Source organism: Panicum virgatum, chromosome 1K (assembly GCF_016808335.1).
Source record: "Panicum virgatum strain AP13 chromosome 1K, P.virgatum_v5, whole genome shotgun sequence".
Classification (NCBI taxonomy): Eukaryota; Viridiplantae; Streptophyta; class Magnoliopsida; order Poales; family Poaceae; genus Panicum; species Panicum virgatum.
The window spans coordinates 26,736,561-26,808,387 of NC_053136.1; the positions used below are offsets into that span (position 1 = coordinate 26,736,561).

The following is a 71,827-nucleotide window of genomic DNA, read 5'->3' on the forward strand; positions in this document are numbered from 1 at the left end:
GGCGGGGCAAAGCCGTGCAGGACGCGCTGCTACGCCGGGGTCATCGATCGGGCACTGGCTCGGTGAGGTGGTCCAGGCGGCGTCGACGTCGTCGTGGTCCTCGTCCTTGACTCCAGCTGCGGCGGCGCCGGATTCTCCTCCTGCCTCTTCTTTCCCCTCTCTCCTCCTCTTCCTCCTCTCTTCCTCTGTGGCTCTAGGGTTTCGCTGCACGGGCTAGCGGTTCTTATAGGGCTTGGCTAGGGCTGCGCAGGACAAACGTCGGGGATTTGGCCACCGGTCCGGGGGTGCGCGCGGAGCTACGTCGCGGCATCCTGGCAGCTCGGCGCTTAGGTTGGAGGCGCAAAGCAGTAAGGGAGGAGGGGAAAAAGGGAGGCACGCAGGCGGGGCAGAGCGCGACCGTTGGGGCTGGTTGTCGCGACGCGAAGATGGGAGCGCGAGGCAAAAGGCGGAGCAGTGCCGAGCGAGACAGCATCAGCGTGATGGGGAAGAGGAACAGGGGAGGTGCGCTGACGCGTGGTCCACGCGGTCAGTGGCAGCGGCGGCAGATGAAGGCCGATGGCGCTGGGTTGGGCTGGTGACGGTGGTGTGCGCTACGTGTGGAGTTTTGTTTCGACGCTAGCAAGCGGCCCCAAAGGTTTAGGCAGGCTCGGTTTATGGGGTTAGCTGGGTTTCGGCCTGGTGAGGTTTAGGTGCTGGGCCGGATTGGCTTAAGGGTTTCAGCCCAAGGTTGTTATATTAGCCTTTAGTTTTAACTATAAGGTGCCCATGCTAACGCCACGGATAAATTTCAGACGTAAACCAAATAGCACATGATCCATAGCCCAAACTGATAAATATATGTTTCACACAAAAGACAGAGTTATTATGTTGATTACACAAACACATCCATAGAGTAAAATCACAACTTGATGGGATCATAAGATGATTGCATTTTCGGGGAATAAAATCACAACTTTATTACCTACAACTAAAAATTTACCTGCTAAAGCTAACCAGTCCTATTCTCTGAACAATAGAGTGGGCTGAAATCAATTGCTACTATTTCATTGCATCCATTCCACAAAATAGCATGTCCTATTCTCTAAAATCCAATACAACCCTAAACTCAGGAATGCAACAATATAAATTTGATCACAATTGAAAGCAGTACTGTAGGTTTTCGTCAATTCGATGTGAACCTACTGGAACAACACATGAACTCGCTAGGCAAACAAAATCAAATCCGATAGCAGAGTTGTTGCCTTGTTGGTGGTCGTCGCCTCCTCATCCTCGCTGGTGGGACCTGCAGCATATTGACAAATTTGGTGAGATGCCATGCAGCAGGCTTAAAGCTTACCCCTTCTCCTCCCAACATGTGTGATTAGATGACTCCATATATGTCAACCTAACTTTTCAACTGATTATGCTACCATGAGACATAGTTGCCAAGAATAACAACAACAATTATGCACCTGTGCATACAAAATGGTAGTTCTTGAAATGTTTTGAAAGTTAAGTTCCAGCCACATCACTCAGTGATTTTAGCAAAACCATCAAAAGCGCATGTGCACGTTGAATGCAAAAAAAAAAAGTGTACAGCACCAGATCAATGATCATATAGGAAGCAATAAATTCCTAACTCAAAATCAACAGAAGAGTTAAGAAGTATGTAAACACCCAGAAATTTAGAAAACACAATAACACATATAGCCTGCCAGACAATTGAGGCAACACTTTGCTTCTTCATGATGAGAAAACTGAGGGATCGCAACCAGACAAATTTAGGCAAGGACAACCCTATTGTTTCGAATAGCATAAGTACATAAAGAAAGCGTAAGAGTGCCTTAGCCCCATTAATCTAAAGAGCATATCTAGTTAACCAAGAATATACTATGGGTTTGCATGGTGTCATGATCTAACAAGCTACAAAATCACTCTGAAAAAGGAAAACATCGACAGATGTGTATCACATCAAACATCTAGGTATACAGTTGCAGAATCTGAACTGCAATAATCAGAGATAGAAATGGAATTGAATTATTATTAGGGCAGCCATTGCTAATCACAAGCTCTAAACTTCAATCCAATGTCAAGCAATTCTTGATTATAACGTTGTTAACTGAATTTAAATTAACTCATTACCATCAACCACAAGGCACAAATAATCTAAGCAAAGCAGAAAACCTACGGCCTGCATGAAGGATTAAGAATCTAATACCTGTAGTTTTGTACTGAGTCCTTGTCCCAGATGCTTCAAAATCAAAGCATTTTTTTATTTCCGTGGGGTGGAGTGGAACAACCTGAATGGAAAATAACACAAATTAATTGAGATTAAGATTTGGATTTGAAAGCACCGTTGTGGGGATTGACCTGGAAAAGGCATTAGCAGCAGGCGCCCTCCAGAGCCGCACAACGGGAGGACGGCATTGATTGGTTGACTCCGCGGTGATGCCTCAGCGCGAGGGGCCAGCGGACGCTCCGCACGGCACCGGCCGGCCGGGTTGCCGATGCTCTGAGCATTGGGAGGATGGCGTCTCCGCATGGCGTGAAGGAGCAGGCTCCCCACAAGGGGAGAGCGGCTTTGCAGGGTCGGCGGCGCGGCGGCTCACGCTTGATGCGAAGCGGGCTGGCCGAGCCTCCACGCGGCGTCGATGCGAAGCGGGCTGTGCGTCAATCCGCTTGCGCCATCAATCCAACACCAATGCGAGGTGGGCCGGGCGACGCTCCGCGCGCGGCGGGGCTTCCGTCAATTCGCGCGGCGCCTGGCGAAAGGCCGCGCGGAGGGCGTCCTCGCCGCCGCCGCGGGTAGCGCGTCTCCACTTGACGGCCACCGCCTCGCCCGCGGAGCGGTGGCGCGCCCACACCACGACGCCGGGTGGAGCGGGGACGCCGCGCCAGGTCAACGCGGCCGGGCTGCCGCCACGGGTCGATGCGCCCAAGCGCCGCCGCTTGCTGTTGCCGTCCCCGGGTCCTCGCGACGCTCCGCCACCGCTCCCAGGTCCTCTTCCCTCGCGGCGCCGCGCGGCCACCACTTCCCCCCTGCACAGCAGCACAGAGGAGGGTGCAAGCAGCGAGGGCGAGGAGGGCGCAAGCGGCGTTGGGCGGAGCAGTGGCCGGGGCCATGCATCATGGGTGGAGCAACGACCGGCGCCCTGGCATCAGGTGGCGGCGGGATGCGGAGGGCGAGAGGTGAGGTGAAGGGGGGAGGTAGGAGATAGGAAGCGACACCCCGACAGGAAGCGTCTTTGCCCGCGCCGGCGGTCCCATTGGATCCCCTCCCATGCCGGTCGTTCTCGCCTCCGAATCCTGCGCCATCCGGATCTGAGAGAGAAAGCAACGAGAGAGAGGGGTGCCGCCATCCCCGACGCGGCATCCCGCACCCACGCGCCCTCCCCCACGGGCGTAGCCGTGGCCGGTGCCACACGGGGAGCAGAGAAGGCTTCGAAGGCCATCCCGTGGAGCAGTGGCCAGCGGCGGGAGGGAGGCGGCGACGGCGCGGTGGGCTGCAGAGGGCGTGAAGCGTTACGGGGAGCAGGGTTTTTTTTCCCCAACCGGTTGACCCAAACCGCCGGCCACCGGTTCCGGTTTACCGGACCGGTTGGACCGGTTACCTGTCGGAACCGGCTAAACTCAAATTTGAATTCAAATTTCTCCGTTCAAACAGTTCTAACCGGTTTACCGGCCGGTTAGACCGGTATACCAGTGACTTGGACAGTCCGGTTAATAGAGGCATACCGGCCGGTTAGACCGGTTTACCGGCCGGTTTTGCCGGTATACCGGTGGTTTCGAGCAGTTTTCCGACGCTTAAAAAATGGATCCCCGGTGTGAAATATAATGAAATTTCGGCATTAACTATGCACATTTTAATGTAAATGACCTTACCAAAGTAATAATTTATAATCATGCATACAAATACAATAGTAATAAGCGTGCATACAAATACGGAGTCATACACCTATACACATGAAATGAAAGTTCACAGTAGGAATGTGAAGACCCACATTTGGGACGCGGTTTGGTATTCCGCGGTGGACATCAAAGCGATACCTTGCACTCTAAGCAGCTCAGCCTTGTAGTGTTGCCAAGTTTGGCCTGTCCACGCCGATGTTGTCTGCCATTCCTGAACTAACATAGTATAAAAATGAGGGTCTTCCCATTCGTACACCCATCTCGTCGGTGGCTGCATGCTGATGTCAGGAATGGGGTAGTGAAAAGAGTTCCTGGAATCGCTGTAGGAGGAAGAAGAGTGCTGTGGACTGTCATAGTCCGTCGGTCCACCTGTTCTCCTCTGCGAGTGCGGTATTCCATGGTCGGTGTCCTGAGTAGCATGTGTGAACTGAGTCTCCCCTGCAATCAACCAAATTTCATAATTAGTAGTCAATACTCATAGTCAGAAATGTGTGTCTATTTATATGTGCAATGTATACCTGTGAAACGAACACCACGAGCACCACCACTAGGGCCCCGTTTGGGAGGGCTTCACCGCCGGCTTCACGAGCGGCTTCAGGTGAAGCCCTCCCAAACGTTTGTTTTGGGACCGGCTTCACGTGTGAAGCCGGTCCTGAAGCCATCAGCGGCTTACACAGGCAAGGTGAAGCCATGAAATCGTGGCTTCACGCGGCTTACACATCAATCTAACAAGTGAAGCTGTTTTGCCAAACATTTTCTAAAACGGCTCCAACTCCACCAGAAAAGCCGCACCATCTGAAGAGCCAGAGCCGGAGCTGTTTTTGGAAGAGCCGGAGCCCTGCCAAACACACCCTAGCAGCAGCAGCATGAGCACCACTACCACCACCTCCAGCATCAGGATCAGCACTGTCACCATCATCACCATCATCGCCCGAGCTGCTATCCTCGGACTCCTGATACGGAGGACTACGCTCACCTTTGCCATCATCAGTCTCGGTGTCGCTGCTCACTGATTTTGCTGTTTCTTTGCCTTTTCGACGCTTCGGGTCACCCTTCTTAGACCCCTTCTGCAACTTTCTCTTCCCTAGGTGAGTGTCACCTATATTTTGACATGCCTAATCGCTGATGGAATCATTCCCCGTATCCTCACGTAGATCTGACACGTTTATTTGATCTCTGACAATATGGGACGGGCGAGGGATGTTGCCGTCATCATCATCCTCGTCCAGAACTGGAGCCCGGTTAGATCTACCATATTCCATCCATTCCCGCACCGGATTTTTCTTATCATAGAAAGAAAGATGGGCTAGCTAGTCAATGAAATCACCTTCTTCACGCATCAGTGGGCTGGAGACCTCCTCAAGTCGGAGACGAAGGTTGTAGTTGACATAGACAAGCTTATTAAGTTTCTTATGCGACAACCGATTGCGAACCTTTGCATGCAGCAAGGCAAAATACTCCAGTTCTGCTCGCATCCACTGGACGAACAACATTGTGAAACAAGCCTCATGGCAAGGTACTGCAGTTTTGGAGTACTTGATCCGAACATCATCCACCAGGACGCTGTATGTGCAACCGAGTATGTAAGCAATATATTCGAATAGAGAAAACAACAATTTCATACGGAATAACTGTTACATGGGGATGTCTTTGGGTCCATCGCCATCCGCATTGCCATTTCACTGCTATACTCGCCAATTTTCTGCCGAAACATGTCAAACTCCTGCAATGCCTGGACGGCGCTCTGGAGATCCGTCATGCGCTGAAATGTATCCTTGAGTCCATGAAACATTTGTTGAGTTGGATCCATCGTATATGCATACCTCGGATTTAGGACAACAGCTACAAAATATAAATCACTTCAAATAAACATTATGTCAATTGTCTTTAAAAATAGACGAGTCGTGTTTGCTTACCTGGACCCACATACGTGCCTATGAACACATCACCCAACCTCTCGTCCACCACCTTATTATACTCTTTCAGTGTGGAAACATTTGTTCCAAAGAAAGACTGCAGCTCATGTTTCATAGTCTGGTAGCCCATCACGACTTCGCACATGTTTGGCTTCTTGTCCTGATCAGGGAAGCGAAGTAACTTGTATATTGGTTGAACCGTGTCGATGATATATTTCATTGCATCCCACCACTCCATACTTGAAAAACTTGCATGAGTATATCTACCTTCTTCGGTATTCGCCCATTTATTGTGTTGGAACTCAGTAGATGCTATCCACTGCATGAAACGATCACGTTTCTGATAGATGCTCTCTAGGAACATGTAGTTGGTGCCAAATCGAGTGGCATTCCACTTGACCAACTCACCACCGATTGCGTTCCTCATCATTGTATTCAACTGACCATGATTGTGTAACCAATTTGAAATTCGCTTACACTGCTTGATGATAACACCATGTTCAAGCCTTCGAGCTATATCCTTCAACATCAAATTGACGGTGTGTGCTAGACAAGGTGTCCAAGCTATGTGGTCATACACGTCACTTAGTAGTTCCTTGCATGCTTTTTTGTAGTTCGAGCCGTTGCCGGTGACTACGTGCACGACATTCTCCGGTCCAATCTCTTCCACCACCTTATGGAACATGTGACAATGTGAATCGAATATGTTTAGGGACTACCTTGAACAAATATGCAGCATCTTGAGTTCTTCCAGTCGCATCAATAGACTTATGGAACCACATGACCCCATTGCAATATATCAAAAAGTTGATGACACTCATCCTCGTCGGACCAGTCCATGAATCACACATCAACGTGATGCCAAATAAGGGCCAGTCTTTCTGAAACTTTACATACCTCGTCTTCAAGTCTTGCTCATTCTGATCAAGGTACTTGCCATCAATATCCCGTCCAGTGGGTGATGCGATACCTTCACCTACAACCATATGAAAATCATGAGATACAAGAATATAAGCTCATAGGTATCATTGCAATGAAAAGAAAACTTACCCCACTTCTGTGTCTCCCTGACCGCGCTGATAAAGTATGGACTGTCAGCCTGTCTTCCAGGTACTCTTGCAATATGGAAAAACTTTGACCAAGCTTTACCAATAGCTTCCTTTGCGTTCTTACCCTTCTGCGTCCAGGAGCCTGTATCAATCCTTGGTTGTGTCATTCCTATTCTCCCACCAGCTGCCAAGTTATAGTCCTCCACCACAGGACTCTCCCTCTGCGAAGTGGACCTTTGAAACATCCTCTGCATAACATTCCCCCTCGTCGAACCACTACCCCCTCCACGCTCATATGCACCTCCTCTCTGTTCAACCCCCCGTCGGAACTCTGCTTCCGCTCTCGATAGATCCATGGCACGCTGCACCTGAGCCTCCTCATCTTCTTCATCACCGGGATAGTTTCCCTCCGCTGCAGCCTTCTCCCGTCTCAACCTCTCTCGGGCCCGGTCAGCAGTTGGCTTCTTTGCCCTATCCAACTCACACTGAAAGAAGTCCCGCACATCAGGTGGCACATTCCTACAATGGACCACCTCCGCCCCGCGGTGAGCTAAATGTTGCTTCAATCTTGTTGCACCACCTCCTCCTTTCTGCGTACGACAATAGTTGCATCGCCATCCGGGATAAAGATTTTCACCATGTTACCATACAACATCTCTATCTCTCCCAGACATTTTCTACCTGCATAAATGGACAACAAAAACATCTCAATCAGATAAATAGAATACTAAATCCTACACCTAAATCTTACCTAAATTCTAAATTAATACACCTAAATCTTACCTAAAACCTATAACTTTTCAGCCATACATCTAAATGTAACCTAAATCCTAAAACAAATCATCTAATATTCTAAATCATACACCTAAATATGCCCTAACCAAGCATTCTACTCAAAAATTTTGAGCTCTTACCTTCTCTCCCGGTCGGGTCGGTAACCGGCGACACCGACCGGTAAACCGCTCCGACCGGCCGGTAAGTCGGCCCCGCGCACCGGTATGCGCCGGATCCGGGGGGCGCCGGTAAGCTGGCCAAACTGGGCGGCCAACCGGGCGCTGAGAACGGCTAACCGGCCACGGGCGCCGGTCGCCTCCTGGGGGACGGCGGGGTGGCGGACAGAGAGCGGCTGCGGGCGGATAGGGAGCGATTCTGGGGCGCGGCCCCCCGGGTCACAACGAACCCTATCTAAGTATGCAGACCACCATGGGCTTTAATGGGCCTTCGTGTTTTTTCTTTTTCGAATTTACTTCAAAAATTCCTCAAACTAGGCTAAATGAACGAATTTTTGAGAAAGTTTTACATCATTAGATTTTTCGCACCGTGTAGTATTTTTAGGAATTTTTTGGGATTTTTTTCATTTTTTTGAATTCAAATTTGAATTTTGAATTATGGCCGGTTTGATACCGGCCGGTTCATAAACCGGACCGGTTCCCACCGGTAAGTTGAACTGTATGGGAGGCGGCTGGAGGCTAGGAGAGGAGGCGTCGCGTGGGGCTGGGGAGGTAGAGCGGAGCGGAAGGGGGCGGACGTGAGATGCCAGAAATGACATTGAATAAAAATTTCGAGTCCGGAGGATGCATTGAAGCCAGATAGATCCAAGGAATACTGGTCGTTGGATCCTGTTGAGCACATCATTCAAGAATTCTGAGCCATCGATTTTGATAGAGGAGGATTTCTGAGTACATTTTTCTGGGTGCACAATGCACAATAGTCTTGCTCATCAGCGGAGGACGTTTTGTTGGGTGGCTATAGCAAAGATTTATCCATCCTTTATGGGTGGATTTGAATGGTTAAATTCAAATTAAAACCAACATCATTTCAAACAAAAACATTCAAACCAAATTCAAACAAGGTAGAGCCAAAAAGATGCAAAACTCCAAATGCTTCACACTAGCATAATAATAATCATTAATCTAACTCTAAATTTTAATTACTATGAATTTAGAGAGGTAGAATTCTCACTTAAATGAGTTTATTAAAGCACTGCAACAATTTTTTTTGAAATTCATATTTTTTTATTTTTTAATATTCCAGAAAAATTCGAGATCTTACACAGATGGCTAGGACCTCCTTCGTCTCGGTGGTGCGAGCAGGCGGGCTAGAGTGCGGGAAGGCGCCGGTGCGGCGCCGGAGTGGGGGAGCATGGGAAGACCGGCGGCGGCGGTCCCCTGCGAGTCGCGACGGGAACGGTCAGACAAAGAATGAACGAATGAGGTCTTATCCACGTGCTCTGGGGTAATAGGGGAAGAGTGAAAAATACATAGTCTGCTAGATGGGCCATATACAACGAAGAGGTGCATGATAGTGTAACTGTGGTATACAATAAATTGTAATGGCGTCTTTCAAATTACATAAATTGTTGGCGTATCTCCAAACTTAACGATCCATTTTCAAATAACCCATGATGAAATGGACCAAACCCTTATTCCACCCTGTGGACTCCGCCGCCAACCATGGCCGCCGCGTATCGCCATCTGCTCCTTCGCCGCGTCCCACACCCTCACCTCCAGCCCGCTGCAGCCACTCACTGCCTCTCCCCATCCGCCGGTGCCGCGGCTTGTCTGGTCTCGCCGTCGCGCCCTTCCGCCGCCGAGCGCGTGGAGACACCGCTCCGCAACCTCCGATACGGTGAGTGTCGATTCCATCCTGGCGATCTCATGGAGCCCGATTGCCAGTGGCTATTTGCTTGAGCTCGGTTAATGCGTTCAGTAGCGTTCCATCCCGTGTGTATTGATCTCAATTTGAAATGGAGGGGTGCATCATCAGCTTGTGCCCGTGGTTGGGGGCTACCTGTTGCTCACTGTTTTGCCCCCAAGGCCCCAAATCAGGTTGTTTGCTTGCTTTAAGATGCAGACCATAACGAATAACGTAATTCATTCCTGCAATGTGTTGTCACATTTTCAATTTCAGGAGCCATGTTCTCAAATCAAACATAGTTGTTTCTTGTCCTTTGCAAATTCGTTACTGGCTACTGGGCTGCCGAGAATAGTAATGGATCAAGCTTTTCCCCTTCCACTTGTGAAGTTCTGTTCCAGTGCACTTGAGAGGGATACTGCTTCAGTTTCCATTGCGAATCACTCATACAAAGAGTTCTTTTTGGTGCAGGTTTTACAACTGACAGTAACTTCAAACATAGTTGGCTTCGAAAGTTGGGTTCATCAGTTGGTGCTATACTGATTGGACAAACAGGTCTACTTTCTGCACCACTTCTGGTTCGATATCTTATATTTCATATATTCGTTCTCCAAGTCTGTGCAGTCTGTTTGTCCCTCACATGCATATTGTACTAAATTAAATCTTATTACAGCCCTTTTTCTTGGTCTGAGCAACGGCTATGCATTCGCCCAGGAAGACTCAGTTAGCCAAGCTGCATCTAGTGAGGAAGCTGAGGGAAATGCTACTGGTCTACAACTGATTGAAGATGGATCAGTGGTCTCAAATGAACACACAGTCAAATGGAGAATTTTCACGGATAATGGGCGGGAATTTTTCCAGAAAGCAAGTAACTCATTATCCTTAGCTTCACTTAAGATAAATTTTAGGTCTGTCAAGTTTATAAGAGAATCTAGTTTTCATAGGTTCCACATTTATTCTTAAAATGTTTTACATATGAGAAACTCTATAGAACGGTACCCTCGTTTTCCTGTACTCATCTAGTTTTCTAAACCTAATCAGTGCATGCTCGTATTGTAAACTTTGGGTAAGGCTTGGTCATGTGCTTTTTTTATGTGATATTGAATACCAGGTTATCTAGCATATTACTATGGACCATTATTTATATAAACCTTAGGTTTAGTAATATAGTAGTTTTAATAAGTATTTATTTCAAACATGATGCATCAAGGAACCTGTGACGTGTTCACACTAATACTGTTGGCCCAAATGAAAATCTGTTTCTCTCAAGGCCAACCATGAGTAGGTGGCTTAGAAGCTAAGCAAAGCATCTAAGATGCACATAGGCACTAGCAAAGCATAATTGGTGGTAAGGTGCACGTAGTCAGAACCACCCATGGACAAAGTGCACACAGGCACTATTAACAGATTATTCTAATTTGCCATCAGGACTTATTTCTATCACATGCTTATCTTTCTAGCTCTCTAAATGAACTCCATAGTTTGGCCTGCTGTCGTTGTTACAAATTTCATTTGGTCCGCAAGACAAATTTATTCCAGCCTTTTCCATTGAAAGAACTATCATACACCCCTTTTCCTGGTTTGCTACACATATAATTATTATCTTTTACTCTTGATTTCACATTGTCTGCCCATTTTGTAGAGACAATTGGATGAGGCTGAGAAGTTATTCCAGGCAGCCCTGCTAGAAGCTAAAGAAGGATTTGGACTTAGAGATCCACATGTTGCATCAGCACTTAACAATCTGGTAATTGTTATGTTGATAACGTATTGGAAACTGAATTGGACTCTGCCATTATTTATCTTTTGAATTGATCAGCAATACTTATGTTGAATCCTCAACGGAAATGATGGCTTTGAGCTTCCATATTCTTGTTTACCTGACAAGCTGACTTCATTGGCTTCTTGTTATCAGAAACAAGTGATTCAGCTTTTTGGTAATTTCTTAGTTTATCTGCTGTATCATGGTTCTGTTTTTCAGTGTGTGTGTCTCAAGTTCCATTATTTTGTTCTTGTCTGTTATTTCATGTTCAATCAAGCCCTTAAATTATTGTTTCATTCTTCTAGCCTTGTTTTACACACTGCATCGTATGTGTCACACAATTGGGCAAGCTTGCAAACTTACAGGTTTAGACTATGAGTTTGACTTCGTCTTGTTTGCTGTTCATAAACTGGTCTTAACACTACTTTTGGATTGAATGACATTCACTTAGCATTTCCTGTTCCTAAATTTCGCAGGCAGAGTTTTATAGATTAAAGAAAGAGTATGAAAAAGCTGAACTACTATATCTGGAAGCAATTGAAATCCTGGAGGAGTCATTTCAATCTGATGATATACGGTACACTTACATTACAGCTTCATTTTTTCTGCAGTACTGTGCAGATTTTTAATTCATTTTAGATAAACAGTATTTTTTTCTAGCCATAAGTGTCACATTTCCTGTGATAAACAGTATTTCAATGTTATTCGCTTTAAAAGGGTTTAACAGACTGCTCTAGTACCACTGGTCCACTTGAGTGCGATCAGCCAGAGTATGTGATTTGGTAACCATAGATGTTTGAGGTGTCAACTGTCATGGATTTATCTGACGTGAATTGTTTTGACCCCATGTAGTTGGTACCTGCTTTGTGGTAGGTTCTATAGGGGAATTAAGTTTTGATTAACAATTAATCGAGGAGGAAATATGAGACCTGAATGTTTCTGTTTGATGATTTGCTCTGCTGCTGCTTGCTTTTGTATCTCTCCTTTCCCAAGTGACCTGGTCCACATGGTAGTCTGACCCCGGGGCATCTATACCACATGGACAACACAAAAAAAAGGGTTGTCTGATAGCTCTAGGTGTTGTAGGCATGTTACATACTTTGCAGAAGTTTACTGGAACTGGAGCATAGGGCTATTATAGTTGTAGTTCTATCACACACTTGCACTAGTGGACTCAAGCACTTCTGTCACAGCAATTGTAGGTTTGACAATTAACAACATTGATGGACTATGGATAAAAGCCCCCACCCCTCCCACTATAATACCTGGGTTTTATGGTCGGGTTGGCTAGGTGGGGCGCGCTAACATGGTACCAGAGCCGAGGTCCCGGGTTCGAACCCACCCGGCCACGCATTTCCGCTGCGCGATTTCCCCTGCGCCTCTCGTGTGCTGAGACCTGCTGCGGGCTACGCCGGGCACTAGAACCTGCTGCGGGCTACGCCGGGCTCGCACGCCGTAGGGGGAATGATGGACTATGGATAAAAGCCCCCACCCCTCCCACTATAACACCTGGGTTTTATGGTCGGGTTGGCTAGGTGGGGCGCGCTAACAAGCATTTTAGCATGATAGTGATGATATTCCAAATGCAATGGTTCAACATAGTTCTCTGATGTGGAATTGCTTGAGATAGATGGAAAAGCAGGAAGAACCGGCTAGTCCATCTCCTCCTGGAGTTTGCCATATGCATTTCTTTGAGGTTCTTGCTTGACACTACAGCTTAGCATATGCAGGCTTTATTTATAGGCCATCTCCTAACAAACTAGCTAACAGCTACAATTAAATGATCTTATCTAACAAGCCATATCCAATCTTCACATGTTTCCTTGTCCGCTAGACAGCTAGTTTATTGTGTTGATATGAAGCTCTTGCTTGGCCTTGAGCTGCCGAACACATGGCCCAGGCCAATGCTCATTCCATAACATCCTTAGTGACAAAGAAGCAAATGTACAGGCTGCAGGCAGATTGCTTATTTTCAAGCTGTTCTAAATCAAGTTCCTATCTATCTATATGGGTTTCTATGCTTGATCACAAATGGTGAAACACCAAATGTGTGATGTCTCTTTTAATTGTTTATGATGAATCATGATATTAATTTTGGTCATTCATCAAATATATTTCACTGTAGTGTGGGAACAGCTCTGCATAGTCTTGGAATATGCTATCATCTTCAGCGCAAGTTTGCTGAAGCCCAGACATGTTATGAGGTGACTTTTTGTGCCCTCATCAGTTTTTATTTTTTGTCTTCAGTTTTTATAGTTCTGTAATTTTGCCGTGCAGCACAATCTGAAAAGTTTGTTTGTCTTTTCTTTTTGGTGAATATCATGAAACAGTTTGCAGGCAATAGTTTGTAGTAATGGTCATATCTCTATGAGGCATCAGGTTTCAGGCATGTACAAAAAAAAAATCTTTTTGCTAAAAGTTGTGCCCCTAGTTAATAGTGTTGCTTTTATGGTTGTCTTTGTAGAAGTCATGGGTGTAGAGACATAGGTTTTTGGGAAACACCACACACACACATAGGTTGACCGTTGACCTTTATATATATAACCAAGTTGACTTACAAGGAGTACAACATGTATACAAGGCAAGTAACTAACTATAGCTACACATATCTAATAATGAGCACGGATGTAATCTCTAAAACCTGTGGTGTTTTGTTGTGTACTCGGGGTTCTCTCCCCCTTTTCTTCTTTAATATAATGATACACAGCTGTACCATGTGTTCAATAAAAAAGGTTCTGTGCTCAATCTGTTTAAGCTGCAAGGGGAGCATGCAACATATTCGATTGAACCATTCTTTGTAACTTTTAGTTTCAGCTGTGCTAGTTCTGAGTGTGTGCAGCATTTGTATGAAGTGCGCATAATGAAATTTACTAACAAAGTCACAGTAGAGGTGTTTCCCTCAAAAGAAAAATCATTAAATCAGTAAACAAAGTCATGAAAGGGTAAATGAACTGCATTTTGTAACACAGTAAATCTTTTGTGTGAGCTCCTATGCTTTGTGCACTTGTTTTTTTCATTTGAACTTCCTTCTTATACACTTTTCTGTTTCTGTTGTTTTTTTTTTCTTTTTGCAGCGTGCTTTGAAGGTATGGTACCTCAACTTTTTCTGCTCTTGTTTTTCCATGTTCAACATTTATTCTTAAAAGTTCGTGCTCTCTATGTCTCATAAATGATACCTGTATACCTACCTGTCCACATTACCATACTTGAGTTAATCTTACACTATCATACTTGACCGCACATAATTATTCATTATCAAATTCATCATAGTAGATTAAATATAATCTGTCAGAACTATATGAATATATGCTTGTCATCTATCACTGCATTGACCCTGCTTGTCACCATGCTGTCTACCACTTGTACTTGTACCTGTTTGATGAAAGAATGATTGCAAAATAGCGGAAATACCAATATGGTCTTCAATTCTTCATTGACCTTTTGAAGTATATAATTTATTCTTTCTAATTGCCAATCTGTAGATAGAAGGACGTGTTATGGGGGTCGGTCACCCAGAGTATGCAAGTACATTGTACCTTCTTGCCAAGGTACTACTGTTTTGCGCCTAAGTTGTGTGTTTTCGTTATTTTCTTGAGATTAATCCTCCTTTTGTGATAAATATCCCTCCCCAACACAGTAGTGTCCAACAAGGGTACTACTGCTGCCGTTTTGCTATTTAAGTTATTGTTCTGCATTTTAGATTCTGTTCTCTTGTCTGTATCTTTCTCCTGAAATCATTTTGTCTCATCCAGAAGCAACAGTTCTTTGAGCATGCAGCAGTGGCACTGTGGCAGCAATTTAAATAATTTCTGTTCACTATTACTTGTAGTTGGTTGATATCTTTTCTTTTGAGTTACTTCTATCTTTTAGGTTATAAAATGTCTATTGTAGGATGAAATTATCCTCTATACCAAGAATAATATTTATACTAACAATTATGATTTTTTTGCTGATCAATAATATTTTCATGAATTTACCATGATCACGGTTATATTCTTTTTCTTGATCCACTTGCTTTTAAGTTGTCACCATCCGGTCTCTTTCTTTCCTAGATACATTTTGACTTCTCACGTGAATAGTAGCCGAGAGAGAGGGAATGAGTCAGGAGATAAGAGGGATTTCCCTTCTGACTTGAATTGCAAATGGTACAAGGGGTATCTATTTATAGAGGAGAGCTGCGAAGCAACCTATAATTGGATCTGTTGGAGTATATTGAGCCCGTGTGTATAGAGGCCCATCTAGAGGCCCATGTATAGGCATTATATATACCCACCCTTATAGGGTTGGATGAATACAACAATTATTATCCTCCTACATGGTATCAGGCTAGATTTTTTCCTCCCTACCCTGCAGCCGCCGCCGCCGGCCTCCATGGCTGGCCGCCGGCCGCCGGCGCCGCCCCTCCCTTCCCTCTCCACCTGGGCCGCCGCCTCTGCTCCGCACGCTGCCTGGACCGCAGCCGCCCCGTCCTCTGTTCTTGAGCGTCGGGGGACCCTGCCGCCGCCGCCGCCGCTGGCGTGCGCACGGGGGGCGCGGGGGGCGTGGCGGGCTTGGGGGCCCCGGATCCACCCGCTGCCGCCGCCGAAGCCGCCGCCGCCGCCGCTGGCGTGCGCGCGGGCGCGGCTGGCGCGGATCCAACCGCTGCCGCCGCCGCCACCGCCGCTGGCGTGCGCGCGGGCGCGGCTGGCGCGGGGGATGCGGCCCAGACCCCCTCCTCTGCTCCTGCGCCGCCGTGGGACGTCGGGGGCCCCTGCCTGCCCCTGCTGCCGCCTCTGTTGCGCGCTGCTGCGGACAACACTCCTCCGCTCGGGATGGAACTCGCGGAGGAACAGAGCAGCAGCACTCCTCTGCTCCATGCCGCGGGGACGCCCTCTCGTGCCCTTCTTGGGCAGCGCGGCGGCCTGCTGGCCGAGCAGCAGCAGCTGCACCTAGGGCTGGTGCAACCCAAGTGGGCCGCAGTCCCAGCCTCCGGCCTGCAGCAGCAGCTTGCTGGGCTGCCAGCTTGCGAGCCCGCTGGCCCACGGACGCAGGCCGCCGCCTGCCTCGCGGCCGCCCTACGGGACCTCGAGGCCAAACTCGTCGAGGCCAAGCTCGCGCGGGCACACGCAGCGCAGGCCACCGTCGCACCCGCCGCGCAGGCCGCGCGGACGCACGTGGCTACGCCCGCGGTGCCTCTGCCCGCGATGCCCACGCCCGCGCTCCTGCACGCGGCCATGGCGCCCGTGCCCGCGCCCGCGGCGCCCGTGCCTGCGTTCGATATGCCCCCCGCGGACGCGCCGTTCGCCGCCGCCGCCTTCCACGGGCAGCCGATCTCCGCCGGAGCTGCTACGGCCTACGACGCTCTCGCCGCGGCCCTACTCGCCGCCAAGTCCGAGACTTCGGCGGCTCAGGAGCGGGTCCGCGCGGCTGCCCTCGCTTGGGAGCGCGAGCGCTCCGCGGCCGACGCTCTCACTCGTCGGGTTGCCGTCCCCTTCACCGAGCACGGCGCTTCGTCCTCCCACCAGGCTCCGCCCTCTGGACACCTTGGTGCTCCTCTCACCGGCCAGACCGGGGGTGGAGGAGGCCGAGGGCGTCGTCGGCGGAAGGGACGTGGTGGTGGTCGGGGCACTCCGGACCCGACTCCGGCTCCCACTCCTGCTCCTGGCCCTGGAGATACGCCCTGGCCATCCTTCAACGCCCCATGGCCAGGGCGCATCCCGATGTGGCCGGTTCAGGATCAGGGGGGCCCTCGTCCTCAGCCCCAGCCGGCGGACATGCTCGCCGCTGCTGCTCCCCTGTTGGCGCCGTCCTGGACCCCGCCCGTTCCACCCAGCCGGCAGCCGACCTGGCCTGGGGGGTGGGACCAGGCCGCTCTGGCACAGTCCTTCAGCGCCATAGGGCGGACGACGCCGGTCAGCACCGAGTGGATCGCCGACTCGAGTGCCTCCTTCCACACCACCCCAGATGTCGGTATCCTCTCTTCTGTCCGACCCCCACAATCCTACAACCCTCTTGTCCTTCTTCCATCATGGTTGGTGACGGGTCTTGCCTTTCTGTCACCGCCGTGGGGTCTGCTCCTAGTTCTTTTCTCCTTCCCAATGTCCTTGTTGCTCCTCAGATGGTTCATAACCTTCTTTCCATTCGTCAGTTCACAGCTGACAATTCCTGTTCCATCGAGTTTGATTCTTCTGGCCTCACTGTAAAGGATTCGGCCTCCCGGCGTCCGCTACTCCGGTGTGACAGCACGGGGCCTCTTTACACCCTTCGCCTTCCTTCTTCCGCTGCACCACTTTCACCTTCTTCTTCGTCTGCCGCTTTTGCCGCGACACCGTCTTCCACCACCTGGCACCGCCGTCTTGGTCACTCCGGCCGCGACGTTCTGGCTCAGCTTAGTCGTAGTATAGATGTTCCTTGTACCACGGCTCCTGCTGAGCACCTCTGCCATGCGTGCTAGCTTGGTCGTCATGTTCGACTTCTCTTTTCTTCTTCTTCTTCGCATGCTGCACATGCCTTTGATCTTGTTCACTGTGACCTGTGGACCTCCCCTGTACTCAGCCTCTCTGGCTACAAGTACTATCTGGTGGTGGTCGATGACTTCACGCACTACTCTTGGACGTTTCCTTTGCGAGCCAAGTCTGAGACCTTCCCCACCCTCCTCCACTTCTTTGCCTGGGTGTCTACTCAGTTCGGCCTCACCGTTAAGGCCGTCCAGTGCGACAACGGGTGGGAGTTCGATAACTCCACCTCCCGGTTTTTCTTTCTATCTCGGGGTATTCAGCAGCGTATGTCTTGTCCGTATACCTCTCCTCAGAACGGCAAGGCTGAGCGGATGATTCGCACGACGAACGACGTCGTGCGCACCCTTCTGATCCAGGCTTCTCTCCCCCCGCGCTTCTGGGCTGAGAGCCTCCACACCGCCACCTACTTGATCAACCGTCTTCTGTCCACTGCTTCTCCTGCTCCCACTCCACACCACGCTCTTTTCGGTACCCCTTCTCGCTACGACCACCTTCGGGTCTTCGGGTGTGCGTGTTACCCTAACACCTCCGCCACCGCTCCTCACAAGCTGGCGCCCCGCTCGACTCGTTGTGTGTTCCTCGGTTAATCCCCTGACCACAAGGGGTACCGATGCTTTGACCTCACCACTCGCCGCGTCCTGATCTCCCGACGCGTCGTCTTCGACGAGTCGGATTTCCCCTACTCCACCTCCTCTACACCTTCTCCTGACCCCGAGCTGGAGTCTTTGTTTCCGACTGACCCGGTGGTTCGGCCACCGTTACCTGTCTGTCCTTTTCCTGCAGGTTTTACCGGCACGCCGGCACCGTTTCCGGTGATCCCTGCTGCGCCGAGCGCGGCCCCGGTGCCCGCGGTCGCGCCACACGCGGTCCCCGGACCTCCGGTCGTGCCGCGCGCGGACCCGGTGTCACCCGCTGCGCCACGCGCGGCCCTGGTGCCTTCCCCTGCACCTGCGCGGTACGCTCAGCCGGTGCAGGTGTACCGGCACCGCTCGGCGCCGACCTCGACACCGCAGCGGTACGCTGAGCCGGTGCAGGTGTACCGGCGTCGTTCGGCGTCGACACCGGCGCCGCCTCCTGCTCCGGAGGCTCCTGCGACGCCGACACCGGAGCCATCGCCGCCGCCGCCACCTCCGGCTCCCTCTCGAGCCGAGCCGGAGGTGTACCACCCGCCGGTCATCCATCGGGATCCTCGGCATATCCATCCCATGGTGACTCGGCGGATGGCGTCCCAGGCCGCGACTCTCTCCGCCACCGAGGGAGAGCCGCGGGTCTCTCCGGTACCCTCCTCTGTCCGCGACGCCTTGGCGGATCCTCACTGGCGTTGCGCGATGGAAGAGGAGTACGAGGCTCTTCTTGCCAACCAGACGTGGGACCTCGTGCCGCGTCCGTCTGGTTGCAATGTGGTGACTGGCAAGTGGATCTGGACGCACAAGCGTCGGGCTGACGGCACACTGGAGCGCTACAAGGCTCGCTGGGTCCTCCGGGGGTTCACTCAGCGGCCTGGTGTGGACTATGATGAGACCTTCAGCCCGGTCGTGAAGCCCGCTACGGTGCGCACGGTCCTCTCGCTTGCGCTCTTGCGCACTTGGCCTGTGCACCAGCTGGCCGTGAAGAATGCGTTTCTTCACGGCACCTTGTCAGAGACTGTCTACTGCTCTCAGCCAGCGGGATTTGTGGACTCGAGTCGTCCGGATATAGTCTGCCGGCTCAACAAGTCTCTCTATAGACTGAAGCAGGCTCCTCGGGCTTGGTACTCTCGGTTCGCCACGTTCTTGATGACACTGGGATTCACCGAGGCCAAGTCTGACACGTCTCTCTTCATCTACCGCCGTGGGGATGAGACTGCCTATCTGCTGCTATATGTCGACGACATTGTGCTCACAGCTTCCAGTCAGCAGTTGCTTCAGAGTGTCATCTCCTCTCCGCAGCGGGAGTTCGCTATGAAGGATCTCGGTCAGCTCCACCACTTCTTGGGCGTCACTGTTGAGCCTCGCCCGTCTGGTCTTCTCCTTCACCAGCGGCAGTACGCCCTCGATATTCTGGAGCGGGCTGGGATGACTGATTGCAAGCCCTGCTCCACTCCAGCCGACACTCAGGCGAAGCTGTCTGCTGATCTGGGTGCTCCGGTGGATGATCCTACTGCCTACCGGAGTCTGGCCGGCGCTTTGCAGTACCACAACTTCACCAGGCCGGATCTCACCTACGCTGTTCAGCAGGTCTATCTCCATATGCATGATCCCCGGGAGTCACACCTTGCTGCGCTGAAGCGTCTCCTCCGGTACGTCCTTGGCACTGTGGACCTCGGCCTGGTACTTCACCGCTCCTCCTCTGCTGAGCTGGTGGTCTACACCGACGCTGACTGGGCTGGCTGCCCGGACACTCGTCGCTCCACTTCCGGTTACGCCGTCTTCCTGGGCGGCAACCTGGTCTCCTGGTCGTCCAAGCGGCAGCCGGTTGTCTCCCGCTCCAGTGCCGAGGCGGAGTACCGTGCTGTCGCTAACGGCGTGGCGGAGGCGTCCTGGCTACGACAGCTCTTGGCGGAGCTCCACAGCCCGCTCGCCAAGAGCACGCTCGTCTACTGCGACAACGTCAGCGCCGTGTATCTCTCCACCAACCCCGTCCAACATCAGCGGACGAAGCACGTGGAGATCGACCTACACTTCATGTGCGACAGAGTCGCAATCGGCGATGTTCGGGTACTCCATGTTCCGACTACCTCCCAGTTTGCTGACATCTTCACCAAGGGGCTGTCCTCGTCGACCTTCTCGGAGTTTCGATCCAGCCTCAACGTAGCCGGTGGCTAGTTGTGGCTGCGGGGGGGGGGGGGGGGGGGTATTAGCCCTTTGTACTCTACTTGTACTCTCTTCTTGTCCAGTCTTGAACACTGCTGCGCCGGTTGTTCAGACTGCGGGGGGTGTTGGTTTTCTTGTTGTCCAGTCTTGAACACCGCTGCGCCGGTAGTTCAGACTGCGGGGGGGTGTTGGAGTATATTGAGCCCGTGTGTATAGAGGCCCATCTAGAGGCCCATGTATAGGCATTATATATACCCACCCTTCTAGGGTTGGATGAATACAATAATTATTATCCTCCTACAGGATCTTGTAATCGTGATCCCCTACTGCCTAATTTGATATGCTTTCCAAACAAATTGGTCCCTTCTATCTCTGAGTTTGAGTTTGGTCCGATATTTAACTTCTTTGTTGCTCTCAGGTGCTAAGTCTCCAAGGTAAAAGAAGGGATGCAGAATCCCTTACCGAAGAGTCTATAAGGATACTGGAGGTATGTTTAACATTACAGTTTGTAGGTTTGAACCTGTGGAATGTGCATGCTAGTATTTCATTAAGTTATGGCATTGTCTTAGGAAGCTGGGCTTGGCGAGTCGCCAACATGCATACAAAGAATGACATATCTCTCTATGGTAAGCTCCTATTATGAAATTGCCACCGGAAGTTATTATTTATTTTTTCTTGGAAATTTATGCGTTCATGAATGTCAATGGACATGACGTGTTTGTTAAACCTTCCCTAGGAGTAAAATTCCACTTATATACAATAATTCATAGTTTTGTAAGATGGTAAATGTTAGACATATTTGTGTGTATGTATGGAAGGGTCTGAGCCCCTAGCATTATTCCACTCAGTGGTAAATCTCAGACATAACCTATGTCTCAGTCAATCCAATCTACTATTCCACACATTATTCATTGCTTTCATGGTATCACTAGTTTAGGTTTTTTTCTTCTGCACCCTAGTGCGCCCTGTCCGCGGCGCTGCTCCCTGCACACGCTCCCGACGTGCTGTAGAAAAAAAAAACCAGTTGTACCACACAAACATCAATTTTATCCAGACGTTATCTGCTTAAATTCTGCGTAAAAAAAGTAACATTAACATATTGGATATAATATGATGAGTGGAGCAGATACTTATAGTTATGGACAATAAAAATTGAACCAAACACACCTCATGACTCCAAAACATCCCTATAGACAACGTTCTTGGTGCTCTTTCCAGATGGATCAATAGCCTTTTTCGTCCTTGCAAACACCCAAGTAGTCTCACGAGAAACACCCATGGACAGAGCAATGTATTATTTGTGTCACTCAATGGAAGTTGTTTGAGCATGGTTCCTGTACATGCGAACAACCCGTTAGCAAATCAATAAACAGTGTGCATGGACCAAATTAACACAGATTCCATTTCTTACCGCAGGGGCATTAAGTCATTATGCTTGATTTGGATGCAGCTTTTCTGCGATGATAGTTCTCCCTAGCATTTGCACTCCTAACCTCCTTTTGCTCTTCCATCAAACTTGTGTATCTTTCTCTCCTCCTTTTTCTCCTTTCATCACCTGGCTCTATATTTTCTATTCAGGGACCACCTAAAGATTTATATGGCATAATAAAATTATAGATCATATCATATTATCGGATAAATTTTACAACATACCAAATTGAAAATACAGGGAGGATGTACCACCTTCAAAGCTAGTAACTTCTTCGCCCTCAACCAAAGAATCGAGAACACTATGATGTCTGGTTCTTTTACAGCCTCTACCATGAGCAGTACTGGTATGTTTGTGAAATCACAATGCAGACGACGAGTTCCCATTAGAAATGTGTTCTGCTAATTGTAGGAGAGGTAGGATGCGTATAATGCGGTCGATTGTATTGCAATGAGCCCCTTGGGCGGTATATATAGGAGTACAAGACTTGGAGGGCAAGGCACCTCCCCTCGAGATAAGGAAGGCTATCACGGGATTACATCAATCCTAAACTACCATATCTGGAGTTGCCTAATATACTCTAACATCCCCCGCAGTCGTAGCGGTAGCAACACGAACGGTCAGACTGGAGAACAATGGAGACGTATCCCCCCTGCAGTCGGAACGCCGGTGCGAAAGCTTTGATTGGAGACTCATGCAGATGATAGCCCTTTAGTGCCGTAGTAGCCGAGGTTGAGGTGGACGTGGTCGAAGCCGTGGAGGGGGCGCGGGTCGAAGCGTCGTCGAGGTGCTCGAGTACACAAACTCAACAGCTTCTTGCCGAAGATAGCAGTAGGACGGTGCGGCGGATGACGATGGTAGACGGCGCGGTTTGCGACTTAGGTCACGCTCAGGACAGGGGTGGCGACGGCGCAGGTTGCAGCAAGTGTCGCGCTCAGATCAGGGGTGGCGACGACGTCTTCCTTCAGGAACATCGGCGGCGATGTCCGCGCGAGAAAGGCTGGAGGCAGATCGAGCGCCTGCTTGACGAAGACTGGCGGCGAGTGGCGCCACCGCCTGAAAAGGCGACGACACCGGTAGGGTGGCTTGATCACGAACATCGTTGCTGCAGCCTGGAGGGCACAACAACAACCTCGTCCTTCGGGAGTGTCGACGATGAACGGCGACGAACGGCAGGGCGACGCAAACCCGATAACGAATCGGGAAAAAACCCAAGAAAAACACAGCACCAGGGTGACCTCCGGGTACAATCTCGAGTGCCGTAGCGAATTCCTCTCTCCTCCTTGTCTCTTCCCCGTGTGGTCAACACGGGACAGAGAAAACAGAGGAGATTGGAAAACCCGAGCGGCTCTCCTCCGATCGTCAGGCCAAGATCCGCCCCCGCAGCCGCGTCTTCTCGAGAAGCAGAGGCGGCGCTGGGAGAGGAAGGGCGGCGGCCGATGGTGCAGGGGAGGTAGCCGGCGAGGGAAGGGCGGTGGGGCGGAGCCCACGACGCGGCGGCCCGACAGCGACGTCGACCGGCGATGCTGCGGCCCGCCCACCCGACGGCGCGGTCTTGGCTCCTCCCCTCCAGCCGCGCACGCGCGCGGTGCGCAGGCTATGCGGTGGCACTGGGAGGGGCTCCTCCCCCTCGGCAGCCGCGCACGCGCGCTGTCGTGCGGTGGCGGCGGCGCTGGGAGGGGGGTTGGCCTGAGGCGCGGAAGGGGCGGGGAAGCCGTGAGCGGGGCCGGGGACGACGACGCAGAGGCAGCGGCGGCCCAAGGCGGGGCCATGGCGATGCCGACGAGCGACGCGACCACGGCGACGGTAGAGGACAGCCCTCCTGCTGCTTGTGGACGACGGCGGCGGCGCGGATCATAGGGATCCGCGGCACATCCTAGGAGGGCGCTGCCCCCGGCGGAGATCGATCTCCCCGGGGGCGGCGCGACGGCAGCGGAAGCGGCGGCAGCTAGGTTAGGATCTAAAACCTAGGCGTCTGATGCCATGTAGGAGAGGTAGGATGCGTATAATGCGGTCGATTGTATTGCAATGAGCACCTTGGGCGGTATATACAGGAGTACAAGACTTGGAGGGCAAGGCACCTCCCCTAGAGATAAGAAAGGCTATCACGGGATTACATCAATCCTAAACTACCATATCTTGAGTTGCCTAATATACTCTAACACTAATGACGACATAGAAACAAATAGAGATCATGAGTGCAGTGAGATCATTTAGAGTGATAGCACCAGCTTAATTAGTAGTATTAGTCCTATACTTAGCTTGCAGCTGATTGCTGGACAAAAAAAACATACAAGCAACCATGCTCCAGGGATGTATGAATTATTGGACAGTAATGCAGTGTCGCAAATGATGAGATTGTTCTTTCATCTACCAAAACCAATATTTCATTATAACATCATATATGAATAATGTTTTAAAACGCTACAATCTGTCACACTACTTTGGTGAAATCTAAAACATATTTTATCCAAATTTAGGGCATCAAAGTAAAAAAATGCCGATCAAAGATACTATTCTTGCACAAAAGGTATCCAAAGGCAAAGTAGGAAATCTATTTTAGCGAAAGCTAAGACCTATATTCATCCAAAATTAGAGCATCAAAATAAAAGATCGATCAAAGATACTATTCTTGCACAAGACGTATCGAATTCAAACCTATATTCATCCAACTTCAGAGTACCCAAACGATCTACTTCATAAGGAGATCAAATAATAGCACAAGAAGGGATTCAGTTGCTAGGCTGCTTTCAGAGACTGTATCTCTGATTTTACATGTAACATAAAATCAGAAGCAGAGAGATAAAAAACGAACCTTGATACGCTCTAACCCACACCAGTCCACTGTCAATGAGCACTGGCAACACCGCGTGCAGGCAGCGGTGATGACAAAGCATAGACAGCCGGAGGATCAATGATGGTTATGGCAATGGAAATGGAGATGTTGATGGTGATGGTGATGGTGATGGGTAGGCTGGTAGAGGGGCACCCCACAGAGAACATGGAGGAGATCTAAGCAGCAATGGCGATTCCAAAATGATATACATGGAAAGTGTACCCTAGTACCTTTAAAAATGTACATGGTAAGTGTACCATAGGACCTTTAAAAAATGATCATGGAAAGTGCACCATAGTAAAAATGTACATAGAAAGTGCATCATAGGCAATTACCATCAATTCCCTCCCCTCCTTTAATTTCTTTCCAAAATTATAGGCAATTCTCTCACCTCCTTTAATTTGTTTTCGAAATGACAGGCAAGTCCCTCACCTCCTTTAATTTGTTTCCAAAAAGATATGATATAATACGATCTGTTTCACATGAAGATTGTTGCTATTTATGTTTTGGGGTCGTAGCATGTTAGTGGATACCAGCTGGACTAATGTTGTTCTAAATCAAACTGTTTGTGGTTTGACAGGAGCTAATAAAATCAAAACGACTTGGTGAAGCTGAAACCTGGCAAAGGAAGATATTACATACTCTGGAGCTTTCAAAGGCATGACAATATATTTGCGTTGTTCAACATTCCTTCTTGTGGCATCAATATGTAGTATGATGTTATTCTGCAACATGGTGAATGCCTTAAATTGGTGCTTGAGTTCATCTATGTTATTACTAGGCTAATTTTTCTGACTTTTCCACTATCTTTGCTTATAAACACAATGACTTTCCCCTTTTTTACCTTAATGCAATGACACGCAGCTCTCATGCGTGTTCAAGAAAAAAAAGTTCATCTGTTGAATGCATGACAGGGATGGGATTCATTGCATACTGCACATGCAGCTGAACTCCTAAGTTTAACTCTTCAAGCCTTGGAGAAGTTGAAGGAATCAGAAGAGCTATTTGAAAGGTGATCCTCGACAGACAGCTGTCTGTATGTCCATTTTCATCATTTTAATTTTGTTGCTTAATCTTTTCAATGGTTAATTTTCTAGATGCCTGGCAGCCAGGAAAAAGGTTCTGCCTGAAGGTCATTTTCTGGTTTGTTTTTCACCTCTACTTTAATTCTTGAGCTTATCTTAGTTGAGATATTTTTGTAAGCTATATTCTTGGATTACCAAATGAAAGTACTGTAGCAAGCTCCCTTGCATGGTTATTGCTCCGTCTTGATCACTTTGTATTTTGGGTTTTCTTATGTTAGGACATGTATAATGGTGTCATCTGCTAGTCCACACAATCTTGAGACAATCACTTATCACACTTTTTGCAATGGTCTGTTTCCATAGTTGTCTTTAGGAACTGAGCCTAGCTCAGTTGGTGTAGGGCATGCATGTACGCCCAGAACACCCAAGTTCAAGTCCTCATTGAACTAAATTTGGGTGGCTATTTCTTCCTAAATAAAAAGCCGCCTAGTTGTTCCTAGGTCGGATGAGTTTTCCTTCCTGTAGTGGTCTTTAAGTAAATCTACAGGCCCTTAATTTATTGATTGGCGGAAGAAGGAATCTCAATTGAAATGACATGTGCTACATAGTGTGTCCCTAGTTTCATAGCCCTCAATTGCGCTTATAAAAGAAACTCTCACCCTCCATCACATCACCTAAAATCCTATATGGCAATGCTTGAGGTGACTTATGGTTGGGATGGTTGGCTGGCATGGATCATTGTAAGTTCCCTGAGGCATCTTCATTCGTGGCAGTCTATGTAGATGACTGTGTGGGCCCAGCTTCAGTGGTTTCTGTACTATTCACCTGCAGCAATAGCCTCATCTCTAATAATTTTGTTCCTGCATAATTTTATATGGGAGTAACTCTAGATAAGTGACGACTCTTGTCCATCTATTCTTGTTAGTGTTTCCTTGTCAAATGCTCACTGGCATCAGAGGCATGCATCGATTAGTCGTCACCAAACACTAGAGGCTTAACGATTCTCCTTGGCAACATGTTCAGATTCTCTTTATGATGCAGTAAAAAAAGATCAAGCACAACCGCAAGGGCTTTTAGCACAGAACAAGCTAGGGGTAGGCTAGAGATGGAACCCAACAGGAGCCACTGATAAAGGGAATTTTATTAAAAAAGGAAACAAGGTATTTGCAATAGTAAATTATAATAGTAATTACGAAAAAACTCTGAATAAATTGATGGTCTTACAAAAGCTTCGCTGCAAGATCTGGAAAGTAATGCTTTACCCCTATGACATCTTGTGCCTACACTCTTCCTTCGTCAATGGTGATTCCATCTTCAGGTTGCCACAATACTGTAATAAATAAATAACCGTGTTTCTTGGAGGTTCATTTAATATAGTTTAGCCTGGACCAGAATCTTGTATGTGCCAGTTAGCAGGGGACAAGTCCTGAACTAGATTTTAGAAACCCTGCTTAACATTTGAAGTATTTTTACATCGATCAGCGGTTGCTTTCTTGTTTTCATTGCAGGTAGCCGTTAGTTTGGTATACCTGGCAAGGTTAACATTGCACAAATTTGCTAGTGATCTGAAGAACATAGACAGTGACGTAGCTAAACATTACTTTGCTAGGGCAAAACAGCACAGCAATGATTCGATCAGGTTTTTCATTCCTCTTCAAATTTCCTTCTTTCATTTTTTTGAGTTATTGGTTTTTGATTCTTGAATCTTGATAATTTCGTTTGCAAAGTTCTTGTATTTTGATATGTTAGTTTTATTGAACCCAATGACTGTTCTTAGTTCAGCGCTATATCCTAGAAACTGCACTACCTTTGTTTCAATGAGATTCTACTGTAAACATACCTGATAAGCTATAGACATTCAATTGGTCTTCCTGGTTACTTTGTCTCCAGTATGAATGTCATAGTGAGCCAGTTGTGCTATGAAACAAAATGGGTGCATGTAATGACAAGTGATATCTCTTATTCTATTCAAAAGACACCTTTGATTGTATATAGTTACAATATGATCGTAATTTATCTTACTGTCAATGATAATAACCAAGGATGGAGAGGAGAGGCAAGACGAAGTGTATACGTACAGAGTCCAATATGGGCCATGGGCCTAATATAGATATATGGCTTAACAATTTATACTATTTTGTACACACATGATGAAGGCTGATAATCTAAACTCTTTCCAGTGAAATTTTAATTCAATTTTCTTAATATTTTTCTGTTTTGATATTCCATTTTACATCTTTAACCATGATCTATTTCACTGATGGTTAGCTACTTAGCTTTTATATTGTTATACACTGCGACCTTTTCTTATCATATATCTATAAAACCGAATTGGCATGCATTAAATGCTCAAGTTGGATTGCTGATAACTGACAGGCCTTGAATACTTTGTATTGTAGGATTACAGAAGGAATTCTAAATTCTTCAAGCAAAGACCAGAACAAACTTGACAGTACTTCTGCTACAGATAGAGATAAGATTGCAGCAACAGCTATTCTTGTATGTTTCTACTCCTGCTAATGAGTTTGAGGTGTATTTTTCTTATTCTATTTTATTATTATGCATCTTCAACACTTTTTTTTTTACCATTCCCATATTCCTGCTCCTGCTTTAATTGTACTTAATCAGCATGTGCAGCTGTTTTGGGTATAACCAAATAGATAGCCTCTTGCCATGCCCAATGCAGGATTTTAGACATTTGGTACAGAGAAGTTGAATTACCTGGTTAAAATTGTCAAGAGTTTGTTAGTAGTGGGACTCCACCCTATGTTCCATGAAAATTATCCAAGGCTTGAATCCCATTGTTTCCAGTGGCAAATGATACACTAGATTGAAAAAAGTTGAGGAGATTACATGTTAACAAAGTGGGTAAGAACTTACTCATTAGGATTATATTGTGGATAATTTGATTATACCTTGGATCTGTACATATAAAGCTGATATAAATAAATAATGCAGAACATAGTGGACTCCTAGGACAAGGGTTTCCTTAACTGGATCCAATATCAGAGCTGCAGAGTTATTGGTTTGCACATGGCATGTCAAATTAGGCAGGGCAGGGTGAGGAGAAATTGGGAGAAGTTAGACTTGTGGATGCCTTCTGTTGCAAACTAATTGTGTGGGGACGTGAAACCAGAGGAGCCTGAATATTTATGTACCATGCACTAATATGTTTACCCCTAAAAAAAAAGAAAAAAGAAAAATGGGAGTTGCAATAAGTATCATTGTGCTTTGTTTGTGCTAAATGTTTTCACCTTTCTCTGTTTGTACATATTATTTTTAATTGTTATTAATACTGTGTTATGCATGCAGTTGCAAGCACTCGAAGTTGTTGGACTTATTGATATTGCAGCAAAACATGTGCTAGGGAAAGGGGTAATTTTCTATTTCTAGTATTCATTTGTGCATTGGCAACTACTGAGTTATATCTGTTATATGCAAGATAATTGCAAGTTACTATCTCGGTTCCAAATTGTAGTTCATTTGATTTTTTTGACCCTAACTTTGACCACTCGTCTTATTCAAAAAATTTGTGCAACATTGCCAAATTTAAGTCATTCTTGAAGATCTTGTATTGATAAAGCAACCCACGACAAAAGAAGTGATATTTTGCACAAATTTTTGAATAAGACGAGTGGTCAAACTTGGGGTCAAAAAAATCAAACGACCTACAATTTGGAACGGAGGGAGTAATTTCTTGCTAATATACTGTGGTCTTTTTAGTAGTGGTTGGCACTCTTGCTAAGGTTTCCACTGGAAACAAAATTGATGCTATACAAACATATCAGACACTCTTGCTAGTGTTTGATATACCACACTATGAATCTATTTTAAAAATAAGTTTGGATATGTTCGTTTGATTTAACTACGGTTGAAATAATAGATGTCATTAATCAGATAAAATAGCTGTGTCCGAAGGGTATTGTCATGTTCCATGGAATGTAACAATTTGTTCAGGACTTGTCTTTTGGGTTTTATCTCTAGCCTACCCCAACTCGCTTGGGGACAAAAGGCTATGTTGTTGTTGTTGTTGTTGTTGTTGTGTTGTTGTTGTTGTTACTTGACCAAAGTTTATTCTATTTCAGGATCCAAATTATAGATCTATTGATGACGCTGTGAATAAGTGTATTTCACTTTACAGAAAGGTATTAATTAGACCATTCATGCTTATTTGAGCGGTCTACCAGCACGAGTTTCATAATGAAATGATTTGATTTTAATACGACATTTGTTCTTGCAGCCTGGTACGCGGAGGTTAGTGACAAAGGTTGTCAAGCAGGACTACATGAGGTGCCTCAGGCTACTCATAAATATAATTGAGGACCATTTGCTCATGCAACAGACGATGGAGTTGCAGGAGTTGCTTGGTGAGGCGCAATTAATAATAGAAGAGTTGGGAGAAGAGAGTTAGAAGTAGTAAGTAATGTTATCTAGGAAAACCATGTTACATGCGGGCATTAGGAAAATCAGATTTGACAGCTAGTATCCACGTCATTTTGCTGATATATTCTAGTATCTATCATAGCACATATTAGCATGAATGCCGTGTGTCCTGCCAGTAGTCATCTGATCGTCATGACAGGGCTTCCTCAGACTTCAACTTGTTAGAGCCCAATGGCGTGTACATTTTCTACGAGTTTGAAGGCTGCAACAGATAATCCCTTGCCCTGTTGCCCAGTGATACGCAAAACATCGAGCAATTTATTCATGCTAGAGCCATCGAGATTCGGGAAGGATATATGTTTGCTCAGGTGATAATTTTCTATCGATCACCTGAAGGATTTCAGGTGGGCTAGCATGCCATCTCAGCCCACGAAGGGAGGACGCGGCCTCACAGCAATAGATGTTCTGGATTTTTTTTAGTGAAAAGGTTCCTGGGCTTTATTTCATCAAAACAAAGCAACGTGTTCACAAGATTTAGAGTTAAGCGCGTCCGCTAGCTAAAACAGGTTCGTTCTGGACAAACAAGCTAAAGCTAATTGCGTTCTGGACAAACAAGCTAAAGCTAATTGCGTCCAACGGCTGCTCCCTGACATATTCAGAAATGACTCTTAGGCCGATCAGGGCACATTCAACTCTGATGATCGAAGAGCCAATGTTGACAATGTAGAATTCACCACCTCCAACGTACTGGTCCTGTTTAGTTCTTCTTTAGAATAGGCTAGAACATATTTTGACTGCTAATTAGAGGTATTAAATCTTTTTTCCCGGAGGTTGTCGGAATTATTTGCAATAAAATATTGGCTACAATGAATAAAAACAGTTTATAAAAACTCTAGAACCCTTGCGCTAGGAACAGGCCCGACCCTGGGGGGCGGCGAGAGGGGTGGCTGCCCAGGCCCCCGACTCCTAGGGGGCCCCTCGCAGGTATGCATACAAGGGTAGCATATATAGGTATAGCTATACAGCTATACATCATCTGGATAACAGGTGAATCATGGTTTCCTAAATTCCGTCCGGCACTCCAGCGACACCTCATTGGGCGCGTCTTTTCAACTGTTTTTGGGGCCGTGGAGAAGGAGTGAGTTTGTCATGCCACTGCAGGGCGCCGCCGCGCATACATCGCGAGCTCACGACAGTTGTCCGCCAGACGTCCGATGCCCAGCCGCCACGCCGAGATGTGGATTCAACGATTCAAGGCACCACCCTCAGGCTGTGAGATTGTGACTCCGTGAGTGTTCTTCTCATATTTACCTCTTTGCATCACCGATCAGCTTTTGCCGGTCTGCCCGGTGGTGGTCGTCTAGGGTTTTTCTTCGGGAAGTCGGAGCTGCTGGCTTGTCCAGCTCATAGTCACAGGATTCGGGGTCAATGTCTCATCCCTCGACCTGGGAACGTCGTTCCGATTCGAGGGTCGGGGTCGAAGAGGGTCAGTGTCCCATTCAAGGTTGGATCGTGTCCCGGTTTGAAAGGGGTCGCAGCCCCATTACTAACAGATTTAATTGGGATAAGGAGGTTAAGGACAGTGGATTGGTGTGGTTTTTGTTAGACAATGAGCTGAGTACGTGTAGCATAGTCTAAATGTACTCTTTTATATGTTTCTTATATGCTTGTGCAGATTAGTTTCTTCATTAGTAGTACATATATAGTTTTTGTCTTTATCGACCTGAAGATATCGACCCCGATGAATCAAGGTTGCGTCCCACATAATAATTTATCGTTCCATAGATGTATACCCCCTTCGTACCACAATTTTATAAAATGACGACCCTCGACCCCGTTCCTCGACCCGGTTAACCCAGGAACTTTGTGACTACTCCAGCTCGGCAACGATGACTCGATGCAGTGGTGTGTGGTGCTGTGCCGCGGCACTTGGGCGGGTTAGTAATCCAGAGTGGTTTGACTAATCTTTCTTGTACTTAAAACTTCTATTCCTTCTTAATTGAGAGGCAGAGCTCTTGCCATTTGCTTCCAAAAAAAAAATCACCGTTCAGGTGTCCATCACCCGTCTCAGACCCTTCTTTTGCTAATCAGTTTATCAATTCAATCCTGAGTTTCTAACTATCCTACAATGCTATTGAGTAAATTTTTGGCACAAGAGAACATATTAAGGAGAGTAGATAAGGGCATCCATCTTAGCGAACTAATCTGCTGTGCTGGTCAGGAATCAGCCAATTAGGACCAGGTACTGATTGATGTTTACTCTAGTGCGTACTCCACTAATTGTGTAGTTGTTTGTTCCTTTAATTCTCAGCACACAAATATGTTATGTAGCCATCTGGCAGTGAGAAAAAGAAGAAAGAAAATAACTAGGACACGGGTCTAAATCACAGAGAAGCCATTGATAATTTTTTAAGAGTATGAATAACATTAGTTATGAATGATGAATCTATTTTTACACTATTTATCTATGATTGAAGATATTATTTGATATTCATATATCTTAAGTGCTTATCAACATCATCATTATCAGCATTACAAGAAGGGGCCCTAGATTTTTAGTTCGCCCCGGCCCCTAAAATCTCAGGACTGTGCCAGGCTAGGAACCCTGAAGAATCTAATGAGACCATAGACGCGTGATTAGAGGATGGTTATTGTAGCATCACTGTAGCAAATCATTGATTAATTACCATCTTTAGATTCGTCGCGAAAAGTTACACCCATTCCTGAAAAAGTTTTGCAAATAGGCTTCATTTAGTACTCCATGCATGCGAGATTCCTTTCTCGGCTTGCATGTTCTAGAAAACCAAACAAGGTCACTGTCAGTCATCTGTAGTGGTTGGCAACACCTCCTCTTCAGTTGTTCCAGCGCCCAGTTCCTCTTCTCCACGCTTCTAGCTCTGAGGATCGGTGTTCATCTCTCCTACGTCCGGATCATCTTGTTCAAAACAGCTTTCTCGTCCTTCCACCTTCTCCCCTGAAAACACATTTCATTCCTCAGTTTCCATAAACTCCAAAGAAGAGGAGCGCTACAAGCATAGTTATTAGGACCGGACTGGAGATTGAACCGGTGAAGCTCTCGGTTCTTTGGTTCATTGATCCAACCGTAAAGAACCGGTTGAACTGCTGGTTCGATAGTTGAACCGGAGAATTGGACTGCTCACAAATACTTTCGAAGAGGTGCAATTATATATATATATATATATATATATATATATATATATATATATAACTAGCAACATGGAGTTAACCACATGTACAGATGAACTATTAAATAATATAATTATATAAACAAATTCCAACTAATCTAGCCACAAGTCCACAAAAGATACTAAAAAATTATCATTTTGTGTGTTTGTGGTTGTTAGCTCAAATAATATGATGGTCAACATATAATAATATGATAAAATAACAATGTTTCATAACGCATCATAGCAAGATGTAGCGTCAACACCCATATCTTGTTGAGTGTGCAAATTACCATGGGGAAGGGTCTCAGCTCCTGTTTCTTTGCCCGTGCCTTTTATGGTTAGTGGGCAGTAGAGAAAGGTGCCGACAAACTGAAAAACAAAAAAAATAGGTGGTGTGGCTCACTGCATTTTCACTCAAATATGTGCAACCAAGTTCTTACATGTTCTTACCACACTCGCAGAAGGTGTTGGCAGCAAGCAAGACAGAACAAATGGTGACACAAGCACAAGCCCGTGATGTAGTAGATAATTTGTGGAGCTATAAGTGGCTGCAAGAAAAAAGAATCAAGGTACAGCTAGAACTATGTTAGTCACTACAGGTTGAATAAGAATTCGTTGATGGTCCTGTACTGATTCTAGGTTTACATCATGCTAGAGACGTGAGTCTGAACACACTATCACACACCAAAGTAGCAAAGGAGTACAAGGAAATAAAAGCTTTACCCCCTTCTCTATTTTTATTTTGCTCTTTTCGTTTTTTTTCTTTCTTTCCTTCTTTCAGGGGATTAAACTCTCAAAAAAAGCAAACCAAAGTGATTACTGCACACAGCCCTTTCGAAATCAGATCGACATCTCAAATTTCATACAACAAATAAAAAATCCCTACCGCTATTGCGAAGCGCTCAAAATGAATTTTGGGACAAGGCCAGATCTATTGGAAAGACCAGTATCTTTCCAGATTGCATTTAAACTACTCTTGAATCGGATGTCAAACACAAAATATGACTATGTTTTCCAGTGCTTAATTGGGGAAGAGGCTTTGTGGTGGTAAAATGGCAGCGAAGATGTGAATGATTTTGGTGGATTTCATGGTGACTAAAAATGTGACCAGAACTCAAACTCTAAAGAATGAATTAACCACTGAAAACCAAAAAGAGTCCAAACAATGCAACTAAAAATTCAACAAACATAGAATTAAGTAGAACCGGAAAGGATCAAACTTGTTGGTGGTGGTTTTCAGATCTATCCTGTTTTGGGGGATTTTTTGACCCAAGGTGAAAGGACCGGTAGAATCTCTCACAGAAATTCTTGCTCTAATTACGACATGATAGAACCCGCTAGGGTTTGTTCCTGATCTTTCGATGAGAGAGGGGGATAACTTGATTTGTGGAGGATCGACGTTGTGTTGCCCGACTACAACACCACAAGGGGCCACGCCTTAGCGACAGTTACACCAGCTCTGATTTGTGTTTTTATTGTTGTGCCAAGAATAATCTTGACCTGCAAACAAATCAAAAAACAAGCAGACTCATTCCGAAAGACTGGTTTGAACTTGCTTTCTCGAGGTCCAAACTGGCTGTTATTTGATTTTCCTCCAGGTCCAAACTTGTTGCTCGCACCTGTTGACGCTCGCTAACGACTCATTTCAAGCGTCATCTTGAGCCTAAAATCATGAGAATGAAGTCTCATACCTTCCTATGTTATCCAGAAAGAGCCAAATCCACATTTCCTCTTAGAAATATTACTATATTGGAATTCAGGCAGAAATGCAGGTAAAACAGGGCTCAAGCGTCAAGATACAAACCCGACAATCAGAGCAAGCCATCAGCTCTTGCATGAGCATATGAAAGACGAGCGTCAACACTAGTGGTAGGAGTTATTGCTAAGGAGTTCCACAATGTGTTGGTGTATATTTTTGTGCAGGTTGCTTATGCTTGGAAATGAGAAGAGAATGCAGCCCATGAGCAAGGTGACACGTCGCTGATCCGAGGCAACAACTTCTCGACGAATCAGACGCGTTCACGAGGATCTACGGGCCCACCAGAGCTACGAAACCGACTCAAGACAAGCCCAAACCTATATACATGACATGAGGGCCCACCTAACTGCCTTCTGACCAAAGACCGGGCCGAACGGGCGCAGCCCATGGCCAGCCGACCACCATGGTCGGCCGACCATGTGGTAACGGCCCACGGGCCCCACCGACTTACAGATGACATGTGGCAAGGTATGGTTGGTGCTCCATGGCAGTTTGGGTCGATTCTCGGGCAAATGGCTGGTGGCTCCCTCCTATAAATACAAGGGGAGGGGCTCCAAATGAAGACACTCACTCACCACCAAGTGAAGAGCCTCTTAGCTTGTGTTTAGTGTAGGAAGAGAGGGTAGAGGTACTCAGGAGGGGTGCTGGTAATGGCGCTCTTCTCCAAATTGTACCTCTACGAGAGTGAGGGAGATAGTCGGGGGAAGTGCCGGGCTTGTCGGCGCTCTTCTCCGCTTGTATCTCGATGGATGCTTATTCGGTTGTAAGTGTTCGAGACTTTCTTATTTAGAATTAGAGTTTAGATTGTAAGTTATTATCTCTGCCTTATATTACATGAGTGTATGCTTAGAGAGTAGCATTTGACTCTAGAGTTGGGCTCTGGATAGAAAAGGATAACCCTGTACGCCTCTAGAGTTAGTAGGGAATAGCGTAAACATGGTGTCTAGGCTGGACTATACCACTCTGTTGTCTGATAGTCCCACGGTTTGTAGAGGTAGCCAGCAGGTGGTGATAGACCTGTTCGAGCCCTAGTAATCCTCTACGTTTGGATATCAGATAGAGCACGTATTATTGGAGCTATCGGCTTGTATAAGCCGGTCGAAACCAATAGCTCGAAGTATAACGGCGATGTGATCTCTTCTTCTAAACATAGATTCTAGATCTTAAAAGTCATCTCTTTCCTATCCTCCTACAACAGTGTGTGTCCTTGGATGAGCCTGAACCTGTAGATAGTGTACTCACGTTCCCCAGTGGATACAATACCCTGAAATACTTTTGGGTGAAAGCCATAGCGGTATCCGTGCGCTTGCGGATTTTATTCGTGATATTACAAAATACCAATAGCACCCTCACATTTGATTGGTTCTTCACCCTTGTTTCTAAATATAAATAAACCATCATCATGATTTAGTAGCATCCAATTATGAGAACGATATGTATGGACATCAAGAAATGAATTTACTAGAAAATTAGGCTAGTAATCCCTAAACCACAACGCATCTACTATTGGTGCGCCCCCAGCGCCAATGGACAACCCGCGTCTCCTATGTCTCAAGATAGGAGACGCGGGTGTACAAGCCGCGTATCCTGCAGAAAAGGAGACGTGTCTTGAATACACGTGTCTCCTATATGTCTGATAATGGGGATGCATTCAGTGAAGCCGCATCTTCTGTAAAAACTCACATCTCCTATACCTCTTTTGATAAGAGACTCTTGTTTGTAACCACGTCTCCTCTATACTCATATCAAAGGAGTCGCGGCTTGGTGATCCCCGCCTCCTATAATTTTGTTGAAATGAGACATTGCTTACCCTTCCGCGTCTCCTTTCGCCTTTCATCTCGGATAGAGCTAATTCACTTCCTGTTTCTCGTCAGGCAGCACGTCTGCGCCGCGCGCCCCACGTCTGCCGCCGCTCGATCGCAGGCCGGCCGACAGCTTACACCAGAGCCTCACACACTGGTTGGGAGCTACGCTCGCGTTGCCGGTCGGTCGGTGTCGCCACCACTGGCCTGGCACAAACCCAGCCACGCCCACGGCCAGTCGCCCGCCACGGGCACGCCCGCCACACGCACGTGCCTCGCTCGGCCAGTGGCGAGCGAGATCAGTATCATCCGGGGCCATGCAAATGCCTCTCCCTACATGCCCTCCGGCCCGCGCCACCATCCAGCACCGCCGCATGCACCATTGCCACCATCCTGGCCGGCCCGGCCATCCTGCTCCGCCATGGGTGGTTTCCAAAAGGTGAGCTTTGTACTATAGCTCTCTATGATGCTTGACAATGCATCTTTTTTGTGTGTGCATGCTAAATTTCATTCCTTTGTGTGTGTGTGTAGAGAGAAATTGATGATCATCTCGCATTGAGCATATTTTGAGCCCGCCGGCCAGTAGGTGCTTTGGAGGCCAAAGGTGAGGCTTTTCTTTTCTTAATGGAGGTCCAAATGCAGTTTTAGGCCCATCATTAATTTAATTGTTCATGTTTTTGTATGTCTTTGAGTGCTGTTATAAGTATTTCAATATTGTCATGACTTGTATTCATTTTGCTTGGATATTGATAATTTTCTTGCTTAACAATGTAGATGGCAGACAAGAGGTGGATGTATCTGGAGAACCATCTCTGTGAAGAGTATTTAAGTGGTATAAAGACATTCATTGCCGCAGCAGATGCGGACAAGTTGGATCGGCGCATGTCTGCCATTTGTTGCCCATGCATCGATTGTCAGAATGAGAGAAAGTTCCCAAGTTCATTGCATGTGCAAGCTCATCTGATCATTCGGGGATTCATGAGTGACTACTTGTGTTAGAACCAGCATGGAGAGGATGGTGTTAATGATCGAGATCTGCAGTGCGGTGATCTTATGGGTGAAGAAATCGCTGCCGGTCAGCAAACCGCTAGCCTAGATGGCGATGAAAGGCTCCCTGACAATCCAACCTACCAGAATGATGAAGCAGACTATGACAATAATGAGATAGCAGCGGGACATGATATGAGTGAGGATGAGCTTGTTGATATTGGTGACAATTATGCTAGCATAGCTGACAAAATGGAGGAGATGGTGCGTGATGCAATGTCATATGATGGGTACAATATCGGGGAATTTGGGAAATTGGAAAATACGGTGAGAGATATGAAGACCGGACTCTATCCAGGCTGCGAGGAGAAGTGGTCAAAACTCTTCACATCACTTAAACTTCTATAGCTAAAGGCCACACATCACTGGACTGATCGCGGCTTCAAGGCATTGTTAGATTTGCTAAGCGACATGCTTCTGGAGGGGAATGAGATACCCAAGACCACTTATGAGGCGAAGCAGACTATTTGCCCTTTGGGGATGGGAGTTGAGAAAAATCCATGCTTGTAAGAATGACTGCGTCCTATTCCATGGTGACCATGCAGATCTCACTGAATGCCCAGAGTGTGGAGCCCCTCGTTACAAATGAAGGAATGACGGGGGTGATGAAGGAAGGGTGCACGGAGCTCCTCAGAAGGTAGCATGGTATTTTCCATTAATACCTTGCCTAAGGCGTTTGTTTGCATCAAGCAAGGATGCAAAGCTCTTGCGTTGGCACATGGAAGGGCGCAAGACAGATACTAATATACACCACCCGGCAGATTCAACACAGTGGCACCTCATCGATTGGAAGCATAAACAATTTTGTGATGACCCGAGGAGTCTTAGGTTTGCACTAAGCACAGATGGAATGAACCCGTTTGGTCAGATGAGCAGCTCGCATAGCGTTTGGCCGGTGTTGTTATCGATCTACAATCTTCTGCCATGGTTGTGTAACAAAAGGAAATACATGATGATGTTGATTATCATCTCAGGTCCACATCAGCCTGGGATTGACATTGATGTGTATCTGAGACCTCTTGTGGATGATCTCAAAACACTGTGGTCACATGGTTTTGATGCGTACGACGGGTACAAGAGGGAACCCTACACCGTACGTGGTTTGTTGTTCTGCACGATGACTGATCTACCGGGTGGCCGTTCTGTGTCTGGACAGTGGAAATGTGAAAAGGAATGCGCTCATTGCCTAGATGACACAGAGACAATTTGGTTGAACAACTCAAAGAAACGGGTGCACATGCGTCATCTGTGTTTTCTTCCCAAGTCCCATGCGTACCGAAACATAAAACGCCAATTTGATGGCACAAGGGAGATGGAAAATGCTCCAAGTAATTTCGATGGTCATCATGTGTACGACCAGGTCAAGGATCTCCCCGTTGTCCATGGGAAGAAAGGCAAGACCACCCTTGGAAAACGCAAGCGAAAAAAGAATGAATTACCTGAGCCGAAGCAAAGGTGGAAAAAGAAGTCAATTTTATGGGAGCTACCTTACTAGCCATTCTTACCTGTCCGCCACAGTACCGATGCCATGCATGTGAAAAAGAATGTCTGTGGCAGCTTACTTGGTACACTCATGAATGACAAACATAAAACCAAGGACCATGAAAATGCAAGAAAAGATCTAGAAGAGTTGGGCATATGACTTGAGCTCCGTCGCGACGGCACCGGAGGACAACTCCCAGCATTTGCCATAACTCTAACTGTGAAAGAGAAGAAGGAATTGTGTGATTTTCTTTGTAGTGTCAAAGTTCCTTCCGGCTATTCATCAAATATCCGAATAGAAAATCCAGACTGGAGTGAATCTTGGCTAGCGAGGGCGCATATGAAGGGATTCAATATTTGGTTTAGAGACCGAATACAAAACTCAGACTCTAGCACAGACGATGCTCTTAGAAGTTTGGTGGTCGGTCCTCTGTTCACAATAACTAGCTACCAAGGTTATGATATTAATGGTTACACTTTCTACACCACCGGCCAAGACAACAAGAGCACTTATCAAAACAACGGAGTGCGAATAGAGGTTGTTAACAACGACGATGAGAAGACAACATACTATGGACAAATAGAGGATATATGGGAGCTTAATTATTTGGAGTTTAAGATGCCAGTTTTGAGGTGCCGCTGGGTTCAGGGCGCAAAGGGTGTCATGAAAGACCTGTATGGGTTCACAACTGTTGACCTAGGGAAAGTTGGGTATAAGGAAGAGCCATTTGTACTTGCGGATCAAGTATCCCAAGTCTTTTATGTTCCTGACATGAGAAACAAGAAAAAACACATGGTGCTCCCTGGAAAAAGACAGGTAGTGGGTGTCGAAAATATTGTGGATGAGGAGGAGTACAACCAGTTCGATGAAGTCCCTTCATTTGGTACTTGCAACCTCCCTGTGCTCCTGGATAGCGAAAAAACACCTTACTTGCGGAGCGGCCACAAGGATAAAGGGGTCACCAAGCCAAAAGGCAGCAAAAAAGGCAAAAACGGCAAGTCAAAAATGGGAGATAAATTGTAATATAAGTTGTAATAAGTTAGGTCTCATATTTGTAATATAAGTTGTAAGATAAATTTTACGATATTTGACATGTCCCAAATTTGTAATATAAGTTGTAAGATAAGTTAGGTCTCATATTTGTAAGATAATTTATGTATAAATTATATTTAAGTTAGGTCTCATATTGTAATTTGGCACATCCCAAAGATTGTAAGATAATTTATGTATAAATTATATGTGCAATATGATGCTTGTATGAGTTATGTGTCAATTTTATGTGTAATGTATCTTCTATTCATTTGTGTCCAAAACTGAAACTGAAACTGAAACTAAAACTGTTGTCCATATGGGAGACGCGGATTTGTTGACCCGCGTCTCCTATTGACCCGCGTCTCCTATTTGTTCTGTTCTCAATAGTCCCATAATATACTCATTCAGATAGGAGAGACTGATAGGCACATAATATGTTCAGATTGCAAATATCATTCAGACAGCCACACAAATACTCATATTACATATCATTCAGGCACATAATAGGAGACAGATATATATGCACATATCATTCATGCATATTTACATAGATAGGTGCATGAAAATAGGAGATAACTAGTAGTACATAACTAGTATATCATTAACCTACTTATTTACAAACCAAAAGAGATGGCACAGTGCATCATCTAGGCACATAAACAGTGCATCTACAAAATCCCTATCCTGCATGAAGTCCTTTGATCTTGCTGACTTCCTCGATATCTTCAGCTGTTAGCACTTGTTGGTGCAGTCCCACCAGTCAGAGCAATCATCCGTGTTACCACCTTCCACTTCTTGGATATCTTCAGCTGTTCTTGCTTCAGCTCTTGTTCAATCATGTTCTTCTGTGCTTGTGACTTTGCAAGCTGGTCGACTAGTCCATTGATCTTGTTGACTTGTGTTTGTAGTCTGTTGTGCAAGGCCTAGATTTTCTTAGCATTCTCAGAAGAGATTGCCTACATATTAAATTCAAAATGTAAGTTTCTTTATGGGATAGCTCTGCTGCATATAATTTTATGAAAAAAAGGACACCAACTCTGACCAAGATTTAAATACTTTATTACACCAACTCAGAAATTATGCTGCAACAATGAGCTGTGTATCCAGATATTCATTACACCAAGTTTAGGTGGGTTATATACCATACTAAGTTGCTAACCATTAGGGCCTACTAACTACCAAAAAAAGTTTCTACAGATTCCAGATTACATAATGTTCTACATTTTCTGACTGCATTTCTACATAATGTTCTGCAGAACTACATCTTCCAACTATTTCTTTCATTGCAAAACTACACCTAAATTCCATATTTCAAATTCTAAATTACAAATTATAATTGGTGTATATAATTAAAAACAATTTCTGCATTAGAACCAGTAAGCAACTAACACCATCAATATGTATTTCCCTCACAAGTCTCGGCAAAGAAATAACTGATATAGCTCATGAGTTTCACTATAAATGTAGGATTAGTCTCAGATTTGTACTCAGTGCTAAGTGAACAATATTTGTGCTAAGAAAAGTCTATGATAAATACATGTGCTTGTGGTGAGTATGACACTAGTGCTAGAGTCCTTATTTCAGAATACTATCACTAAAGACTACAAGTACTAGTATGTGAAAAATTCTTAGCATTTTAGTGCCAAAACAACATCCTACTCAAGAGCAAAGGCAGTTCTTGGTACTTCAGCATGCTTTCAAAATAATCCATGAAAGAAAAGGCAGAGATCGAGAGCGAAACCTGCTTCTTGCAGTGTCTCTGTGTAGTGTGCATCTCGGGGCCCTCCATGGCTAGAACCGGCTTCTTCCCCTTTCCCTTGTTGCCATCTTGGGTCAAGTCGACGACGACCTTGGGGCGTCCTCTGCTGCGGGAGCTCGGGCTGCCGGTTGGAGCCGCCGTGGCCGGCTTCACGTCGCCGTCAGAGCCATCGCTCTAGGAGGGGAGCGTGCTGGAATCCATGGCCCCCCATGGCTAGAACCGAGCGCGCGTGCCCGCTCGCCAAAGCCTCGCCGTTGTGGGAGCCGCCCCATGAGGGGGGAAGCGTGGTGGAGTCATCGTCCCACCGTCTTCTTCCCAGCGCTGTTGGTCTTCTTCCCGGCACCGCCGGTAGAGCAGAAGTGGCCATCACCATCGCGTGGTTGTGCGCGAGCTGCCGCAGAACGGGTGAAAAAGCCGCCGTGCGCCATCTCCGCCGTGCGCCGCTGCCAGTGGAAGGGGATGAGGAGATGGTGATGGTGAACGAAGATTGTGATGGGGAGCAGAGAGGTTACGGGTCATGCTTTTATTAACAAGTGCGATAAGTTTAGTACAAAATAAAAATATTTGGCCCTAGAACTGAAATTCCTGAGTAGTGCAAGGGTATGGTTGTTCGTTCCGGTGTGCCAGGTCGCGGGTTTGATTTCGAACAGGAGCACAATTTTTTGCCTATTAAACCAGTTATAGGAGATGCGGATTTGTTGATCCACGTCCCCCATAAACTTTGGGCTTTCGAGACAAGAGGCCCAAGAGGCCCAAGAACTTATCGCAGGCCTCGTAACATGTACTTAACACAACATTGTGGATTCGTAATTGAAACTCTAGACTAATGCAATGGTATAGTATGGTCATTCCTGTGTGCGATGTTGCGGGTTCGATTCCGCCGTGCCGCACAATTTTTTTGCTTTGTGTTTTGGGCATAGGAGATGTGTTTAGAGTGCCCCGCGTCTCCTATGTGTTTTGGGCGCAAAAGGCCCAAGACGCAGTATAACCAACCCTTCCAGCGGCCAGCGCACTCATCCTCCCCTCTCTCCCCGCCGCACTCCTCCTCCCCTCTCTCCCTGCCGCACCCCTCCTTCCCTCCCGCTGCGTCGCGCTCTCCCGCCCCGCCGCGCCCCTGCGCCCACCAGATCCGACACAGGCGTCCAAGATTGAGCACGACCCACTCAACTTCCCATCCCGCCGCGCCGCGTTGATCCTCCCCTCCCGCCGCGCAGGCGTCCAAGATCCGGTCGGAATGCTCCATCTCCACTCGCAGGCGTAGGCGTCCAAGATCCAAGCACCGCTCTGCCGCCGCAGGGCAACTCGTGGGCAGCCAGAGGTGCTCGTGCGGAGTGGAGCTCGTGGGTGGAGGTCCATGGCCAAGCTCCATGGCTGAAGCTATCCTCGCGGTGTCCATGGCGGCGGCGTTGAGGAGCTGGCCACCAAGCTCCTGATAAAGGTCAGTGGCATTGTCATCCCTTCTCCCTCTGCTAGTCTAGGATTAGGCCAAGTATCTAGGGTTAGGCCAATAGTATAGGGTTTACACTGATGATTAGGCCAGTTGGTTAGGCCAGTAGTCTAGGGTTTAGTCTCTTGCTGTTGGTTAGGCCAGTAGTCTCTTGCTATTTGTTAGGCCAGCATTTGGTCCTCTTACTATTGAGATTCTGAGAACACTAGTGACTAGCTTCTAGTTGGTTGAACTGAGAATACTGCATGTTGAACTGAGAATACCTTAGCTTCTATTTGCATATGAACTTTTTTTTTGAGGGCATCTATTTGCATATGAACTCAAAATCTGTGATTAACATTCCACATATTCAGTATGCTTGTGGTGTCTATTTGGTTTGTCACATGATCACAATATCAGATTAGCAGAGTAATTCAGTTGCTTTTTGTGGTTTGACAATATTATTACTTTATGTGGTGTCTATTTGGTTTGTCACATGATCACAATATAGTTTCACATGATCACAAAAAATTGCACAATTCTGTTCAGGTTCATTTACTTTATGTGGTGGGTGCTGAATGCATAAGTCTTTATTTGGGGTTGACAAAAATCCAACAGAGCAGGCTTGTGGTATTCATTGCACTTCGGATACCCTGTAATCCCGGTTTGGTGGCCCCCTTGATGCATGCAAGCTCAGTACCTACCACTGTTTGCACCCTTGATTAGTAGACTTTATAGTTTTTTTTTGCTACGGCACTCATAATTCATGGTCTTCTTGCATGTACACATTCTATGTGTTTTGATGTTGTTGAAGTTGACAATATCTGCATCGACCGGTGAATTTGCAAACCTCTACTTGTCAAACTGGTATGTTGCTGGTCTCCTATTATGTTGCTGGACAAAATCGGCATAAGTTACTAGAGTTCCTTAATATTATGTTGCTGGTCTAATTTGATTTCCTGAATGTAATTAACATGCCTCATCCGATGAATGGACAAATTTTGGCGAAGAGGAATATGATTGCAACAACAATGAAGAAGATTTGCCGGGTGATGGGTCTGGGGGTCAACAGAAGAGAGCCAGGACATCAACAAAGTGGCCAAAGGACATGATTTTAGTAACTGGGATTGATCGAGGGGGGATGCCAACAGAAAGGAACCAGAAGTTGAGGTTACGAACGTTGGCTGGTCTCATTGCAAGACAGAGGCTATCTCTAGTTATGCCAGGTTTCAAATCCCTAAGTGACAAACAGAAATGGTTTTTGTTCGATCAATGTGTGTAGCCTTTTTTGGAGTTCCCGCTAGAGATGAAGCCATTTGGGTTTAGGCAGGTCATGAAGTCAACAGGCAAGGCATGGAGAACCCACAAAAGCAAGCTTTAAGGCACAATTTATCAGGAAAGGATTGACTCCATATCAGAAGCAACCATATATCGAACCGGAAGACTGGAAAGAGTTTGTCCAGTTGACAGAATCTGAAGAAGCCAAAAAAGAGAGTGAAAGATACAAGTTGCTTTGAGAACAGTACAAACACGAGCACTGCATGGGTCCGTGCGGTTATGAAGGGATGCAAGCACAATGGGATGAAGAGGATGCAAAGTTGGCTGCTCTAGGGATCCCCAATCCATATGAGGAGTACCCTGAAGGTCGGACTAGGAATTGGCTGCGAGCAAGGAGTAAGCTGGTGATATCAGAAGGTGTTGCTACTATTGAGTGGAAGACAGATGCAACTAGGAGACTTTAAGAAGAAATAAAAAAAGCAAGCAAATGCAGAATCTTTAGGTCTCTCTTGGATCAGGGAGAATGATGTGCTTACTCAATGCTTGGGCCCCGAGCGACCTGGACGTGTGCGGGGTGTCTCCAGCTACAATGGCTGGAAGGAAGCATAGTGTTGAACACTCAAAGAATGAACACCATCAGTAGTGGTAGGAGTTATTACTAACGAATTCCATGAGTGTTGGTGAATTGTTGATTGCAGGGACACAAGTCGAGAATAACATGAAAACACGCAGAAGACACAACAGAAATACATAGAACAACGCTGCCTGCGTAACACATCCAAAAGAGCCCCATTTGATAGAGCAAACGGACCAACCAAGGCCGAGCACTATGAATCCTGAATAAGAGGCCCACAAGGTGTGCACCGGCCAAAGATGGTCCCAAACCGCCTTAGCCGGGGTTCTGGCTCATCTTTGGCAGGAGGATTGTTCTTATCCTCTAGAAGGCGGTTATCAGTGTTCCCGCCCTTTTCTCACCCGGGAACCGACCTATTAGGACTATAAAAAGGGCCTCCCTCGCCCCTCTCAACACACCACAAGAGAAGCAAAGAGCTCCACTCCAAGGTGAAGCCCTACCTCCGTAGTGCTTAGAAATGGAGAGAGTGTGAGGGGTAGTACGGAGGAGCGCCGGCCTATCGGCGCTCTTCTCCAACTTGTAGCTCGACGGATGCTTCTTTCTTAAGTAAGTGTTTGTGATCTCCTATGGTTGTGAGTCTCTTGGTTAAGTTAGTTTTATTCTTTATTTGCTTGCGGGATCATCATCCGTCCTCGTGTGGGTGCTCTAGTCTGATGGCTCGAGTCGTGGACGGAGTCGGGGCTAGAGCAATAGTCGATAGCGTAGACGTGGTGTCTAGGCTAGAGGTTACCTTTGTTTGCATACCTTCTCCACGGTCTGTTGGGGTAGGCGGCAGGTGGTGACAGCCCTGTCCATCCCTTGTAGTCCCGCACGTGAGGGTTGGGTGTAGAGCTAATAGCCGGATACTCTTGGCAGACTAGGAGTAAGCCGGTGCCCGAAGTAAGCAAGTAGAGGTAGAACATATCTTTACTAGAACTCTAAGCCATAGGAATCCTCTCTATCCTTGCCTACCTACCTCTTGTTTGTCCTTGGACGAACCAGTTAGAAGACTAGTACCTCCGTTCCCTGTGGAAATACGATACCCTTGAATATTCACGGGTGAAGTGCTACAACGGTATCTCCGTACGCTTGCAGATTATTCTGTGAATGTTAAGAAATACCAACACGTGGCCTAAGCACTCGGATATGTACAAGAAGAGAAGAAAGATCATCTCAGCAGACTTGCTAACAATGAAGGAGACAATGAAGGAAGAACTCAGGGTTGAGCTGACCAAGGACATCCTATCCATGCTTGCAGCACAGGGTTGCAGATTGTGCCACTTTCTAGGAACACAAGCCCCGCACCAGGACAGAGGAGCAGTTGTGCGTCTACCTCTGAGGCTTTAGCTAAACAGTGCAATGGTGGTCCTTCAGACCATGAAGATGAAGATGGTAATGGAAATGAACATGAAGATGAAATTCCAACGCGGATGGACACAGACCAGGACCATGATACTATAAGTGGCTTGAGTGATCCCACACCATGTGCCCTAATGCATAATGTTGGTGGTCACTGAGCTGAGGTTGCATGGGGTACGGTTTATCCAAGACAATTTGAGCTACATACAGTTCCGATTAATGTAGAATTTGAGGAAGATACAGTTCCGATTAATGTAGAGTGTGTGTGTCTTCATTTGAGCCCCCTCCCCTCATATATATAGGGGGGAGCCACCAGCCATTTGCCCGAGAACCAACCCAAACCGCCATGGATGAACAATAACACCTTGCCATGTGTCATCTGCAAGTCGGTGGGGCCTGTGGGCCATCACCACTAGGTTGGCCGGCCTTGCTGGTCGGCCGACCGTGGGCTAGGCCCGTTTGGCCCGGTCTTTGGTCAGATGGTTGCTAGCTGGGCCCCCATGTCATGTATATGGGTAAGGGCCTGTCTTAAGTCGGTTTGGTAGCTCTGGTGGGCCCGTAGATCCTCGTGAACGTGTCTGATTCGTTGAGAAGTTGTTGCCTCGGATCAACGATGTGTCACCTTGCTTTTGGGCTGCATTCTCCTCTCATTTCCAAGCATAACCAACTTGCACATAAATATTCACCAACACTTTGTGGAATTTGTTAGTAATAACTCCTACCACTAGTGTTGACGCTCGTCTTTCATACGCTCATGCAGGAGCTGATGGCTTGCTCTGATGGTCGGGTTTGTATCTTGACGCTTGGCGCCTGTTTTACCTGCATTTCTGCCCGAATTCCGATATAGCAATATTTCTAAGAGGAAATGTGGAATTGGCTCTTTCTGGATAGCATCAGCAGGTATGAGACTTTATTCTCATGATTTTAGGTTTAAGATGATGCTTAAAATGAGTCATTAGCGAGCGTCAACAAGATCCCCCACATTTAGTTCTTTGCTCGTCCTCAAGTAAAGGCAAGAACTAAGGCGGACCCGACTTCATATGATATGGTACCTGCATATAGATTATTCTAAACTTCACCCTTACCTGTGAATTTTGATGTGTCGACCATGAATTATTTGGGAAGTTGAAGAGCGGAACGGTGTTGACTTCAGTATCCTCCACTTTCCTGCTATGTGACTAGGGTTTTGAAAATATTTTTGCAAAGACAAACCATAGCTTTACTTCTCCATAGGATCTCTCATGTCGCTCAGTGTGTATATATATCCTCACCAAGGTATTGTCTCTTTTCACCCTACTTCTAAAGATAGCTTATGTGGAGCTCAAGGTAGGGAAATGGAAGCATGCACTTGTGTCACATTTATTGCAAAATCAAATAACTGATCCATGGAGATGACAAATCACACAAGCTGATCAAGATCGTGCACATATGTGGAAGGTGGATGGTAGATGGTGGAAATGGAATGAAATACTCCTTTTATGAATCTCTCTCTCTTTTATTTGGGTAACATGAGGACATGGCTATATATATATAAATATAATTTTTTTCTTCTTTTTTTCATGGACATTGATGATTCCATTTTTTTGGGTCATGCTTCTTGGGCATGCCATCTTTTTCTCTCTATATTTTTTGATAGCCTATGCCTCATTTGAAGGATACTAGAGAGAGAGAGATCATTAAATATGGAGTTTTATTTTGTGGATGGATGGAATGGCATAGCTGACTTCTAGTGTAGAAGTTCAGCCGGTGGAGTGCACATAATCTTAATCAAACAAGTATGAAAGATATCTCACTAGGGTCACAAAGTTTGATGAAGCTCAATGCAACAACAAGGCACATATGTGTAAAGCTTTGTATCACTTAGGTCAACATATGGCTTTGGTAGGACAAACATGTGGAGTTGTAAAGCTATGGAGGTTTTTCTTTTTGATAAAAATTTCCCAGACATATAAGCAGATAAAGCAGGGATTCTTCCATCAAACCATATCTCACTAGTCAACAACTTAACAATTATGGGTTGCCTAAGATATGATTCTCAAGCTCAGGCTTAGCAAAGAATAAAAAATATGCAAGCCAATCATAGAGAAGCACAAGAACCAGAGGATACATTGAGTTAAATTTTAATGATTAATCAATGATTTCATTTGAACTCATAGGTTGAGGAGAGTGAGGGTTAGAGTGTGCAAACCGTCGCGATGAAGAATGAACGGATCTAGTGCTAGTCAGCCAAACCTGAGGGTCCACTGCCCAATACTAGCTCTGATTCGTCTTGACTTTTTGCATTCTGGTTCGTTTGGTGTTGTGCACGTGTTGTGGGAGATCTAGAGTGTATATGCATGAAAGTTTCGAGAGATCTCCCCCACACTTGTTCTTGTACCTGGTGCTTATTCAAAAATAAAAATATGAAAAAAACTAATAGCTCTACCGGTTTTAAGAACCAGGGAGCTCCTAAAATTTATAGAAACTAAAATTTAATCTCACCATGATACTTACTCAAGCAAGGCTGAATCAAGATTGCATCAGCATGTGTATGCTGTGCAATATTAATTCAAAACCTCTACTTACCTTTCCATTTGAATTCAGCTCACTGACTCACCCAATTGGATCTGATTTTCCTACAGGGGTTAGTCCATTCCACATATGCAACCAATATCTATACAAGTATTAACTCCAGAACATCAATCAAACTTGACACAAGGTATAGTTTGACTGAAGAGGACATTTTAACCCAAACACCATGCTTGATTTAAAATGCCTATGAATGTATTTGGTGCATCATACATTCAAACTAGAGCATACATGGACAGATAAAGGAAGCGTTAAGCATGATTGAGCATTGTTCAAAGGAAGATAAGCGTGAGCACGAACCCGGTGATCCTCGGGCGACCTACCAGCAGGGCTTTGTTTAATGTCAAAAGCCGGACATTGAGAGTACTTGCCATGGTGTTTTTTGTTGTTGATGGAGATGATAATGTCGCCATGGCAACTCCTCTCATTTTTTTTTCATTTTTTATTTTTTATAGAGCAAGATACGAGGACATACACCAATTCCAAGACAGGATATGAATTGAGAAAAGAACTTACTTTGGGCTACTCACCTACCTCCCCCACACTTGGAGTTTGCAAAACTTCAAGTATATGGAGTTCAAGTCTCCTTTAGTAATTGTTCCTCCATCAAGGCATATCGAGGTGTTGTTGTCGGTGTAGCTCACGTGTTCGTAGGTGTTGCTTGTCCATCATTCTTCTTGATCTTCCCTTAGAAAGGTTAGCGACCAAAAATACCTGAAGGAAAACTATATCCTAGAACATGCTCTTGCTTTTTATTGAAAGGGAAATAAATAAGTAAATAAATAAATAATAGTCCAGGCTATCTCCCGGTAGTGCTTTGTTTCTAGTCATAAGCTCGACCATGATAACCTTTGCAGCCATCATTGGTGATGGGTCATTATTTCACCACCAATTATTGAAGCTAGCTACAAGGTTAGTGCCACGGTGCACCCACAAAATCTGCAATGTTTACGATAAACATATACATCTACAACCAATCTTCTAAAGATTTTACAAAAGAGGGCCTTGAGTAGGTTGTAGTCCTCGTGTGTGCATGGTGCACTAAGCATGCCTGACTCTGGAGTTGCATTGAATGAGCATGGTCTAGATGGTATGTCAAGAGTGAAACTCCCATGCTCATTTGTTAGTAATAACTCCTACCACTAGTGTTGACGCTCGTCTTTCATATGCTCATGCAGGAGCTGATGGCTTGCTCTGATGGTCGGGTTTGTATCTTGATGCTTGGAGCCTGTTTTACCTGCATTTCTGCCCGAATTCCGATATAGCAATATTTCTAAGAGGAAACGTGGAATTGGCTCTTTTTGGATAACATCACCAGGTATGAGACTTTATTCTCATGATTTTAGGCTTAAGATGATGCCTGAAATGAGTCGTAAGCGAGCGTCAACAGCTGCAAAGAGTGTTCCCAACACTGCTGCAACAACCAAGGGTGCAGCAGAAAATGCAGCTAGTGCAGACAAGAATGTGGCTGCCAAGAGTGCTTCCAACACTGCTGCAACCAAGGGTGCAGCAGGAAATGCAGCTGGTGCAGACAAGAAAGAGGCTGCCAAGAGTGTTCCCAATGCTGCTGCAGCCAAGAGTGCAGCAAGAAATGCAGCTAGTGGAGAAAAGAATGTTGCTGCCAACTGTAGGGTAGGGAAAAAGAAAATGACTGAGAATAAGAAGCAGCCTAAGCAGAAAGGTATAGCACCAGCATAGACTAAGGCCAACCCATATTACAAATATGGACAACCAATGTTAACAGCTGCTCAACTTGAGAGCACCGGACCTGCAACCAATGCACTCCATAAGTACTACATGAAAAGTTGTGTGGCAAAATAGATAGATGTAGTGGTCCAGTATAGCAACGAGTATTTTCTTATGTGTTTCAATGACTTATATGACCTCTTCAATCTCGATGGGCTGGATGTGTCTTTAATCTGTTGCTTCACGCAGTAAGTTACTCTAATCTGATTCTCACAAATTTTTAGTTCATTTGTTCATTTGTTGTCTAGGCAAATTTTTTTTCTTAACTAGGTCCATGATTGTGGAAACAAGGGAAAAGTCCGTGCCCGTGGGCTTCCTCGATCCAGAGCTGATGAGCATGAGTACCATGGATCAAGATCATTCTTACATGGTGGAGTATTTGGGAAAGGCCTTGCACAAATTTGCTAGGAAAAAAACTTATAATGTTTGCACATAACACAAGTGGCCACTGAATTCTAGTGGTTATCATTCCAAAGTGGAACAAGGCTTTGTACTTTGATTCTGAAAGGTCCAAGGCGCGTGATTACAGTGTGCTTAAAGAGGTCATTAATGAGTGAGTTTTTCCATAACCTTCAACTAATTCCCAAAATAATCTCTATACCCTAACAATAATGTTCCATGGCTGTGTGACTGTGTTCTTGTAGGGCTTTTATTTCATACTTCACACTGAAGAAGATGGATTGCAGCCGGAGCTTGAAACATGTCACAATGTTCTCGGTATGGTATACATTGCTGTGAAAGCTAGTAATGAAGCTGTGTAGTTTCTTTCTTCTCACTATTTTTATTTGGTCTATTTATTGCTTTTTTGCAGTGCCACCAGCAACCTCCCGGCAACTCATGTGGCTTCTATGTTGTCCATCACATGGTCAAAGCAATGGAATTACCAAGTATGGCCGATGATCCTGAGGTATATCTCCCAAGTGATGGCTCCTTTTTTTTCATGATTTACAACTGAAATATGGATGGTTATTCTTAAAAATGGCATGACTGACATGATAGCTGTATTATGTTGGCATGTTGGCCTGTTGGAGATTAGGTTTTTTGAATTCTGTTGCAAATAATTAAAGGGTTGCATCAGTTTGGATTTCTCCTTTTTCTTTTTCTTTTGTTTTGAGAGGCTTAATGGTAGTCAAATATACTCTATGATGGCTATTTTATCTCTGCAAGTTCCTAATATCTTGCTGACTTTGTTCTTCCAATGCAGGAGTTCGAAGTGCCGACAACCCCCCTCAGCGATGATGATTTGCATGCCCATTCGAGAAAAGTTATCCTCCTTCATCATGGATCAGGTGATCTCGAAGAAGGGAGGGTTCCACTGCAATAATCCAGCGCCTAATTATGCTTATTAGACAAACTCGTTTTCATAGTCTTAGATGAACCGACAAAACTGCAAAATTGGTTCTTGTAAATGTTGATAGTCTTGTAACTTGTGGAATGTTGATCTTGTAACTGCTTGTTGAATGTTAAATCTTGAACTTGTGATATCTGAACGTTGAATGCTTAATCTTTTGCTTGTAATGTTTGAGCATATCTGTTAGCTGGGAATTTGTATGTGTGTGTGTGTGCTAAATCTGTGAGACAGACACAATGGGCCATAGGAGACACGGAATGGAAACAAACAGCATCTCCTATAATAGACATAGAGGAGACGTGTGGACAAAATCAACGTATCCTATAATCACACACAAAGGAGACGCGTGTTTACAAAAAGAGTCTGCCATTAGAACCTATAAAGGAGACACTGGCATACAAGCCGCGTCTCCTATATCTAAAACATGATACGGGGAATGACAAAGTCAGGAGACGCGATATAATAGGGTCTCCTATAAGCTCCCACTTAGGAGATGCGGATTCAGACACGCGTCCCCTACACAAACTGTTATAGGAGATGCGGGTTCAGACACGCGTCTCCAACATAAACTGTTAGTGGAGACACGGGTTGTTGTTCCGCGCCTGCGACACTATTCAATGGAGACGTTGTATAAAATATTTAGGAGACGCGGTTATACGCGTCCCCTTTAACTGGTATGGGAGACACTTGTTTATCCTTTATGGAGACGCGTTATACCAGCGTCTCCTATCTGGTCTCTATAGGAGACGCGGCGAACTACGTCTCCTATTGGTTCACATCGGAGACGCAAATTTGGAGATGCAAGTAAACCGCGTCTCCTATAGTAGTTAGTAGTTAACACGCGTCTCCTATAACCCTTTCTTACATAGTGCAACAAGCAATGGGCATGTGCATAGCTTAGGCCCATTGTTGCAAACTCAATATTGCAATATTGATGTAACACAAGTCGTGGTTGCTGCAGCCAAGTTGTCGATGTGCATCTGTGGCATGGTCCCATAAGCTAAGTTTGTTTCAACAAGTGATCAAATTGCAGGTGTCTTCACGAAACCTCCTATATATGGTTCGGCAACTAGAGATCTTCAAGCATAATCTCAACCGAAGAAGGAGGCTAAATTGAGGGGGAGTGTTAAACATATTGTGAAATAGCCAGAGATAAGATTCGGCCCTGGTTTGGTTAGGACGATGTTGTTTATATATTTTGTTAGTTGTCTTAACTGTACAAACCTATCACTGCTAGAAAACTTGACATTAGTACCGGGAGGGAACTCCCGGTTTGGTACTGATCACCCGCCGGTACCGATTGATAGGTACTAAATGGCATGTTATTTAATACCGGCCAAAATGCCCAGTACTATAGGGGTAATTTAGTACCAATCAGAAACACCGATCAGTACCAAACGTTTTTCCAAAGAAAAAAAGAAAAAAAGGAACAGCTGGGAGGCCACGTCCAGTACTAAAGGGGTAATTTAAAAATGAGGAACAGCTGGGAGGCCACGCCCAGTACTAAGGGGGTAATTTAGTACCGAACAGAAACACCGATCGTTACTAAATGGTTTTCCACACAAGAAATAAAGAAAAAAAATGAGGAACAGCTCTGCAATATGCGTGTGCGCAGTTCTTGGGATTCAAACTCATGACCTCCGGCCTCACGTGACCCTTTCTTACCATCTCACCTATGCATCACATGTGATTAGGTGAGAGATGCATTCCTTTTGATGTTAACCGTGGAGGACCATTTAGTACCGGGTCAAGACAACGCGGCGGTACTAAAATGCGATATTTAGTACCGGCCGGTGTCATTGACCGGTACTAAATGGCCGTGTCGTTTTAGTACCGGGTCAAAACACCAGCCAGTACTAAAATGCGTCGTTTAGTACCGGCTGATGTCTTGACCAGGTACTAAAATGGCTCCGGGGGCTTTTAAATTTAGACCGCGTACTAAAATGGCGTCGGGGCAACTTTAGTACCAAACCAAATTACACCGGCGAAATGTCATTTTTGTAGTATATACTAGGACTGATCTTCCCAGACACACACACACACAAGATTAAAACGTAATCGGCCTGGTGACAAATGGTGCCGCGTTCCTCCTATATTCTACAGCGCCTCTGATTTCTTTGAACCGATGACATATAGCACGTGTAAGTTTGGCCTCAGCTGTTACTTGAATTTATAATAATGTATATATAGAATCTCAGTGACATGGTGATGATTATTTGGTTCGATGGTAACCGAACGAATCCGGGGACATGTATTTGTGGTTGTGTGGCAGTCTAGAGCTGTAACATCGTAATAAGATGCCTTTGTTCCTTTTCCTTTCGAAAAAAGGAGCCGGAAAAGTAGGCACTATGCAAGCCTTTGCATATAAGCTATGGATAATGAGAAGAAGGAGATGCGTCGCCGCGAATGTACTGAATCCGGGTGGGTCCGACGATCCAGTTAGACTGGAGGTGGCCAGGCAGGCAGGGAGGACCAGCTAGCCCCTGGCCGGCCGACCGGTGTCGCAGTCGCTGGCCGCCGGATCGATCCCAGATCAGGCCGGCCTGCCCGGCGTAGCTAGACTAGTTGGGAGGACGAGGGCACCGACGCTGGTGCACGCGAGGCGATATGATCCACATCAAACCAGTCGCTGCTGGCCGCTTCACGTGCAGGAAAGGGGCGGGGGGCGGCGGGTGCCCAACGGCTGTCTGCGCGCCCCTCTCGATCGGCCCCCTCCTCCAACTCCGTTTCCAGGCAGGTTCGTTCGCGTCGTGCTTTTTGTCCGTCGGCGGCCGCGAGCTGCGAGCACACGCGTCCGGTGCTGATAAACTGGTGCTGGTGGGTTCGGCCCGCAACGGCATGATCCGGTTCTCACGGCTGACAAGTACACTTGCTCCCACGGCGGTGCGATAAAAAGGTGATCGCTTGGCCTGGCTGAGGAGAGGAGACGGCGTCGGCAACGCCGAGGCGGTGATGGTAACGGGCAATGCATCTTACCGACCGCTAGAATGTTCTATCCCGGATTAAAAAAACTGCTCGCTCGTATTATCATTATTATGACTATAATATGGTGCTATTGTCTAGTGGTCGAGGACATCTCTTTCAAGGAGGCAGCGGATTCGACTTCCCCTGAGGGCCCGTAAGGAGTATTCTAAAAAGAGATTAATCATAGATTATCAAAAAGTTTAGTAAATTCTTCTTAAGTCGATGCTCGAGAAGTTAATGGGGACGAATAAGAGATTAACCACAGATTATCAAAAAGTTTAGTAAATTCTTCTTAGGTCGATGCGAGCAGTTAATGGGGTCAAACTGTAAATTCGCTGACGCTATGTCTACGCTGGTTCAAATCCAGCTCGGCCCAAAACTTTAGGGGCTTTGTGAATATGAACTAAATTCTTCATTTTGCATGGAAGCTATGGAAACAATGTCTGATCCACAGAAATAAAGGGATAAAAATAAATAGGGAAAGACATATTTCCAATGTAGATTTTTTTTCTTTTTTTGTTTGATTTGAGAACCCCTTCAACGTTCTTTCAAAGGGTCTGAAAAATTCGAACTTAGGGTAGGACAGGCTCACTCAGAGTTCGGCTGCGCGCTTATCAAAGAGTTTGACCCCTCAGCCCTGTTAACCGATCGATAGTTAGGGGGCGGGTGATGCCCGTTGTCCCATGACGGTGGCCACCAGCAAAATAACTTTGTCAGCGTGTGGCTATGGCCCGGATCTTTGGGCTACTTTTTAGCTCTTCCCTCAAATAGCCCAAATAGCCTTAAAAGAGCCTAATAGGAGGGCTATTTGCAAATAGCTCATCACAAAAAACTATCCCTACCAAACGGATGCTATTTCGGATGGAGCACACTGATTCTCTCACTCTTTCTTGAAAAAGTGATTAGAAAAGTGCTTTATGAGTCAAATAACCCTTGGATCCAAATACCTCAAGAGTTATTTCATTGAAATACTATTTTCTTGAGCTAAACTTTAGCCCTCGAAATAACCCTTAGCTATTTATAAAAAAAGGGCCTATATATGACATTTATATCTTTTTCCACTACAAGAAAAACAACATTTCATCCTATTCGCTACATGTCAGTACCAATCATAATTTAGGGGGTGTTTGGGAGCACTCTGCTCCACCAAATTTGGCTTCACTCAATAAAAAATATCCAAACACAAGGGGCAGCTCTACTCCACTCTACTTTTTTTGTGGAGCTCACCAATTCTTTTTTTTTGAAAGTAGCTCATCAATTCTTGGAGCTGGTGGAGCAGCCACTGCCACTGATTAAAAAAAAAACATTCCAATCTGTTCTATTCCGGTCAATAAGGCGGCCTCCGGCCCCAGGCCCCAGCATGCGCTCCCCACCGCCGCCCCGTCAGGGCCCCTCCCGCCGCCCCTACCGCCATCCATAAGGCCCCGTGGCCTGAGCTCAGGTCGCCGTGCTAGGGGCTGCACTGCCGCCGCCCGACTTCTGGTCGCAGCCCGGGCTTGAGCGCGCGCTGCAGGTGGTGACCACAGACCTGGCCAGGGCGCGCGTCAAGTTCGAGATAGAGCGCGCGAGGAAGAAGGTCACCGGAGAGGAGGTGGAGGAGGTTGCTGAGGCCACCACCGTGCTGCTGCTCCACCGCGAGATGGCCTTGCTCTGCCGGTGTGCCTCCTCACCAGCACCGCTTTCCGCTGTCGTTGCCCTCGGGTCGCGGGGTCCCGCTGCCTCCCTGCCGCCCATGGCCCCGCCACTTCCCCGGTCAGGATTCCACCGTCGCCGCCCCAAATCCTCTTGTTTTGGCGGCAGCCCACACGGCAGGTGGTGGGGCAGCGGAGGCCGCGGGGCCGCAGCGGAGGCCACGGGCGGGTGAGCGCTTGCTGCTCAGGATCTTCCGGTGGAAGAAGCAGCCTACCACTCTATCACAATATGGGCCCACATAGATTGCTGGAGTGGAGTGGAGCCAAATAGAATGGAAAAAATAATGGAGTGGAGCGGGAAGGTGGAGTGAATTTTCTAGAGTAGAGTAATTATTTTTGGAGCGGAGTGCTTCAAAACAACCCCTTAGTTTGGAACCAAAATAGGTATGAAGCCATTTTAGTAAAGGGTTCAAATTTGAAAGCCCCACGAGCCTTTTTAGTTTTGAGTAAAAATACTAACCAGTACTAAATGCTAGTTATTAAAATAGTGCGGTCATTTACTACTAGTCAATGACACCACCCAGCACTAAAAGGTGTCATTAGTACCAGCTAGTGATCTTGGTCCGGGACTAAATGCTGCTCCACGGGTTACATCAAAGGAAAAGCATATCTGACCCCATCACATGTATTATGTAGGTGAGATGATAAGAAAGACTCACACCAGACCGAGGTTGTGAATTTGAATCTGACAGACCGCACACGCACATATTACATATTTACAAGTGACTTGTGACGATGCATGTGTGAGGGGGCCTCCTGGCTATTTCTCAAATTTGTCATCACTCCTATACGCCAATGATGAGGCGCGCTGTGTGTTGTGTGTGTGGGGTGGGGGTGGTCCCGAGAGCGGGGATGATGAGGCACCGCCGGTGTCGCCTCTAGGGACAACACGGGGTTAGGAGCTAAAACATGAGCTTAGTAATATATTTCCTCCAATTTAACAATTAAAAAAAACACGGCCGGAGTAAACGGATCCCACCGTTTTTCATTAAGAAGAAGCGACTACGGCTTCTCCTGGCCGCAGAAAAACCCCGAACCCTGGCCCATGCCCGAGAGGGCCAAGCCTTATGGCGAGCACAGCGAGGGGATTTTTTTTACCCAGTTGGGATTCGAACTCACGATCTCGTGGTAGCGACGCTACCGGGCTGGACTAGCCAACTCAGCCGCCCACCTTTCACCCAATTTAACAATTAAAAATTGTCACAAAGAATTCTGTATGGGAATTTGTGAATAAATATAATTAATAGTTTACACTACAAGAAAAGTGGGCATTAGTACCAGGCGGAAACCCCTAGTTAGTACCGGTTTCTCGCCCGGTACCGCCCGATCGGTACTAAATGCGTTTGTATTTAGTATCGGTCGGGCTGACCGGTACTAAATAGTATATTTAGTACCGGTCACCAATACCAGCCGGTACTAAAGAAATTGTGGCGCAAAAAAAAATTAAATTGCTTCTCCCGCTTCTCATCCTTCTCTCTCCTCTCGCTTTTCTTTCTACCACCGTCTGCATCCTCTTTCTCATCTGTTCTTCGAGAATCAAGAACGGAAAAAAAAAGATACGCAGATGCGGTGGGAAAAAACTGAGAGCGGAAAGAAATGGGTGAGGAGCCCGGAAAACTTTATTTGGATTACAACACGAGACTCAAGATTAAAACACAAATTATACAACAGGAGAGATTCAACAACTACATATAAGAAAAAAAATTATGGCTCCACTCGCTTGCCTGCAAGGGACTCGCGGAGTGGCTGCCTGTGCCGAGCCACTGCCAACCGCCGGGGCTTCTGCCGCCGCGGCTGGCCGAGCTCACACGCTCCGCTGTGGCCGCCGCTGGCGGGCTGAGCCCGCGCGCTCCGCCGGTGCTGCGGCCGCCGCCGCCGCGTGGCCGAGCCTGCCCATTCCGCTGGTGGCGCGGCCGCGCGCTCTGCCGGTGTCGCGGCCGCCGCTGCTGCCTGGTCGAGCCTACGCGCGCCGCCATTGCCGAGCCGCGCGCTCTGTCGGTGCCGTGGCCGCCGTCGCCGGGCCAAGCCTGCGCACTCCGCCGGTGCCGCGGCCGCCGCCGCGCCGCCTGGCCAAGCCCGCGCGCGCTCCGGCGTCGCCTATCTGCTCCAGACCGTGGCCACCCATCTGCTCGAGAGAGGAGAGAAGGGAGAAGGAAAGAGAGAAGAGATTGTGGTTAAAGGAGAAGGAAAGGATGAACGGATAAAGACTCTGTTGGTTACTCGTCGTCGTCCGCGAGATATTTTTTGCGTGGTCTGGTTAGTACAGGGTGGAGGCTCCACCCGGTACTAATAGGATATTTTTTATACCGGGTGGAGCTTCTACCCGGCATTAAATATTTTGGATGCCATTTAGTACCGGTTGGATCCACCAGCCGGTACTAAATGGTTGCTAGTTGTTTCGATGCTCGTGTTGGTAGCGCTTTTTAGTGCCAGCTCGGGGTTTCAGCCGGTACTAACCAGTTCTCAGAGGCACTGTGCGTTCCGCCCGGTACTAAATTGAGCCGCTAGTACCGGACCAAAGTGCGACCGATACTAACTTGAAGGGACGAATGAGCTGTTTTCTAGCAGTGTTAAGATAAGGAAAGGATATATAGAATACACCTTTCTTTTATTATTTTCATTTCTTCAGGTTAATTTGCACCATATGGTATCAAAGATTTCTCGAGTGTTCTTTACGGATGGCTGAGAGTTATCTCGTTCTTCTTTAATTACAAATTTCTTTTCAATTGCTTGAAGAATGTCGACTTTGGACATTCGTCAAGAAAAAGCAAATTAGCATCCAGTGTCGAAAGATTTTTCTTAATTGGATCGAATTTTAAAATGTCTTGACTACATAATAAACCTCCCTGCCACCCCCCCGGCGAAGGAAATCATATTCTATTGTGTAGAAAAGTTGATATTATAGTTATCACAAAGAGGTATATATATATATATATATATATATATATATATATATATATATATATATATATATATATATATATATACCAGTGCCCAGTGGTATCTCCAATGTGCATCAGCAGTAACAAATCTGATCGGGTGGACCATAGGCATCTGCCTTTAGGCCAGTCTCAGTGGGGGTTTCATGGAGAGTTTCAGGACATTAAATATCATTAGTTTTGCTGACGTGGCAAGGAGAGAGTGTTAGAGTTTTATGGGATGTGAGGAGAGTTTCATAACCATGAAACTTATCTGGCACGGTTATCTAGTTCTCAATCTAGGTATCTGTGCCGATGAAACTCCCACTAAGACTAGCCTGACTGTCAAAACTACTGTAGGGCATTAGTAAGGCCAGGAACAGGAGTTCCCATCTCCCAATAAAGATGCAAGGAATCGACGTATAGGAGTGATGATGATGTCTGCTAGAAAAGGAATGGTAATGTCTACTATACATATATCACATAAGTTTGATCAGCGCTGGATTTTGAAATCCTAGATTTTAGATGGATTTTCAAAATCTAGATTATGTATAAAATTTTTATGGTGTTGTTTAGATCTTCAGATACCAGTAGCAGAATTAATAGTGTTTGATGCATGTATTCTTTTCATACCCTTACTATTTTTTCTTTTGCTGACACAACTAAAGAATTACTGAACGGGGCGGGACGGGGACGGTTGCTTGGTGGGGAGGGCCGCCCGCGAGCAGGGAAGGACGGCGACTGGGCGGCCGCTAGGACCGGCCGGGGGCATAGGCAGCCGCACAGGCTCCCGGACGTAGCTGGGCGATCAGTTGCGGGTGAGAGGGACGGTGGCTCGGCATAAGCGCGGTGCCCGCACTAGCAGGGATGGGCGGGTTGGTGGCGACACCCCCTGGCCGGGGATAGGTGGTCGTTGGGAACGAGCGCCGGCGGCCTTCAGGGGAGGGGCAGGGACAAGTGCCGGCAGCCTTTGAGGAGGTGCAGGAACGGCCGGCACAGGCCTGGACGGGTGACGACGTGACCCGCTTTATAAATGGATTTACAGGGGCGGACATATTTCTTGCAAACAAAGTAGGAGCGGGTACCTTATTACCGCCCCGACAAGTAGTGTTATTGAGCGCGGCCCCGCCAAGCAACTGGGCGTGGATGGCTAGGGTCCTGCCTGACGCTTTGTTGGGGTGAGGAGACCCGCGTTTGCCGTCGCCTAGGAGGAAAGTCAATGGGGAGAGACCGAGAGATGAGGTGCGGGTGCATGTGGATGAGGATGGCGGAGACTTAGGCCATGTTTAGTTTCCAAAAAGTTTTCTACAGTACCTGTCATATATCGAATTTTCGGACACATGCATGGAGTATTAAATGCAGTTGAAAAAATAACTAATTATACAATATAACTGTTTCATATGAGATGAATAATTTTTAAGCCTAATTAGTCCATAATTGGAAATTAATTGTCAAATAACATTTCATCAAAAAAAATTGTCAAATAACAATAAAATGGCAGCTGAAAATGGAAACGAAAAAGGTGGGGGGTATGCCCGGTGTCTATACATACTTAAGTAATTTTTGCATGAAATATAATTTAGCTCGATTTCAAGCTGGCCGGAGCAAGAATGTCAGCTGGTTCTCAAGCAAGGCAATTATCACTACCGGAATCAAGATATTTGTCGTGTGCTCAGTAGTTTGCTTTCTATATATCGGGCACGTGGCAAATAATCTCTTTGCTGTGTGCACACATGGCAAAGATATAACACACCGCAAATACATGCTTTGTTGTATGTTTTTTTAGCACACGACACAGAAATACTTTTCTTGCCGCGTGCTTTATTTTGGCATACAGAAAAGTAATAATTTTTTTTGTTTTCTCACCTTCAAATTTTTTCTACTCTTCGCATACAACATGTGGTACTCCGTGTTAAAATTTGGTATATTTTTATATTTATTTATTATATTTTCCTAATAAATTGTATTTCAAGCAATTTTTGGAATCAAATCAAATTTGAACCACAAGTGATTCAAATAATAGAATAAAATGAGTGGAAAATAATATTCATGTTATTTAACGTAGTTTGAGAGGCCTTACCTATCAAATGAAGAGAAATTTTGAACATCTTATCCAAGAAATACAACCACAAACGTGTGTTCAAATGATTTTAAATTTTTTTAAAAACAATTGAAGTCTGAAAATTATGAGATTTGTCAATTTCTCATGATATCATATGTGGAGGCTGTGGTAAAAATTTGAGTGGGTTTCGCAATTTTGTCACGTACGATGCTTACAAATGAAAACATATGTGAAGAAAATTATAGAGTTAAATAGAATGCGGTTAGGTTTTGAGTGAAAGTAGTGACCATCAAATTTGGGTTTGACTTTTAAATTTTTTTATAGCCAACAGAAAATATAAATTGTTTCGTGTAACCATTTGATAATTTTAATGTATTAAGTGCAATTACAAAATTCATATAAATTGAATTTGATATATAACTATATAAAATGGAATAATATGAGTAGAAAAATTAAATACACATAGTTGAGTGAATTTGACAAAGTATATTCAAAGTGCATCGTAATCAATTTAGAAGAACAAAAAAGAAGAAGGAAACAAGAAAAATGAAAAAAGAGGCTTTGTCGTGTGCCAGATCAAGGCACATGGCAAATGACCAGACTTTGCCGTGTGCCCCTGATCTAGCTCACAACAAAGTGAAATTCAAATATCATAAATAAGCTCCGATGGATAAATTGCCAAAATGAAAGTTGTAGATCTCGAAAAGTTATGAAACTTTGTAATTGACAACTTCTTAATTTAAATTTATTTAGGGCCTCAAACAAACAATTTACATCGGTTTAGTATAATATGTGGTGAAAGAAAATGGAGTATAGACACAAATGAGTGCGTGGTGCAATGGTAAACAAGGTTACATGTGGGGGAGGTCGTGGGTTCGAATCCTGCCGGCCACGTAGTGTGCAAAAAATACTGTGGCTTTCGTGAAAATTGAAATGGTTGGAATCTCGCCAGGACTCCCTGGTGGGTGTACTTCGTCGAGAAGAGAATGCACTGAGGTGTTCTGCCGCCCTTTCAAAAAAAAAATACTGTGGCTTTCGTGAAAATTGAAAAGGTTGGAATCTCACCAGGACTCCCTGGTGGGTGTATTTCGTCGAGAAGAGAATGCACTGAGGTGTTCTGCCGCCCTTTCAAAAAGAACTCGGGAAAATAGTTCATCTGATAATGGAAACAAGCATCATATACTCACATATTAATTTGCATTGGTAACACATATATATTACCCAAAGAAAATTAGTCCAGAAACATGATTTTGTGTTCAAGATTTGCATTAGTTGAGACTTCATTCTACCAGAGCCATTGACACCAAGGGTAACAATCATTATTATTAGGGAAAAAAGTTTATTTTACTCTTTTCACCAATTCACTGTCCGAACAATTCCAATTGCTCTAATCTACCCTCTAATGATTCTCTTTTTTTTTCTCAGTGTACAAATTGAATTATAAGTTCAAATTTTGTCCATGGATAGAGAACATGATGCTTTAATTTATGTTAAAAAACACATGAAGAATTATTCATGGTTATTTTTGTACGTTAAGAAGATTTAATACGAAATTGATCACACACTGCATGAAAAGTATTAATGAAAAATTCATAATGTATTTTTCCAAATGAATATTTGGCATCACAATAATATCATTTATTGGGTTTCAAAATGAATAATTCTACTACTATTGCGTTCCATGGATGATCCCAATCAGGTGAGATTACAGATTGAGGATATATTTCTTTGAATTCCGTTATGTTGCACTTATGTCTTCAATATCCCTCTTATATTTTAAGGTATGACATATATTCTTTCAAGCCCCCTGGAATCGAAATGAAAAGTACTTTTGCCTCCTTTGTTTCCAGCTCGTGCCCCCCCCCCCCCCCCCCAAATTGCAACGGTTTTTTTTTGTCTCTTCCCTCTGTTTCGGATGGTATCGTCTCCCAGGCAGTTTCTACTTTAAACAAGGAATATAGATGCGTGCCAACTTGTTGCAACAAAGGCAAAACTTTGTCAGAATCTACTTTCTGATGTTCTTTTGATCATGTGTCATGGAGCAAAAGTTAGCTAGGTTCTTAGGAAAAGCTTGTTTCGTGATGGTAAACCTATATATATATACATATAGATTAAAAACTGATCTTAATAATGAAACATTTTCATATAGATAGCATTTATCCCATGGGAAGGACAGTGGGTTAAATGTTTAAAGTTTAGAATGGATCAAAAAAAATACACGTGCAATGATCTAATTAACATTTGTCTTTCTTTTTGCTAAAGAGAAATTTGCCTTAGCATCCATATGGCTCAAAATTAAAGGAACTTTCATAATCATTAATTAAAATACACAATTCAGTGGAGAGCTTTGCTATAGTTAATTTTACAATAGTAGCTATTTAATTGGATTTTTTTCACAAACTAGCTAGGGGGTCCCAGTTTGTGCATACTACTGTTACATATTTTGCTTTTTTTGACCATGTTTCTAAATGAGGTGTTGTGTGTATATATCCAAAGGATCAACTAAAATATAATAAAATTTACCGAACGTGCCAAGTTTTACATAACTGATTTGATGGTGTCATCAAAATTTTGCAGAGGACATACAAACATAGAGCTAAAAAAAGATCTAAGCCTCAAAATAAAGGTTATGATGCCAATGTAATGCCAAGGGTACTTTGTAAATTGTGAAAAATTGCGCCTCTTTAGAGACATCTGATAAAATAGAAACAAGAAAAATGGGAAAATCGCATATAGCTTTATTACTTATGAGTACATGAAAATAAATGTTTATTTTAATGAATGCATGAAAACTATTTATACAAGCACATATATATACGATATAAAAAAGTAAATTGAAGTTCATGATGAGAGTTCATTCCATATATTTCTAAAATGAGAACCAGAAATAATATCTAACCTTCGTTCATTCACATACATCACTTATTGGTCCTGATCGAGTTCCCACGAAGTTAACGCTCTGGCTTCTCATCAGTAGCTCATCAATCGAAGATCATGAATTTATAAGAAAGAAAAACCAGCATGTCAATACAATAATTTTCATTCAACTCTTCCAATACACTTTTTTGGCAAACCGTAAAAATAATACAAACTAATATATCTGTCTACAGGTCCCCTGTCCCAGTAAACATCATGTGCATATATATCAATAAAATACTCAACTCTACCCGTCGATCCTCTTTCTCTTTGCCAGAATATCTGCAAAGAATTCAAAGCATGCACGTACCAGTTCTGCGTGTGCGGGCATCCCCCCCCCCCCCCCCATTATTCCAGATCGATAAAGAGGTTAGAGCAGTCACATATATATATCTATGTGTGTGTGTGTGTCTATATATATATAAAGGCCATGAACACGTTTATTTGCTGCCACCAGAGCCCGACCCCTGCCGGCCTGGACCGAGAGCTATAGCTAATTAGCAGCGTCGCGCACCTCGAAGACGTTGCGGGGTCTTGACGACGATGTCGTACATGTGCACGAGCCTAAACCTGGAGAAGTCCCGGGGCACGGAGATGAGGTGGACGGTGGAGCGCTGGTGGAAGAGCAGCAGGCACGGGTCGTTCACGTAGCGCTCCCACCCGAGCTCCCGCAGCCGCCGCTCCAGCACCTCGTACGACGTCACCACCTCGCCGCTGGGGACGTGCACCAGCACCTTGCGCCGCCCGCCGCTGCCGGCCGACGACCCTTCATCGTCCTGGCCGGGGTTCTCCACGCGGCGGACGAGGCCGTCCTTGAACACCCACACGCCGGACATGTCTCGTGACCGTGTGTGGAATTTGCTGTGAGGAGGACGAACAGTAAGGCAGGTTGGCATCACATATGTACTAGTGCCGGCCAGTACAAAGAGGGAGATGAGAGGGACGCAGATCGACAGCGTGCTCCTGTTAGTAGGGCCGGGAATGGAAAAGAAAACAGTGCTCACCTTCCTGATTAGCTGAAACTGGTGGGCCCCCGGGGGGTATGCTGTGCGGTGCAGTGTGAGTGGTGGGTCTTCTCTGGTGGAGTGCAGGATGTGGGGCCTCCCCCAATCAACAGGTGCAAGAGGAACGTGAATCTTCGGCAGTGGAGGCCGACGACCGCGGAGAATTGTGTGTGCGGATTATATATACTAGAACATTCGGCGCGCGCGATGCGCACCCTATAATTTCATCAACAATTAAATCCAGCAGTAGGATTAAATAGACATTGGAGAGCAGCCCTACCATTTCAACAATCAAATCCAGCCCTACCATTTCACAATCAATCCAGCCCTACCATTTCAACAATCAAATTCAGCAACAGAATTAAACAAACATTGGAGAGCAGGAATGCACACTTCTTGTTTAAGCATTCAAGGAATGCTCAAGTTTGTAAATTTCTCCAAAGAATTTGTTACAGGCAAAAGAATCTCAACGCATACCATCCATCCTCTGGATGCAGCTGCTTCTATTGGCAATTTACCATCCTATTAAGGAACCACACAAGTAAATTAAAAATAAATACTGTTCATTGGCCATTGTCAAATTCACTTAAGGCAGACAAACTTGAAATCCCTTTGGCCATTGTCAAATTCACTTGTGGCAAACAAACTGATGAGAAGTCATGCTTCAGAACAACATAGCTCGAGCCAGTGAAAACTAAACACGTGAGCTGTGCAGTCAACATATCAACTCCGACTTTGCCTCCTTATGCACTGATATATCTCTCCAATAACATATTATCCACATAGATCTCAAAGAACCCATTAGGTGATAGCAGCTTCAGTCATCATCTTGACCAAATTGATCATCAGCGTCACCACCCAGAAATGAGCCGATGGACTTGCGAAGGATGTGGATCGATTTGTCATCCTGTGAAACATGAACGCAGCGATGGTGAATTAATTATGGTTATTTCATTATGCAAGTTTAGTTTCAGTTATGGGACATGTGAATGGCATAAGCAACCAGATATTTAAGTTGCAAATGATCTTTCAAAGAAAAGATGAAAATGCATGCTCTAACATATACCTGCTCCATCTTTGGACATTCTTCTGCATTTGCTATCTTCTCTGAAAATGTTTTCTCGAGTTCAGACAGAGTAGTCTTCTCCTTTCGTGTTAAATGGCAGAATGTCAGAGCAATGAACTCATAGACAAAACTGAAGGAACAAGCTATCTACTTTGCAGTTCATACTGCATAAGCAATTTATCTTTATCTTCAAACTTTGAGAAAAGTATATGCAGAAAACAGCACAGATAAGTGAATTGAAATGAGTATGTATAATTAATGACAACTATCTCACTGAAACTCAAGACAAAAAAATGACAATTAAACAATCATACTATATGTTATTTAACCCATAAGATGAATTATCAGCCATACGAAAATTACAACTAAACCCAACTCATCCTCACAATTATCTGTATGGCTGATTGTTTAAAACAATCATATGAAAATCTCCATGCATATTAAAACTGAAAATTCTGTATGGCTGATTTCCATCCATTCATGTACTACTGAAATGCAGGGTTTAGCTTGCACTATTTCTGAAACTATACTATGTATATAGCATGTAAATGCAGATCTATAAATCTATAAGCAAATAAGAAGATGAACCATGATTATAATTTTAGTAGCTAACACAAAAACTCCAGCATGCATACCGTTTTATAAGAATTTGGCACAAAATAATTTGTTCATATTCCCACCTATCCCTACATATCAGGGTTCCAATTTCCAAGAGTTGGAGTCAGCTATCAGCTACATTGACGCTAATTCATTCAGTCATGTGTATATGTGAACTGAAATTTTGGGAGACTAACAGTTATTACATGACCAAATCAGTTTGCATGACCCAAAACTGAAAGCCTGGTATGCAGAAAGATTCATTAGAATGATATACTAAGCACGTCTGAAAAGGAGCACCGACAAGGTCTTATTTGGCATATGCAGGAATAATTGTCAAAATATAGATAAATTATGTTCGAAAATGGATACCAGTGCAGAGCCTCGTATCCCAAGTGGTTAAGTAACAGGATACATGATATGTTGCATGAAGGCTCTCTAAACAATTGGCAAGTCTACCACAACTATCAGAACTGTGTGAGCTTCATAATTGATGAAGCATTTTTTTAGGTGACACCAGTGTAAGATTCAGTACTACATGTTGCATTGTACTTTGTCTGAACAGATCCCATGCCATTTTCTTAAGAAGGAAAAACGAATGAAGCAAATTAAAGCATGAACTAAACACATGCAGCAGCATCATATACAAAGATTCTGCATATAGTTTGCAGAATATAAGTAACCACAACCAAATCAACTGCAGTTCATCATGCCCATCCTAGTACTCTGCCCCAGTGGTCGAATTTCTCCTAGTGAATTGATTCATAGAGCACGCACAAAGCACTCACCGTTTCGACCTTAGAACCAAATTATCTAACAAGAACGAAGTGGTGAAATCATTTGGATGGAAGTACCTCCCTTGCAGCCGCCGTCAAAGAGCACGAGCTATCCAGCGACGAGGTTGAGAGTGCGACGCGCGGGGGTCGAGGCGACGCCCCCCTCACGGGGGCGCGGCACGCGGACAGGGTGCCTAGCCTGGGGACCTCGGCGTAGACCCTCCTCCACGGTGCTGGCACCTCGGCGCCGCCACGCTCACGCTTGCGCTCGCCTAGCATGGCGGCGGCACGGGCGGCCCAGTTGCAGCGGCACAGCGCCGAGTCGAAGCCAGAGCCCGAGAAGGCGACGCGCCCCTCCCGTCGGTTCCCGAGGAGGAGGAGAGCACCGTCGGGGAGGCAGCGCGAGCCTCATCGCCGCCGATGCCAGAGGAGCAGCGGGGCCGCGACAGGCGGGGAGGCGCCGAGGGCGGAGGAGGAGGAGAGCACTGCCGGGAAGGCTGCGCGAGCCTCGCCGCCTTCGGCTCCCGAGGAGCAAGCGGGGACCACGGCCGGCGGGGAGGCGCCGAGGGCGGAGCAGCAGCAGGAGGAGGAGTTGGAGGAGGAGGCCTTCGAGAACGCGCTCACCGACGAGCAGCCACGGGAGGTAGGCCGCGACTCGCCAGATCCACGTCAGCCCGTGCCGCGCGAAGGAGTGAGGGGCGGGGAGGGGAGCCGAGGAGGAGAGGGGCGGCGGCGGCGGGGAGCAGGAGAGGTGGGAGAGGGCGGCGGGGGGCCAGGGAGGAGAGGGGGTTAGGGTTGGGGCTGCGGGAGGGGGGATTGTAAAAGAGCCAGGGTCCGCCCTGCGCTGCACGCGCCGCGGCAAGGCGCTGCCGCTGCCAAGCGGGCTCCACCCAACGGCTGGCCCACCGGTCAGCGAGCCCGGGCGCTTACGCGGCCGCTGGCACCGCGCGGAGCGCGCGCTCGCACCCGCGCCGCGGCAGGCGGGACGCGCGGCGTGGCGACACGCGTCCCTGCCGTACCCGCAGAGCGCGGTGGTGCGAGCACCAGGGAGCAGCTGTTAACTATTTTGATGTTCGACGGACAATGGTTATTTCATTGTGAATTTTAGTGGTGGGCATTGGCCACGAGCCCACGAGTCAATTTCTTCCGAGAATACTTCACCACCCATGTTGTCTAGATCCTCTTCGTCTTCAACAATCCACGTGAGGTACCTATGAGGAAATTAGCCACACAATTAGCACTCAGGCCATTTGCACATAGGTGGGCCAACAACTGCCTCTGAAATTAAATACTCCCTCCATTCTAAATTTTTAGTTGTTTTGATAAATCTAAATACATAGATTTTGTTATGCACATAGATAAACACTATATCTAGATGCTTAGCAAAAATTATGCATCTAGATTTGCTAAAACGACCTACAATTTGTAATAGAGGGAGTATTATTTATAGCTAGGTGACATGTATGGATAATCTTTTTGCCAGTATTAGCTGACTCTATTGTTGGAGCACTCTTAGGATACTACTAATTGTGAAGTGGTCTAGTTAGGGAAGTGGTCGATTTCTAATACGCCCTCTGTTTTGTTTTATATGACGCTGGTTATCACAAATTTGAGTTAAGTAACGTCAAATAAAAGAGAACCGAGGGAGCTTGTACTAAGGTGGTACTGTGACGTTTGCTTCACAAGATTGCCTATGTGTACAGTTGATAAGAGAAAATTTTGCATTTCGTTCTAGTATGCATAGGTGGTGTGACGTTCGTTTCACAATATTGGCTATGTGTGCCATACATGGTACCAAAACTGACTCTTGTTGAATCGGTTTTCAGTGGACCAGGTATCAATGTGTGTCCTCCACTAAAAAAAGTATAGGCCATAAAAATATATGTGCTATAAATTATATTTATGATTAATTTATTCTCTATAGTGATGTCATCGATGTCAAAGGTTCTCGAAGAATTATATATGCATGGGATTCTTGTGGCGTTCATACAGGCGAACGTCTTTTTGTGTATACGAGCGAGTGGTTGTACTATATGTTTCGGAAAAGCATATGGAGAGAACTAGATGATTTTTCTAAAAGCAACGGAGAACCTTTTATACTGCAACAATCAATGGAGCTCCTCTCACTATAGTTTCACTACTACGAAAAAGGTTTTTAAGAGCAGGTGAAAACCTATTTATAGGGGCAGGAGTGATACCGGCCCGCCTCATGCTTCTCACAGCTACAAATAATGTTTGGAAAGGCTGGTAACCCACTTGCCCCAAAAATCCATTTCCAAGGGGAAATCCATCCCATGACCCAAGCCTGAAAATTGTATTTTCAAGGGTAGACTATGGGCTCACCCGACCCTAGTATTTCCAGTGGCAGGTTGTGGCCTGATCAGACCATGGAAAGATCCAACCTACTACAATAATTCACCGATTTGAATTTGAATTTTTTGAATATATTTACCGCTATTTGTAAAGACGCTCGAACTATCACGCTAGTTCGCAGTTGGATGTTGTAGCTAGTAATCAATATGGAATATGTTTCTTAATATAAATAATTATACATACTAAATTAATCGTATATATATTGAATATATATTTTTCATCTATTCCCCATCACAAACGCTACTGGAGCAGACAAAAAGGTGTTGAGCCTCCCACTGTCGAAGGTCCCATCACAAACGCTACTGGAGCAGACAAAAAGGTGTTGAGCCTCCCACTGTGGAAGACCTTCGTGTAACGTCCCGCTTACATCTGACAACTTAACTAGGACACATACTAACCTCATAGACCAACACATGTCTTTTCTGCACACTTTGTCCTCACTCGTGCGCACCCGGAAATAACTTCCCGATCGGTCACCCATCCCCAAATTGCTCCGGGTCAAGCACGCTTAACCTCGGAGTTCTTTGGAGACCGGCTTCCGGAAAAGAAGTTGCAACTTGTCGGTATGAGTATCCTATTAATTCTATAAAGTCCTGGGCCAGGGTGTCACATACTCACCCCCTTTAGAGACCGACATCCTCGTTGGTCAATCCCAAGTTAGGAACGCCCTCTCTTGGCCACGCTCCGTATGTCTAGTACGAACAGCCCATGTGCCACGCCCGTGCGTCCAGTGTCAACGGTCCCTGTGCCACGTCCGTGCGTCCAGTGCCAACAGCGCATCCCAGATGCCCGCACACTGACCCGCCACGCGTCCGTCCACATGCTGGTGACATCTGCG

The 71,827-nt window shown here is 45.9% G+C and overlaps 2 protein-coding genes, 1 long non-coding RNA gene and 1 pseudogene across 5 annotated transcripts; 1 reads left to right on the forward strand and 3 right to left on the reverse strand.

The window, feature by feature from the left end:
• Window positions 1-888: 888 nt before the first annotated feature.
• LOC120700334 lies at window positions 889-3,515 on the reverse strand. Its single transcript, XR_005685880.1, has 3 exons — window positions 2,350-3,515; window positions 2,198-2,279; window positions 889-1,282 (listed from the first exon to the last, which is right to left on the reverse strand). It is a non-coding gene; the product is annotated as an uncharacterized LOC120700334 (long non-coding RNA).
• Window positions 3,516-9,261: 5,746 nt separating this feature from the next.
• Window positions 9,262-30,536, forward strand: LOC120700342 (nephrocystin-3-like). Of its 3 annotated transcripts, XR_005685881.1 has the most exons (19): window positions 9,263-9,481; window positions 9,959-10,042; window positions 10,161-10,351; window positions 11,130-11,234; window positions 11,726-11,826; window positions 13,375-13,453; window positions 14,324-14,335; window positions 14,732-14,797; window positions 20,957-21,025; window positions 21,108-21,164; window positions 25,384-25,461; window positions 25,718-25,815; window positions 25,901-25,946; window positions 27,337-27,467; window positions 28,228-28,327; window positions 29,141-29,203; window positions 29,914-29,973; window positions 30,069-30,305; window positions 30,362-30,536. XR_005685881.1 is itself a non-coding variant. In XM_039984567.1 (18 exons), exons 1-18 carry the CDS (start codon window positions 9,307-9,309, stop codon window positions 30,237-30,239), a joined length of 1,686 nt encoding a protein of 561 aa, XP_039840501.1. In that variant the 5' UTR covers window positions 9,263-9,306; the 3' UTR covers window positions 30,240-30,536. The 3 variants fall into 3 exon arrangements, 1 of the variants encoding a protein (XP_039840501.1); XM_039984567.1 differs by having other exon boundaries at window positions 30,069-30,536; XR_005685882.1 differs by lacking the exons at window positions 30,069-30,305; window positions 30,362-30,536 and having other exon boundaries at window positions 9,262-9,481; window positions 28,228-28,358.
• Window positions 30,537-65,560: 35,024 nt separating this feature from the next.
• LOC120651884 lies at window positions 65,561-66,052 on the reverse strand (annotated as a pseudogene).
• A 497-nt stretch (window positions 66,053-66,549) lies between these two features.
• LOC120700354 lies at window positions 66,550-69,406 on the reverse strand. The gene is made up of 3 exons (XM_039984575.1): window positions 68,695-69,406; window positions 67,244-67,324; window positions 66,550-67,084 (listed from the first exon to the last, which is right to left on the reverse strand). Exons 1-3 carry the CDS (start codon window positions 68,893-68,895, stop codon window positions 66,995-66,997), a joined length of 372 nt encoding a protein of 123 aa, XP_039840509.1. The 5' UTR covers window positions 68,896-69,406; the 3' UTR covers window positions 66,550-66,994.
• Window positions 69,407-71,827: the final 2,421 nt, after the last annotated feature.

Coding starts and splice junctions, on each gene's coding strand:
- LOC120700342 (XM_039984567.1), top strand. CDS start 9,307: ATGGCCGCCGCGTATCGCCATCTGCTCCTTCGCCGCGTCCCACACCCT. Junction 11,827..13,374: donor TTTCAATCTGATGATATACG/GTACACTTACAT, acceptor ATTTCACTGTAG/TGTGGGAACAGCTCTGCATA. Junction 25,947..27,336: donor TGCCTGAAGGTCATTTTCTG/GTTTGTTTTTCA, acceptor TTTTCATTGCAG/GTAGCCGTTAGTTTGGTATA.
- LOC120700354 (XM_039984575.1), bottom strand. CDS start 68,895: ATGCTAGGCGAGCGCAAGCGTGAGCGTGGCGGCGCCGAGGTGCCAGCA. Junction 67,325..68,694: donor TGACGGCGGCTGCAAGGGAG/GTACTTCCATCC, acceptor TTAACACGAAAG/GAGAAGACTACTCTGTCTGA. Junction 67,085..67,243: donor AATGTCCAAAGATGGAGCAG/GTATATGTTAGA, acceptor CATGTTTCACAG/GATGACAAATCGATCCACAT.